This window comes from Adiantum capillus-veneris, chromosome 13 (assembly GCF_014529385.1).
Source record: "Adiantum capillus-veneris isolate H3 chromosome 13, ASM1452938v2, whole genome shotgun sequence".
NCBI classification, from domain to species: Eukaryota; Viridiplantae; Streptophyta; class Polypodiopsida; order Polypodiales; family Pteridaceae; genus Adiantum; species Adiantum capillus-veneris.
In genome coordinates, this window is record NC_140943.1 from 97,615,869 (window position 1) to 97,687,957 (window position 72,089).

General features: G+C 45.2%; 1 protein-coding gene across 1 annotated transcript; it reads right to left on the reverse strand.

Moving 5' to 3' along the window:
- Window positions 1–10,007: 10,007 nt before the first annotated feature.
- On the reverse strand, window positions 10,008–56,878 carry GMII (golgi alpha-mannosidase II). Its single transcript, XM_086527092.1, has 4 exons — window positions 56,074–56,878; window positions 55,268–55,417; window positions 13,243–13,275; window positions 10,008–13,138 (listed from the first exon to the last, which is right to left on the reverse strand). Exons 1-4 carry the CDS (start codon window positions 56,566–56,568, stop codon window positions 10,367–10,369), a joined length of 3,450 nt encoding a protein of 1,149 aa, XP_086383218.1. The 5' UTR covers window positions 56,569–56,878; the 3' UTR covers window positions 10,008–10,366.
- Window positions 56,879–72,089: the final 15,211 nt, after the last annotated feature.

Genomic DNA, 72,089 nt, shown 5'->3' on the forward strand with positions numbered 1-72,089 from the left:
AGGAGATGTTCAACTGGTTTTTTCGCACAACATTTTCTCGTAAGCTCACAATGGAGCGTGCGCGACAATCCAAGATTTCTATTGAAGTGCGCAAATGGAGTCTTCAAGAGCATAGCAACAAGTGGCAAATGTCGCAAGGTCCCACCAAGCATGCTGCATGGCGGCGATGCAGAGTGCGACAAGGATCAAAGTGGATACTGCGCGAGTCACTAAACGTGAACGCAGGGTCCAACTCTTAGCGACATGTTTATTTAAAAAATAATAATTCTTTTAAAAAAATTAGTGTAAACAGGGCCCTTTTTAAATGGGCCCTTATAAATATTGCATGCTCTCATAAATCACTCATTTCTTAAGAACAGGTGAGCTCTTACCAACGAAATGGCGCGCACCAAAAACAAACCGCGAAAGAGCATCCGCCTGCCAACAAAAACACCCTCCAAGGATGTGAGAAGCCGTCATGGCTTAAAGGCACAAGAAAACGGCCACGAACACCTGGCCGTTCCAGGAACTCTTCTGGTAGTGGGCATGGTGGTAGGACACGAGAGTCATCAAGGACTGTTGAATCTCCACCTCCTCAAGATATAACACCTAGAAAGAGAATGAAGCAACGTGCCTAGCGCTGGAGAGAAGCAGAGGGCCAGCAAACATCAGAGTCCGATAGGGAGCAGCCGTCGCGCCCCCAATCACAAGCAGGACCATCCAGGACTCGGGTGGTCAATACAGACACCGAATCAGAGAGTGAGCCACCATGGCTGTGAGAAAAAATACCGTGCACACACCGGGTGGCCGTTGGGGGGAAGACATTGCCTCAAGGCAAGGAAGCTCTCCCCACATGACAAGATCGGCAACCAAGGGAAGAGGAAGAATCAGAAGAGGCTGCAGAACCAGCCCCTAAGCATGTAAACAGACGCAAGTCTAAGTTTTTCAAGAAGCCTACACGCCGCCCGCCAGCAAATGTGCAAGTGCCCCCAAGACAACCGCAGCGGCGCCGAAAAATAGCAAGGGCATTTGCAGAAATCCGCCACTACCAGAAGACGACGGAGCTCTTGATTCGACGCGCCCCCTTTGCTCGCACTGTGAAGGAAGTTCTTCAAAGCTATGGAAATCAGTATAGAATGCAAGCAATAGCGCTAGAGGCTATTCAAGAAGCTGCAGAGGCCCACATCATTTCAGTGTTGGAAGATACCAACCTATGTGCCATTCATGCAAAGCGAGTGACAATACAGCCAAAAGATATGCAGCTTGCACGACGATTGCGACGAGACTTCGAGCATTAGCCGAAGTTACCCCTCTTTTTGTATTGCGCACCCTTATCTTTGTAATGATTTGACTTTCCAATGACAATATGATCAACAGTTGTGTCTACTCTGTCTATTATCTTTGTAATTTCAAGTTTTGTATGTAATTGCAGTCAATTTCAGTAAATTTGTGCATTTTAAGTACCCTTAGGGGTAGATAAGCCTACAAGGGGCAGAAAAAGGCCTGGCCACAAGGGCGCGCAAATGGCCCATCCAAAACTGATGGATGGGCCATTTGCGCGCCCTTGTGGCCAGGCCTTTTTCTGCCCCTTGTAGGCTTATCTACCCCCAAGGGTACTTAAAATAACCAAATTTACTAAAACCTATTGGTTTTGCATCAATATTTTATATGGATCCTTATGGACACCTTTTTTTGGTCATTTCAAGCTTTGAATTCCTTATAGGATATCAAAACAAATAACATATTGTGAAACCAAGTGTCCAATGTAATTTGACTTTTTGGTGCAAGGGTGTAGTAGGTAGAGCTAAAGCAAGTGATAGTTTGCTGGAAACTTCATTTCATAATTGATTTGAGCTTTTCTAGTGTCCTTGAGTGTGAACATATACTGGAATTGCCATAAAAAGGTTGCATTTAAATGAATGATGCAAAACCAATCCATTGCAATAAATTTGTGCTTTTTAAGTACCCTAGGGGGTAGATTGGCCTATAAGGGGCAAAAAAATGCCTGGCCACAAGGGCGCGCAAATGGCCCATCCAAAACTGATGGATGGGCCATTTGCGCGCCCTTGTGGCCATGCATTTTTTGCCCCTTATAGGCTAATCTAACCCCCTAGGGTACTTAAAAATCACAATTATACTCAAATTGACTGCAATTACATACCTTGAAATAACAAAGTAAAAAAACAATTCATATCACCAATTGAAACAATTTTCAAGATTGACAAATCAGATTGAAAAGAATTTGCAATATAGAGAGACAATTTCAAATATTTTTTATTCCTTCTAGCACGGTGATTTTACATCATGTATCTGAGGAGTTCAGAATTTTTTTGACCATTTCCTGGCGCCTATTTTGCGCGTAAGGCAACTCCCCAGTCAAGAGGGACTGCGCTATGGCATTTGGGTCAGTTGAGCCAATGGAAGCATGTATCCCTATCTGGGCAAGCACTTTACCACGAAAGCCAGTGCCAAACGCTGTGCATACAAGGGTCTACGCACTAGGAACACTTGATGCGCAGTTTGAGCAATGGTACTCAAACACAAAAACTTGCTCAAAGCTTTTAACGACCAAGTCATAAAATGGCCTTGGGGAGTAAATTCATTATGGATAATGGCCACATCGCCAGGGGGGAGTTGTCCGAGGTAATGCGCAAGGGAAGCTTGAGATCCAAAGCCCGTCCGATTGCCACCCGTCCTTGCAACAAAATCATCAACCTCCACAACATCCTGTCATAAACCGATGAAGGTTGAGAAAAAAGACAACGAAGGATAAAATAGTGACATGAAAATTAGGATATAGTTTACCTCCTGCTCCTTGTCGTCCTCCTCCCTGTTGCCCTTTGCATCCAAGTCAATGCTTCCATGCACCACAGATACAAGCTTTGGATCATCAGATGGGAGGTTGCATAATGGCATAGGCATCCTAGCAGCCTCAACCTTGGCTTGCGTGGCTTGGAAATCTACATCAGCCACGTGCAACTGCTCTGCTGCCAGGACCTCCGCACATACAACTACAATAGTGTCAGCAACAGAGTCCCCATCTGGCAAGAGCTTGCTTTCTAGGGAATCTGGCGTATTGTCTAAGGGACATTTGCTGCTGTTGCATAGCACGCTCAAGCATTCATCCATGCGTAGGCCAAATGCTTTTTCCAAATCATGCAGGAACACAAACTCCTCCCCATCCACTAACACTGAGGAGAAGCGGCTAATTTCTACCTCTGGGATAGCCACATCCGTCAGTGGTAGTGGCACTGGAGTGTCACTAGGGCCAGCCGCAACTATGGATTTCTCAACCACTTCCTCAAGACCCCTAGGGTACTCGAGCTGGTGTGCTTTTCCTTCCGCTGCAGGGTTCATGGGGATAACCTGCTGCTCCTTGGTGTCCTTGATGAAGGACCCAACTTGAAGGTGTGGTAAGCGGAGCTCCTCCAAATCAGGTTCCTCTCTCACCAAGAAGATAAATGTTGCGAGCCGAGAAAGGTACTCCACCCCCAACTTGCGCTTCTTGAGCGCTGACACCCCAGGGGCTTGCTCATCCAAGTAATGGCCTGCATTGGTTGCAATTTCTTGGAATCGTTGCAACCGCTTGGAGAATGGGCGATCACCTTTGTGTATATAGCGCAAAAGATCGCAAGGCACCCAGATCCTTGCATGTGGGGGGATAGATACAGAATATTTTATGATGTGCTCCTCCATGAACGCAGAAATCTCCTCAAATGCATCCATGTGAAGGGCAACTGTGGCGTCAAGGTCAGGGAGACGAGTAAAAAAGGTGTGGAGGTCCAACTTCCCTTTGTATTTGGTGTCCTCGAGGAAGAGGATGAAGCGTGACAAAGGGGTGGATGTGGGTACATATGCAGAGGCTGTGGCAGCATCCATGTTTAGCCTGGGGTGTGGATAGAGAGTGGAGGAGCTCAAGAGTTGCAAAAGTGAAAATAGTGAATGAGTTAGGTGGCCCCCCTTTTATAATGTACCCTTTTTTTAAGACATTAAAAAAAAAAGGCACTTTCACCAAAAAATGATTTCTCATCCCAATGCAAAAAATTATATTCAAAGGCATGATTTGCCAAAGCAAATCATGTTGATTACAGCGGGGATCAATATGAAAATTGCAAGAGTTACAAAGCTATAAGATCAATAGCATAGTTCCATCTATCCCCCAGTCCTCCTCGACCTTCAATTTGTCTTCCATTCTCTTCCCAATCTGCGGACATTCATTACAATAAGCATCTAATGATCGACAAACCATGATATATTGAAAATGTGGTGGAAGGATTCTCACCTTGTGACCTTGTAAACGAAATTGTGCTTGTTGAAGGGCCTCAAAACCCATAATAACCAAATATTTTCGAACATTACTGAGAGTCCAATGCTTGTTCACTTGGACTGCCTCCAAAGCATCGTTGGGCATCTTCACTGCAATGTCAAAGCTTGCAATAGCGCCGTCTACACTCTGTAAGGGAGTCCACACTCCAAGCTTGCACATCCAACGATCATAGTGAAATCGTATGTACAAGGAGGTGCGGGATTTCAAATAGCGCATTCCAATACCTGAAGCTCAAACCTTACAACGATACTGGTCCCCATTGTGCATGCCCTCCACAAAACCCCAGTCCTCTTCTAAAAGCCTTCCTAATTCCTCGTAATGCGCATCTTTACATATTGCGGTTCTTGAAGCCAAGGAGCTTTCCTTTCCAATGAAGATCCAAGTTTGCACGATTCCGCACACGATGAGGGCCAATAGCAGATGGTTGCATGTATACCCAAGCACCTTTGGTGAACTCTTGTGGCACCCACTAATCATCTACACCTCTAGTGTTGTGGCATGCAAGTGCTATGACCTCATCCTTTGGCCGTCTTTGCGAAGTAGAGTTGGCCATGGTTGAGCAAAGCAAACTAGGAGGAGGAGAAGAACCTTGCTTGTTGCTACAATGTAGGTGGGATAAAGTGATATGAGAAAATGGTCAACCCTTGTGGCAATGGGAGGAGAAGGTGGACAACCCTTGCTTGGTGTGGCACTGGGAGGAGAAGGTGGATAAGCCTTGCTTGGTGTGGCAATGGAAGGTGGTAGGGGAGGAGAGAGGAGCTTCCTTGCTGCAGCAATGGAGATGGTGTAAAGAGAGAGAGTGTTGGAGTAGAGGATGAGTGTGATGGTTGCAACCAAGGAGGGGTTGGAAAAGGGGTTCTAGAGAGAGAAAATCCCTTTTTGCCTAATAACTACTTTTGGGGGAGCTCTGGATAGCAAAAAAAGATTTTTTTAAAGTTTTTAAAAATTTTTGAATTTTAGGGGTTTTGGATGCACGTTTTGACTTTTTGAGATCAAAAAATGCTTTTTTGACCATAAAATAGTTTTAGGGGGGTTTTCAGAAAATTAAATTTGAGTTTTGAAATTTTTGAAAAATTTCAAATTTTTGGGATTTTTTCAAAACCGGATCAAAAAGGAGGGAAGTTGGAGGTTCCATATGGCCCACCCACCCCCCCCCCCCCCCCCCCCCCCCCCCCCCCCCCCCCCCCCCGCACCCCACCTTCTCACTAGGTAAGAGCCCATTTAAAAAGTGTAAAACTACTTTGTCCCCCTACATTTTTGAGGGCATAGAGTGTGTCCACCACCCTCTTCTCATTGGCTGGCCTTTAATTAACCTTAATCCCAAAGGGCCCCTAGAGGGTTCATATTTTTCCTAATGGATAGATAGCCCTAGAGTGATGGGCGTATATACAATGCGCAAGGGAAAAAACCTCCTAAAGAGGGAAAAAATGCACTAGCGGTCCTAGTGTGTTCACACACATCACTACCACATGTATATGGTAACAAGCCCTAGAGTGATAGGCGTATATACAATGTACGGAGGGAAAAACCTCCTAGTGCGGGAAAAAAATGCACCGGCGGTCCCAAATGTGTTCACACACATCACTACCAAATGTATATGGTAACATTATTTTGGAAAGATGCAGTGTTCATAGTTTCCAAAGGATGGTTTAATAAGGGCTACATGCAGATTGCAACTTGTGCATAGTGATATTTTTGGGCCTATGCAAACTCCATCCTTAGGCAATTATCTATTCTTCGTGACTTTTATTGATGATTACTTCAAGCATACATGGGTGTATCCGCTTAAAGCTAAGTCTGAAGTGTGCTTCAAGAAATTTTTGGCTATGGCTGAAAATGTCTCTAAATGTACTATGGGCACCCTCCATTCAGATCGGTAGTATATGTCTCATGAGTTTAATGCATTTTTGGCAAATTGTGGGATAAAACACCAATTTATAGTGCCGTGTACACATCAAAAAAATGGTGTTGTTGAAATGAAAAACAGGTCGTTTACGGAGATGGCATGATGTATGGTCAAGAGTTGATCTTTGCATCATTCGTTTTGGCTTGAGGCTATCATGTGTGCTACTTATGTACTTAACAAGTGTCCTACAAAATCTTTGCATTTTATGACTCCTTATGAAGCATGGCATGATAAGAAGCCCTATATTGATCACATGCGCATTTATGGTTGTTTAGCTTATGCTTTGAAGACAGAAACACAGCCCAAAAAATTGGATAATAAGGTTGTTAAATGCATTTTTGTTAGTTATAGTATTGTGGTTATGTGTTATATCATCTACAAACAAACATATCTTGGTTCATGTGATGTTGTGTTTGTGGAAGATTATGTCTAGCCTTTGTTGTCATTTACTAGAGAAAGTAATGTAAGCTCACAGGACATTTATGACAGTTTTTTGCCTTTATCGAGAAAGGACAAGAAGATAAAGTGTACAAATGTAAGAAGGCTTTGTATGGGTTGAAGCAGTCTCGTGCTTGGTATGAGAAAGTTGACACTCATTTGGTTAAACGAGGCTTTTGTAACATTCCAACGTAAAGCACTTTGTATGTCAAGCGTAACGGTGATGTATTTATCATCGTCATTCTATATATAGATGATTTGTTGATTACTGTTCCGAATGAGATACACATTGCTAAATTCAAGGCTGATTTGAATGCTACTTTCAAGATGAAAGACTTGTGACTATTAGTTTGATGGTGGTATTAACTTGTGTCAATCCAACTATATAGAGACATTACTATGTAAGTTCCGAATCTAGGATTGCAAACCTATTGAGGTTTGAAATAGATTCTTCATGATATTGGTGATCCTGTTGATGTTACTCTTTATCGGACTGTTGTTGGATGCCTTATTTATGTATGCAATACGAGGCCAGATATTCAGTTTGCAGTCTCACAAGTCAGCGGATTTATGCATAGCCCAGGGTCTAATCATTGGTAGGCTGCTAAGAGGATCTTTTGCTACTTGAGTGGAACTTTATATCTTGGATGTTTTATCCTTTGCCACCAGATCTATGTGCCTTTTTGGACTCAGATTGGGCTGGTTGTTATGACACGCAAGTGTCCGTAAGTGGCTTTTGTTTCATACTCGGCAGTTCATGAATAACATGGTTGAGCAAGAAGCAACCTGTTGTGGCCACTTCCAGTCGTGAGGCTGAGTATAGGGAAGTCTTCACAACTACGGTTGAGTGTGTATGGCTCAGACGCCTTATGGTTGATTCGGATGTTAGACAAGACACTGCCAACATCATCTACATTAACAATCAGAGCGCATTGGCAATTGCAAGGATCCCAGCTTTTCATGCTTGCACAAAGCACATTGAGGTGCATTATCAGTATGCCAGAGAAAGAATCTCAGCAAGAGAGATCGGTTTGGCTTATGTGCCGATACATGACAACCTTGCATACCTATTCACAAAGGCATTAACTCATGAAAAGTTCGAAGATTTTTGCAAAGCTTTGCGCTTACTTCCCTTTGTGGATTGATCGTGTTCTTAGGACATGGCACTTCTCTATACACTAGGTGTCAGCTCTCGTTTATCGCATCACTCCCAAGGGGGAGTTGTTACCATACATGTGGTAGTGATGTGTGTGAACACACTTAGAACCATCGGGCATTTTTTCCCTCACTAGGAGGTTTTTCCCCCCGTGCATTGTATATACGTCCATCATTCTATGGCTAACTTATCTTTCCATTGTGCACAAAGCAATATGTTGTCTATTGCGTGCCTTGAGCTTCTTCATCTTCTTCAAGCTATGTGTGTTTCTTGTCAACCCTAAATCCAACACTTCTCCTCAGCTTGAAGAGAGTTATGACTTCTTGAAGTATTGGAGCCGGATCTTTCTTCTCAAGTACAGTGACTACGTGATCATATGAAGGTGGAAGTGTACTCAAAAGGATGACCACTTTTTTATCTTCAAAGGCTTCACAATTTATTTAGGTAAGTTGAGTGATGACGCTCTTAAATTTGCTAATTAGCTAGCTATGTTTTCCCCTCTACATCCATGGTAAGTTTGTAAAGTTGTCATTTAAGGCTAATTTTGCTCCTTTTGCTCTCGTCTCGAAATTTTATTGGAGGCCAACCCATGCTTCACGTGCACTTTTGCACTCATCAATGAAATGGACATAATTAATGATGATGTCTAGTGCTTGCTCTCCATTTCTACAATTACTACGACCATTGCTCTAGTTTGTGTACCCTCTTGATTGGTTAAGGGTGTTATGACTACCACCAATAAGGCCCTCTTCATCAAATCTCCCCTAAGTTTGGTTTGCCAAATATGAAACCCTCACCATTAAATTGAGGAATACCCTTCTCCTTCATTGTGCCAGTAGAGCAATCTTAGCCTTTAAGAGACTCTCCAAGAAAGGGCCAATGTCTATCCTCTTTTACAAAGGCACAATTATAAGGTCATTTATGCATACAACGCAAATAAATGTTGTGCTTGGTTGCTTAACTGTATAAGCTTCAGAAGTGGCTTCATGTCGAATTATAACAAGTGTAACAAAAACACCCTTTCAAGCTTTTGTGACCCCATTAAATTCACACCTTCTGCTCAAAATGAGCTCTTGGGTGCCTCGTCAATGCCCCATGGATGCTCTCCTGCCGCATGAACAAGGGTCTTACGGAATGGAGTAAGAGGTTAAGCCTTCTTTGAAGGTTTTGGGTAAGCATGGCTGCGAGCTGGATGAACCCCTAAGGACCCGAAATGGGGTCAAATATGGTCGGCAGTTGGCTGGGAGCACAACAGTAGGACACCAAAAGTGAAGCTGTGGTGGACCAAATTGGGAGCGGCTGCATAAACACGGCCATTCCCGGACTTGGAAGTCTCTCTCAATTCGAGCTGTTGTGGATCAAATCGGGAGCGGCTTGATAAACTCGAGAACCAGAGCGGTCGTTCGCGGACTTGAAGTCTCATTGCAACTACAACCGGATGCCCCAAAAAGGACAATGGCCCTTCGCCATTATTATCAAAAAAGAGATTTCCCTACTTGTAGGGAGGATAGTGTGTGTTGACGATCTCAGTACTTGGGTGATTAGAGGCTCATCCAAGAGCTATGATAGAGAGCTATGTCCAGCATAAACAAAATGACACCAAAGCTTAAAAGAGGCTTTATTATGTTATTAACCCTGAATGCAAACGTAACTCACTACTTACACACACACTAATTAATCCCAACCAACACGAAGGGAAGTGACTTAAGGATGAGATCCAAGAACATGCCCAAGCATTGGTAACTTGAATCAATATGGGTGCTTATTATAGATGCTAAGATCAAAGAGAAATGATTAGCAAGTATTAATCACCATGCAAGCTCTGAGACCATATGTTTAGATTGGATAAATGAGAGTTGCATCCATACTAATGACATTATGATTACAACACTAATGGCTCAACAGAAATTGACTAGTGTATAACAAAATGAATTTGATAACTAGGTGGAAATGACTACAGAAAAGATGCACTAGGGAGGTAACATCTCCTTACCTCACGCATGACAACTTAGAACAACCTATTCTAAGAGCCAAACTCAAATTTGCATATTTAGGGGGCTTTATTCATGCCTAATGACTCTTGCACCAAGGCCTCTTTTGGCAATGCTACACATGCCACATAGGATGCCTATTATACTAGGGACATGCTCCATGGTGGCTCTAGGACAGCCCACGAACCTTACAGTTAGAAAAGACATAGAAATTGAGAATCGTATGCTTCTTGATAGAGCAAATTTCACAAGGCTTACAATTCAGATGTACCAATTTTCAAGGACACTTCTGATGCAGAGCCCAATTCACAAGAGCCCTGTGGATGTGACACCCATACCACAAGGCTACTACTCAACTGTATGAATTCAACTTAATGAGTGAGTGCAATTCTGTTTAGGCCATACAAAAGAGCTCAATTTACAAAACCCAGCTGGAGATGAAGAGAATTCTTCTGCTGATTAGTTCCATCTCTATGGAGCAAGTAGGATCACAACAGCTCTTGCCAAGAAGTTTGTCATTTTGTCAGATCAGAAAGCCTCAAAATCTTCACAGCCGTAAGCGAGAGAAGTTAGCCAGCCTGCAAAGACAGGCTCTCCTTATCTAGGGACAAATCCAACTTCATCGATTGTATCTCCATAGGCGCCATACTTATAAGCCCCTTGGACTCCCGGAATCCTCCTCCTTGCTTCCTGCCAGAGGGCTCTACCTGACCAATATCCTTGGAGGCATCATGCAATAAGTTCAGAGATGAGAGCACTGAAGTAGAAATTTGAAGTTCGCCAAAGACGTCGGACAAACTTATGGGTTTGTCAGAAAATCTACTGCACTGCATCTGTCCCCTCCTGCAATATGAATGATCCCAACCTCTTCGTTGTAAGGTGAGGGCATAACTTGCCTTCTTAGTGGCTCTAGAACTCAAATCGTCTAATGGCTTTGCCACTTTCATGCTCACTATATGTAAGTCACAGGGAAACTTCATCGCCAAGGGAGCGAATGTTTTCTGCAGGCGGGAACGATGGGCATCTGTCACATTCTCTGCCTTCGCAAAGAAAGTGTGCATGGGATAGCTGAGCTGCGACAGAACCAGATGAGAAAGTAGTGATGGCACCCGAGGCGTGGATGCAGCAATCCTTGGGAGAGACGAGATGTTGCCTTCTAAAAGCAGGTGGAAGGTGACATCCATGGGACGATTGTCAAGAACGCCCTGTCCAAGGCCTCGATCATCATCCCGAGTCAACCTTCTATCAAGCATCACCTCCAGAGCCCCACTTTTCAAGCTTGCTACACCAAGTGCTTGGCGCGAATGAATAGAAAATCGACGCCCCTTCGGTTCTTGCAAGAATGCAAGTGATGGCATTGGATAATAGTTTCCCTGAAGTGGAATTTTTTCGCGAGTCTCTCTAGAGACGGTTTGAAAACCATTCAAGTCGGTGAAAAAGGTATTTCCTGTATCAAGGTCTGTTTTAAATCGCACAATCAGCTCCTTATCATTGTACACATTGTCAAGTAGTTCCACATGATATACCATCTCTGCTATGTAACCTTGCACGGTGTCTACCCCGTTATAAACACGGGCCCTGCGGCTCGCAGGAGAGGGACTCCAAATGCTCTTCGGATGACTTAAGACTTCCTGCATTAATGACCCTTTAGTTACAATAATTAAGCCACCTGGACTGACCATAGAGCTAGCTTCTCCAAGTGGCTTAAAGAGATAGGCACCACTTCCACGACTGGAATAGAAGGCTATGTCCTCCTGTAAGGAAGCTTCCATACTAGTTCTCTGGTTTTTCCAGCCCTGCAGAAGTCCATCCTGGACCGAGAAGGCCAGTGTAATATGCTGACTTTGTATCTCGACCTTCTCTGCTGTGTGAGTGCACTTATAAGGAGAGGGACAAGAAAAAGAATCAGTTGCATGAAAAACCTCAATTTGTGCAACTTCTGCAGCCTTGCAGGAGTGTGAAGCTTCTGAAGTAGAGATGAAGAATGTTTGCAAACCCAGGGGTGGAACTTGAACTTGCCAGTGCAGGCGATGCTTGCCAGTCGCCATCTCCCTTGTATTGCCCCATTCAGGACTGACTTGGCTCACAATAGGCTCCCAATCAGCCCCTAATACACACACATCCGTCCGCTCTACAAGAACCATCACAACCTGCTTTACTTCTTCCTCAAGGGGATTGTATATAACCAGTCTTTGCACATGATCAGAAACAACATCAGCTAACCTTCTAACTGGAAGAACATCATGGGATCTTTGCTCTTTCTCAGGAATGAAAATATCAAGGTCTGCATCCCTGCACATGCCTTGTGAACCATCTCTACCCAATAGGACACCCACTCCCTTTGCCATAAACTCCTGCAGATCCAGAAGGGCAGAGTGCATCTTCCTCGCATAATCAACCACTACATGATTCTTCGCGGTGCCAGTGATTCCATCATGGTGCTGAAACAACGCAAGCGTCCTGCGAGCAGCTGTCAGCTTCTCAGAAATTGAGAGAGGAAAGTGACCCTGACCCATTGCTTGACAGTATGCCAGAGAGAGAGAGGACAATACATCTGCTGCTCGAAGCGTTTCCTCCAGAATCCGATCTACAGACTTGTAGAAAGGTCGTGACACATAATACCCACTCCAATAATCCTGCACCCTATCTGCATAAGTGAAAAAATCCCCTGACAAGGAGGGAACCTTCACTTTACCTTTTCGAGCATCTATTTCATCCTTGACAGCTGTAAAATAATCTTGAAGAGTGCCAAATTGTACTTCAGCTTTCAGCTTGGGATGCGTATTAATGTAATTGAAGATCTTTTGGTAATTTTCAAATTGCAGATCTGCCTCAGCAATGGTGATGTAGCGAAAATCATCTCCTAGAGGCACGAGAAGTGTATTTGTCTTATACAATGTAGCTTTTTTCCTATATTGGTCCAGTAACGTCTCAGACCTCTCCTGTACATTCTCAATTGTGATTTGTTGTGGGTCATACCTCCAAGGACAGCGCAATGCAGACCCGAAGCCTGGCAACCGCCAGAAGTCAAATTGGCAACAAATAGCTGGTTCTGGCCCACAAGTATGGGGAATATCATAAGAGTAAAATGGCATCATGTGGCAAAATATGTCCGTAGTATTGAAGTTATCCCAGCTCTGTCTCCAGATAAACTCCAAATTTTGCTTTTGAGCCAGTATTTTCTTTACTTCATAGTGTGTCCTTTGAATGAGCATATTGTCAAAGCCCATTCGACGGAGAAGATAAGCCATTGTAGGTGAATGCCCAAAAGGGTCAATAGCCCAGGCATTCCTTGGTACCACGCCCACTGTGTCCTTCAGCCACAAGTTTCCTTCAGTTATCTGCCGTATCACATTCAGGTCTATCAGTTAAAAACGTGAGTTGAGAATTAACAAGAGGCCAGTGCTTTCTAATTAAACTGAGAGCTTAAAGAGAGACTGCGTACTTGTTCAATGATTGCATAATAGTGAGAATTTGCCTGTTACAATTTGGAAGTTATATCAGTATCCCTGTAATGAGAGCTTAAACTTTCTTACTTCCATAAAATACACAAGCTCACTACTGTCAGAAGCATTCTAGAACAGTTAAACTTCCTAGAGGAAGCTCCCAAACAGTTCACTCATATTACAACCAGCAGCAGGAAGAACCTGACTAACCAAAATCACAGAGTCTAACATATGAGCTTACAGAAAACATATTTACAAAATGATACAGAAAGATGTCATTTTACACTTAGTGAAAATCAAACCTCAATTTCTGGATTACACACTGATTACTTCTGAAGATCAAACCTCAATAGGAATTCCCTATGACTTTGAAACAGGTGCAGACTTACTCTTTCGTAATGCAATTCGAAGACTTTGGACTATGAATGCAAAACAATTACAAAGAATTATGATATTGAGAACAATAATGAAGACCCGTTTGAATTTTATCGACAAGATTTAAAAAATCATGAGTGAGATTCATGTCTCTTCTGCCCGAATGGTTAGTAGGTGAGATGAATAGTTCAACAGTGAAACGAAAGGTTGGGGAAGCTTCCATCTTCTTCTTCTTCTTCTTCTTCTTCTTCTTCTTCTTCTGCTGCTGCTGCTCTTCTCTCTTTTGCCAAAAAGCAGGGCTGTATTACTGAGTAGTAAGTACCAAGCCCTAGGGATACTCGAGTCAGCCAGCCAACTGACATATGGCACAGGTGCGTAAATTGTGAACTATCTTTGCCCATATACTGCTGACAGTGTCCACTGAGGTGGAAAGCTCGCTATTGACAACATCGCATGCATCTGGTCATCATCCAGCTGGCACTCATCACGAGAGAAAAACTCCTAACCCATATAGCTATGTGCCTCCATCAAAGTCTGCTCTATCGGCTAACTTTACCCGAGGACGATCATGCATCATCTGAAATCTGTACCCTATCACCAATGACCCCTGTGAACCAATAAAAACAAGACCCCATCTCTAAGAATATGCAGGAAGAACACATCAACCCTCAGGGGCCCCGCCCTCAGAATAAAGCATGAGAACAAATCAACCCTCAGGAGCCCCACCCTCAAAGGACCTGCTGGAGATCTCCACAAGCCTACAGCATAGAAAAAACCTGCCAGCCACATGGTAGAGGGAAATCTGGCACCTCACACTGCTGGTCCAACTACTGAGGAGGGACATCTCTCTCCTGCCGATGCTCACTCCCACCTGATGACCTATTTGGCGGCTGCTCACTGTCCTCTACCATAGGTTTATCCACCCTCCTGTAAATTTTAAGAGGCTGCATCTATCTGTGTCTGCCTGGCTGCTTCTGTCTCTACCTCCACTCACTGCTCTAACTGGACTGTCGTTGTCAATAGGAGTTTTATTCTCATACGAACTAGTCAACTTCTGCCAAATAGCATGTGCAGTGTAAAGACGCTTAATATAAGTAAGCACATCATCTAACACAGCCATTTTGATAGAAGCAATAGCCTTTTTGTTCACCTTTGCCCAATCTGCATCTGACAAGTTTTCAGGTTTTGCTGCGAGCAATGCATCTTCGCAATCTTTAAGGAATAGACCTCCTATATATGTGAGAGAGGTCTCAAACTCTGCTCAATTGTACCACAAATTGCAATACATGACACAAAATGTCCAGAATTGCATCACATTTGCAAAAGCCCCAAAAGTTACTGCACAATTTGCTGAAATTTCAGTAAATTTCAGCAAGTTGTCACTTTAAACTTGGGGGTTTTGCACATTAGTGCAAGATTATTCAAGTCTACGCCTACAAGTGTAATTACAGGAGAAATATCAACAAATAGGGCAAAACCCCCCAATTCTCCGGGTGGATTGGTGTTGCCCAAAGTGTCCCAAATGTACCTGTAACACTTGTGCTTGCTGTAATTAACAGGAAAAAAAACTTGTTTTTGAAGAGAAACAACCCGAAATGACTTGTTTTCAACCTGTTTTCAACATATAAGCACTTGTGGGCTGAGGTATTATCTTCCTTGAGTCCGGGGAGGAGAGAGAAGACACCTGCGCTTGCTGTTTTTAGAGAGAGAAAACTGCGCAGGAGAGAGAAAATGAAGATTTCTCGCGAGGGAATGCGCGCGGGAGTAGGGAACCTGGCTCTGATACCAGTTTGAAGTGATAAGAGGGGCTAGCGATGGGTGTAGAAGAACCCACGAGCAGAGAGAGAGAGAGCACGAACGCTGTTGCAGAGAGAGAGAGAGAGAGAGAGAGAGAGAGAGAGAGAGAGAGAGAGAGCGTACGATTTCTTATTGTGTTTCTTGGGCACACAACTAAAAGCCCTATGTTTTATTATTATGTAAGGGTACAAACTTATGACCATTTAAATGGCCTTTGGGTGTGAACACACCCAAGTATAAAAGAATGAATAAATGAGTAAGAGAGGCTATAAGAGGGACTTTAGACCCAACACTTTCAAGGTGGTAGTAATGCCGCGATGACCCGTAAAAGGCGGAGAGTGGCATTCGGTTATGACCTTTCCCTCAACGGCTGTGTAACGCACAACATGATTTTCTTGATCAAGTAGCCATCCCCAATGGAATAGTCCGCTACTATCTCCCTTTTCTGTATTCAACTGAATACATCTGCAAAATCTGTATCAGTGGCTTACTGACCGACCATATCCTCAAAGTTCCTATGACGTATCGCGGAAATAGCCAAAACCAACGGCCTTCGGAACAAAGTATTTGCCACCAATTTCTTATGTCCCTGCACATGGACAATCCAGAAGTAAACCGTGACAAGAAGTTTTGCCCACCGCATCTGCTTTTTCCAATAGTTGCTTCCGTGACAAGAAATAGCGTAAAATCGGCTCCCATCATCTGTGAAAACCGTAAAATCGGCTCCGAGAAGGTAATATCGCCACTGAATAAGAGCATGGATAGCCGCCAAAAGCTCTTTCTCACAAATCTGTGCTGTCAATTCTGGCCTTGAGAACAATCGGCTCTCGTAGGCAATGACATTGGCCCTCTTGCATTAAGACCGCACCCAGACTACGACCACAAGTATCACAATATACTTCAACGACTTCTGCAAGTCTGGCAAACTCAAAACTGGTCCCGTAGTCAATTTTCTCTTTCAAAGTCTGAAAGGCAGTCACCTTTGTGTGTCCCCACCCCTTTCTGTGTCAAGATATGCAAAGGGGAAGCAACCTCTGCAAACTTCGAATGAACCGCTTGTAGTACGAACACAGTCCCAAGAAGCTTCCAACTTCATGGACATTCTTCAAATCGGGCCAATCACGGATAGTCTCTATCTTGGTCGCATCCATCTGCACTCCTGCTGCTGCTGACACAATGTGTCCCAAAAAGTGTATCTCTGGTAGGAAAATTTCACTTTTCTTTGCATTAATCACTAACTTGTGATTTCGTAATGCCTGAAAGACCTACAGCAGATGATCTCTATGTTTTGCCTCATTCTTGGAGAAAACAATGATATCATCAAAGAAAGTGCCAACACATAGCATGTACTCTCAAAAAAATCATGTCCATCATCCGATGCGATTCGGATCTGATGATATGCACTCTTCAAATCAATCCTGCTAAAACACGAGCATCCCTGTAAGCTGTCGAGTATATCATCGATCCTAGGAATCGGAAATCTGTTCTTGATGGTGATTTTGGTGAGAGCTCTATAATCGATGCACATTCTCCAAGATCCGTCTTTCTTCAAAACCAACAACATTGCAGAGCAATACGGTGAAGTACTAGGCTGGACAAGACCCTTTTTCAAGAGGTCTTTCACTTGGTTCATAATCTCTTCGTTCTGTGCTTGGATCACACGGTAAGGTGGCCGGTTCGGTCGTGTGCTTCTTGGTATCAGATCAACAATATGATCTTCAGGACAAGCGGGTGGTAACTCGGCTGACAGGCCCTCTGAAAAGCAATCGGCATGAGTGTGGAGAAAATCTTGGTGTTCTTTCGTTCATGTCAAAACATATTCGACCTTTATCCATCGTTCAGTTATCTCCCAAAAAAGTGAGTAAAGAAATTGAAGTTCATCAAGTACAATCTCTAAGCCCTTCATTTGTCAAAGTCGCTTTCTCGGCCCGGTAGTCAACCACGGCGTTGTTGTGGTACCAAGGGATTTCGAGTAGAACGTCAACCTTCCAAGGCGAATACGTAAAACTCCTCGTGCCCTAAACGCCCCTGTCATTGCAAACAAAGTTTGCCAATGCTCAGTGTAATGGCAACATCCCGTCCGGATACCACTCGAACTACCTCGGCCTGTGACCTCAGCCTATCGGACGTAATTCCAAATCGAGCCGCCAATTCCAAGTGAAAAGAAGTTAGCCTTGGCTCCTTCAAAAGAGCTTCCTGATCTTTTTGCCCCAAAGCGGCAAAGTTTGTACTTTCATTTATTTGATTCAGTTCAACCCCACGCAATGTGGTACCAGTTTTGCTTTTTTTTCTGCCTTTTCTACTACGTCTCTCAGCTGCTTTAGAACTTTCTGACATTTCTTCATCCTGTTCATTCGGTGCCTTGTTAGGGCACTTCGCGGAGATATGCCCAATTTCCCCGCATCCAAAGCATTTCCCCTCTCTAATGAAGCGAGCCCGCTCCTGAGGAGTAAGCTTGGGTCGTGCATCTTTCTTTTCTGAGTTGCTCTTTCTCTTTCTACTTTCATTTGTCGAAGTCTGTTCAGCTCTTTGTGTCATGATCTCATTGGTGGGGTAAGTCTGACTGCCAAAGTGGATGTCAAAACCCCGTTTCGCATGACTCATCAACTCTTGAATAGAAGCTGACTTCTGTTCCAAGTAATGATCTCGGATCTCTGTAGGTAGACCCAAGGTAAACCGCTCTATATGTTCCTGAATGGGATCTTCTCAAATACAGAGGCGGGTAGAAAAGAGCTCCAGAATCTCTCGCAATAAGCGTCCACTGTATCCTTCTTGGTCATCCGAAGATGGTTCCAAGCAGTTCGTATATCGCGTTCATACTCTCGAGTCAACCAAGAAGAAATAAAAAGCCTCTTGAATTTCAGTCATTTAACTGGCGCAGTCTTGCTTAATAGAAGCGTGGACCACTAAGTTCGAGCATTCCCCTTAAAGTAAGAGGCAGCTCTCCGAATCTTAGAATGCTCTGAGTAACGCCCTCCCGTGAAAGCGATGTCAAACTGCTATACAAAAGACAAAGCCTTCGAAGCATCTCTATATCCTGAAAATTAATTGACTGTCCACCTTCTTTAAACTCTCGGACTTTCTTACTTTTTGTCTTCCAGAAAGTCATACTGGTTGGCTTTGTGAAAATTCTTCTTCTTTGCATAAAAGTTGTGGTCATTAGAGTTTGAATTGTCTCTAGAAGAGTCCTCTGTAGAACTGTCACTCACATGGCGAGATTTAGACTTCTTTGCCTTTTTCTTGCCCTTGCCGAAGCGTTGCTTTTTGCTTCGCTTTTTGCCTTTTCGGTCCTCTTAGCTCAAGTCAAATGAGCTAGAAGAACTGTCAGAAGAAGAAGAAGAAGAAGAATTGGGTACTCCTTCACGCTTCTTCTGCTTTCTTACCTTTTCAAAAGTTGACTGACGACCCAAATAACCCGGGAAGTCAATGCCTTTCTTCCGCTTTTTGCCGTGCTTCTTACCTTTGTTCTACGCGTCAAAAAGCTGAGCAATTCGTACATCAACCACCTCTTCTAATTCCTTCTCTGTATATTTCTTGGGAGCAGGAGGTTTCTTGAGAGCGGGTTTTGGGGGGGTGGTGTGGTTTTCTGCCACTGTGCATGCACTTCCTCCAAAGAGGTCTTGCTCATATATTTTGCCATTTTCGGGTCCTTGGCAAAATTAAGCATCATCTTTGTTGCGTCGCCGATCAATCGTTGACGCTCCATCTCTCGACGCTCCGCCTGAGTAGGCCGAGGCGAGCCATACTCCTTGTCAGAATCTTCGTTGTGATCCCTTCCCGCATCTCCGAATGCAAAGGGAGTCGATTGATCTTTGCCTGAAGCCATAGGTGCCGCGGAAAAAAAATTGGGATCGGATTTCCCGTAGAAGAGAAATCGTCCGTGCTCTGATACCACTGTAACAGACTAAGAATCTACTGCGACAGCACCAGATAACCACTTCAAAACAGTTCACAGTTCACAATTGATTCAACACTGCTCGGCGGAGTTCTGTGCCTAGAGATATTGGCCCCAAAGACTGGCGCCCCTTTCAGTATTTCTTTTTGTATTAATCTGAGTTCAAAGTACAAGAGGTGCGGGCAGGCGCTCACACTCAGACTCTGTGTCCAGATGCTCTGAGTTGTGAGAAGCCAACCCACATATTTAAAGGTTACAAGGGATGCCAAAAGCAGAGCCCAAAAGCTGGAAATCAAAAGCTTCCTGAAAATAAAGCAGAAGACTGCTCTCTCTCTCTCTCTCTCTCTCTCTCTCTCTCTCTCTCTCTCTCTCTCTCTCTCTCTCTCTCTCTCTCTAGAAATAAAGCAAAGAGGGTTTCTCTCTCTTAGGCTTTAATAAAATAAAGCAAAAGCTGGGTGTCTCTCGCTTGCAATTTGCATAGAAAAGCAAGGCCTAAAAGCTGTCCAAATCTGCCGCAATATGCACCGCAAATCACTGAATTCTGTACAACTTTCCACGTTACAGTCATTCCGTGTTTTACGATGCAGCCAGCCAGTCAGAATTTCAAGGTTAGGGTTTCAACAAAATTAGTGTTTCTAATTTTAGGGTTAGGCTTTCTTGCAGAGGCCAGCCACGTCATCACTTTGTGACATAGGCTTTATCTTCTCTACCTCATAGTCGAAGACGACTATGATTTGAAGAGAGAGGTAATGTCATAAAATATAATATCTAACTTTACCAAATGATTTTCTCATATTAAACTGATCATTTAATATGGGAAGATAAAACAAGAACAAGAGTTAAGATATAGATATGTGCTTCTACACCTATCTCAACAAGGGACCAAAGGAGAAATGGTTGCATCTCAATAGGGATCCAAAAAGAGACGGTCTACCATAGAGCAAGGTGCAATAAGTGCTTCTAGATTTACCTCAGCAAGGGACCAAGAGGAGAGATGGTTACATCTCAATAGGGACCCAAAAGGAGGTATTCTATCAAAGAGCAACGTACATCTAATGGAGCTTAAAAGACCTTAGGGTTAGCTTCACTAAAGACCTCCAAAGGTTAGTGTTAAAAAGTCCTTTGACCTTAGGCAAGCTAGGGTTGACCTTGAGGTGGGAACCCTACCCAAGCATGAGGTGCTTGTAGTGCTTGCTAACTAAAGGGCTTAAAGTATTTGTGGGAACCTTTCCCAAACTTGAGGAGCTTCTCATGCTTAAATAAGATGCTTAAATGACTAAGGTTCTTAAAGTGTTCAATTCAAACATAAACTCTCAAAAGGCATAGACGGTTTCCATGCTTAAATGACTAGGTGCTTGAAGTGTTCAATTCAAACATGATATCTTAAGAAACATAAAAGACACATGTCATGATCCTTCCCATATGGCCCTTATGATGTGCTTGAGTCCTATTGGATAGGCTTTAAAGAGGTCCAATGAGAATTTAGATGCCTAAAAATAAATAATTAAGTTCTTTCTTTCAAAGAGAAAAAAGAAGACATGTCCAAATGATATAATTAAAAGAGAGAGAGAGAGAGAGAGAGAGAGAGGGTATACTCTCCCACACACACACACACACTCTCTCATTGTGTGGAGTGCAAAGTGTAAGAGCTCCATCTCCTTCTCCAAGCTTGTTGAAAAGTTGAGAGCCTACACCAACACTCTTGCCTATGGAATGCAAATCCAACCAAGAGCCATGCTTCAATGCTTAAGCTTGCCATCTTCTTCATCTTCATTACTATGCTATTATGCAAGCAAGAAGAGTGATGATAAATGAGGAACTATTTCTTTCTTCTATGCATGATTCTTCTTCCTCTTTCCTACCCTCAATCCCTGCTAGCTCTCTCCACCTTCAAAGGTGTTTGAGGCCTTGGGACAGAGGCCGAGGATGGTTAATGCTTTTACAAAGTTTATGTTATGTTGGTGACGCATGAAGCTTTCCATCTTCATAGCATCACCAAGGTCACAAGGAACACAAAGATTGTATTGTACCAAGTCTCTATTGATGAGAGAATCTATAATACAAACGCCTTTTGGAGGGAGAACCGGCCCCAAGTAAATCCGGTCCTCAACTATTGTCATGTTCTCTAATACTCTCTCTTGCAAAAGTATTGTTCATGTCAAGTTAATTAAGTACTATGTTACTATTGCTACCATCAATTAAGTTCGCCCTCTATTTTCTCAAAGTAATCTCCGAAAAATGCTCACTCTAATTCTCTTAATTCCGCTATTCTCAAAGTTCATAGGCCATTTCCATTACAGTTTCAGCCCGCTGATTTCAGATTTCAGCATCTGCGTTTTCAGCGCATCGTCAACGAGTCGTCGTCGTCGCCATCATCACCGACAGAGTGTCAGTATCCAACAGAAAGTCCCCATTCTGCAGATTTCAGCATTTCAGCCCTAGCATTTTCAGTTTTCAGCCCGTCGTCGTCGTCGTCACTGTCGTCGACATCGTCGGCAAGTCCATTGCATCTAGACCATTGTACCACATTTGTGCAATCTATAGCATAGACCTCTCTCACCATAGAGAGGGGGACCCTTGGATGAGGGTTTGAGAACCGTCTGGTGTCGTATTCTTCTCTCTCTTTCTCTCAGTCTCAGCACCTTCATTCATAGTAGCATTCACTTTGTTTGTGATAACTGCACTCTCTCTCTAAAATAACGGAAGGCTCTCCCTTTCGTAAGTAAAAGGAACCCTTGAGCACAGTTCGGAGTTCTTATCCACTTCCGCTGCACCTTACAATCGTCGCTGGCTCTAACCCTTTTGATCTCTAGCCACTTGCTACGCAGAGCAAAGCCCTGAGACTCTGAGCTGCTCCCTAGGACAATACCTCACGTGACCCATCATATGAAACCTCAAGCAGTCATCTTGTCACGAGGACGTAGCAATGGCTAATTACTGTCACGAGGACGTGGCAACTGCTAACCTTAGTTCTTGGTTTCTTTTCGATGATTTTTGTTTAATTTTTGAGACCCTCTTTTTGAAGTTGCAAATGGCCGGACATTGTATAGCCAGTGTGAAACAGTAGTTTCACCCGTACAGGAAGTTGGTCGGCACTGAAATTCCAGTAGTAAAAGAGTGTCTAGCCTCAACTCGAAGTCATCTAGGTCCCCTCGCCGCACTTAATAAGCTAGTGGATACTAGGAAATTAACTCCATAGAGGCACAGTGACGAGGTGGGGTCACCCAGAGAAAATGTAAGGTGCAGCGGAATGAATGTCGTATTTTCTCAAGATTAGTGATCTTCATTGCTCAAGGTTCCTTTTAGTTCTTAGAGAAAGAGAGAGCTTTCTGTCTTATGGAGAGTGCTATGATCACGAACAAAGTGAGTGGATATTGTGCGTGCAAGTGAATGAGACTGAGAGAAGGAGAGAGAAGAGATACGACACCCGAGAGGTTGTAAAACCCTCCTCCGAAGGCCCCACTCTCGTCGGCGAGAGTGGTCTACTTTGATTGCACAAAGGTGTACAATGCGTATGCAATGGACTGATGCAATGGGACTATGCCGATGACGACGACGACTCGATGGCTGAATCTGTGATCTTCTTTGGCTGAATTTGTGGACTTGTTTTCGGGGCTGAAACTGGCTGTTTTACTGCTGTCTTGATGGCTGAAAATGATCGGCTATGTCGGGGGTCATGCTGAAAATGAAAACGTTGAAGTCTTGCACCTGCTAGGCTGCGTTTTTAGGGCAGATTTGCACCTGTTGAAAACACTGAAGGTACTGAAGTTCTGCTGCGTTTTTGAGGCTGAAAACAAAACGCTGAATCTGCAAGTGGGCTGGCGTTTTTTTGAAGAAAACGCTGGGCTGGTCATGCAGCGTTTTTGCAAGCAAAAACGCTAGAATCTCTACTGCTAGCACAGGGAGGAAATTGCACTGCTGGGGGATCTAGGTGATGAAGGCGATATCTGCAAATGAGGAAGCGCCAATGGTGGAGATTGGCCCGGCGAGGGGGGGGGGGGGGGGGGGGGGGGGGGGGTACTGCTGAGAAGTTGCCTGTTGAGCGGGAAGCTTCTACTGCCTCTTTTGCCAGAAAGTGCTAACTTGGGTTTGCTTATATATTAACTTAGCAAAATTGCCCTACCTACTTTTGTTGGAAAGTCGCTTAAAAATAATAAGTGAAAATAACCAAAAATAGGAAAATAGGCTAAATGCACTGGAAAATTCCCCTAACTGATGCTAATGGATTCTGATGGGAATTTCGATGATCATGTTGTGTGCAACCGGAGGATATGCATCTATGCTAAGTGACTGGGCATGCATGGTCTACGAATAGACTCACAAAAGTGCCAGATCACTGCTAATCTAGACTTGACTGAACTGACTGAAGCCTGCTATGGTGTAGCTTGTCCACGGACACATAAGGTTGGATGTGTCACGTCACATCCCCTCCTTTTCAAAGTGAGGTACTGGTACCGAACTGTATGGCGTCGAGGGAGATCGCCAATAGCATCCGGAATCCTGGAAGGGACTCTTCGCCGGCCCACTCTGTTGTGTGGGTCGAGCGGTACTTGAACTTCATAAAGCTCTGAAACGCTTGCTTCTTTGGGCCACGCGGAAAGCGACACAAAGTCTTCTGTGGCTGCTTCGATGCTTCAACTTCGTCTAGAGTCCGGCGTCTTTCGTCTTCAAGAATCTCCATGGCTGAAAATTCGTAAACCATCTCCAACACAAAACCATGAACATACCCATTCTATGTAAAGTGAAGGAAAAAAATATTGTTTTTGCTAAAGACTGTGTATGCAATGTAGATGAACATAGAGACGGAGTGACAACCCGTTCATCAAACACATGCAAACAATGAGATCGAATCTTTCTCTTTTGATCTAAAGCAATCAACTGTGGCTATTCACAACGGAAATGCCCATGCTTGGTGCTCATACTATCATGTGCTTGTTCGGAAACTGTGTCATGCCAAGGAAGAGACATGGAATGTGACTTCCTGACATACAAACTTTTCAGCTTTTCATGAACAATCCGCATACATTCGTGCTCATCCATGAGAGAAACGTGCTCAATATACAATATGTCATGCCTAGTAAAAGGGATCACATAATGATGCTGACTAAAATACAGGAAACCGTCACGAATGAAACACTCGAACAATGCGTGCGTATCAATCATGCGAACACACAATACTTCTTGTGAGGGTGCTTTTGACCAAGGCTCAAGAGCCAAGATCGCTGCTTCGGGATCTATTGAATCTTCTTGTGGGGAATCTGTGGACCTCGACTCGAAAGCCAAGATCGATTTTTGGTGATTGATCGAATCTACAATGAGGTTAGCTTCGTTAGAAAAAGCATCCACTAACACATCATCCTCGTGAACAATCACATCATCTTCATGCAACTTATCATGCTTGTGAGAAATCACATCTTGGTCATGCAAATCATCATGCTTGTCATTGTCATCCAAATCATCATGCAAATCATTATCCTTCAAATCATCATCCTTCTCATAATCATGCAAATCCTGTGTGTCACGCTGTGGAGAAAAAGCGATTGAGAGAATCTCCTTATCCCGCATCCTTTCAACCTTGTCCTGCATATTAGCAATGAGAGATGGAGAAGGAACAATGTCCACTCCATGAAAGACAGTAGGAGAATCACTTTTGGCATTGAGAGTTAAAGTGTTAGCCTCCCAATCAACGAGAGGGTTTATTTCACAAAACCATTTCATGCCTAAAATCATATCACATCCTGAGAGAGGAGAAACAACAAATCTTCTAGTGAAGGCAGTCTGTTGAACAACACATCTAGGCACTCCTTCGTGATGAGAGCATCCATACCATGACGAAAGCCAGAGACCTCGATAGGAGATCTCGGACTTACTTCGAAGCGGGCTCTCTCAACAAGAGAGGGACTGATCACATCATGCATACTACCTGGGTCAAACGATATGACAAAACGGTGCCCTGACGTACGACCATAACATTTAATGAGAGAATCATCAATGGGAGGGTCTTGAGAAACTTTGGGCACACCCGTGTTATCATTCATTGCATTGACAGATGTAGTGGGTTCTTTAGATTCATTCGATTCAAGCTTAGGACATGTTCGTTTTATGTAACCCTTAATGTGACAATGAAAACAACGACCTTCCTTAGAATAAGTGCTTTGTTCTTCCGAAGTGATGTATCCTCCTACAATTCCTTGTGCTACCTTTTCATATGGAGTAAGCTTAGGTTTAGCAATTGTGTTAGCCTTACCCTTAGATTCATTGGAAGAATTCTTTAATGAGATACTGTTGGTAGATTGGTTAGAAGAGTTATCATTCTTACCATTCTTACCGTTCTTACCGTTATGAGGGTTCTGAGAAGTCTGCAAGGTACTTGTGGAAGTCTTGTTCTTCTTAGGCTTTCCCTTGTTGTGCTTCATCTCCTGTGCGAGAGCAATCGCTACCGCCTTGTTGAGATCGATTGGATGGAGTACCTCGACATCGTACTTGATATACTCGTCCAATCCAAAGAGAAAAGCCTCTTTGCGCTCATCATCCGACATGCAGAGTTGGGTACCTAGCTACAAAACACGATTAGAAAAAGACATAACCGGCATACCATTTTGTTTGAGAGAGCGCCAATCATCCTTCAATCATGCAAGGTACTGAGGTGGCATAAACCGCGCCTTGAGCTTGTCTTGGAAATCAGCCCAACTAAAAGAGAGGGGCGTGAAATCGTCGGCTACCTATAGGTGCGCGGCTAGCTGTGCCTCTTGCCATGCCTAGTACCAATTTATGGCATCACCGGCAAGGTACATAGCTATCGTCAAAACTTTGCTATTGCTTGTTTTCTTAGTTGTCGCAAATTAAGCATTAAATTGATGCAACCAACAATGAATAACAGTAGCATCCATCTTACCGTCATACTTATTGAAAGTCAACTTTTTTGTGATTGGATGATTGGAATCCGCGTCGTGGCTTACGCCACTTGACGAACTCCCACGATCTTTGGGTGGTTCGGTCTTCGAGGCTAGGACTTGGGCAATCAATTCTTGAGTGCGTAGTTCTCGTCGAGCTTCACGCTCGGCCTCCAAAGCCAATCTATGAGCGGCACGATCGGCCTCCAATGCTGCGTTTCTTGCTGCCACTTCCTCCTTCCTTAGTTCTTTTCTTTCTTTTCTTGCGTCGCACTCGCGTTCTAAAGCAAGGCGCTTGTCTTCCTGTCTATCCATCATGGCCATCATCTGCTTCATCATTGCCTCCATAGGGTCCGGTGCACTTGGTGGCGTAGATGGCGAAGGGGGAGGGTTGAAGAAATCATCTCCGGGTGGGGACGAGTCTTCGTCGCCTCTCTCATGCTCATCACCTGTATGCGAAGTATCCATTCCGCTTCGGGTGACAACCATGCACTATGATCTTGGGGTCTTAAGCTCGCGAGGAACTTGGGTTCTTGAGGGTCTTGAGGTTCTTGAGGTCCTTGATTCGTGAGAATCTTGGATTCTTGAGGTTCTTGAGTCTTGAGGGTCTTGGGTTCTTGGGGTTCTTGAGGTTTTCTTTCGCTTGCAAATCGCGTTGGAGAAGGATCTTCTCTTCACCGAGTTCTACTCTTTTCTGCGGACGCACCCCTCGGCGACCTTGCGCTCACACCAAGGTTGCTTTTTCCCACCTCATGCCGATTGGCCGGCCACTAAGTGCACGGTCCGCTCTCAATGAGTGAAAAGAGACACAAGGGGAGGCTGGACAAACCCTTCTTTCTTGGGATTCCTGTCACTCTTCAACAAAACACGATTAGGAATCGCCACGCCCAAGTAAACTTGGCTTCGTGCGACCTCAACAAGCAAAAAAAATTCTTGTGGTTCTTTCATTGAGTAATGCAGAACACTTCCAAAGCTCTAATACCAATGTAAGGTGCAGCGGAATGAATGTTGTATTTTCTCAAGATTAGTGATCTTTATTGCTCAAGGTTCCTTTTAGTTTTTAGGAAAAGAGAGAGCTTTCCGTCTTATGGAGAGTGCTATGATCACGAACAAAGTGAGTGGATATTGTGCGTGCAAGTGAATGAGACTGAGAGAAGGAGAGAGAAGAGATACGACACCCGAGAGGTTATAAAACCCTCCTCCGAAGGCCTCACTCTCGTCGGCGAGAGTGGTCTACTTTGACTGCACAAAGGTGTACAATGCGTATGCAATGGACTGATGCAATGGGACTATGCCGATGACGACGACAGCGATGACGACGACGACTCGATGGCTGAATCTGTGATCTTCATTGGCTGAATTTGTGGACTTGTTTTCGCGGCTGAAACTGGCTGTTTTACTGCTGTCTTGATGGCTGAAAATGATCGGCTATGTCGGGGGTCATGCTGAAAATGAAAACACTGAAGTCTTGCACCTGCTAGGCTGCGTTTTTAGGGCAGATTTGCACCTGTTGAAAACGCTGAAGGTACTGAAGTTCTGCTGCGTTTTTTGAGGCTGAAAACAAAACGCTGAATCTGCAAGTGGGCTGGCGTTTTTGTGAAGAAAACGCTGGGCTGGTCATGCAGCGTTTTTGCTTGCAAAAACGCTAGGATCTCTACTGCTAGCACGGGGAGGAAATTGCACTGCTCGGGGATCTAGGTGATGAAGGCGATATCTGCAAATGAGGAAGCGCCAATGGTGGAGATTGGCCCAGCGAGGATGAACTCCAAAAACGCTGGGTGTGCTGGGGGGGGTACTGCTGAGAAGTTGCCTGTTGAGCGGGAAGCTCCTACTGCCTCTTTTGCCAAAAAGTGCTAACTTGGGTTTGCTTATATATTAACTTAGCAAAATTGCCCTACCTACTTTTGTTGGAAAGTCGCTTAAAAATAATAAGTGAAAATAACCAAAAATAGGAAACTAGGCTAAATGCACTGGAAAATTCCCCTAACTGATGCTAATGGATTTTGATGGGAATTCCGATGATCATACTGTGTGCAACCGGAGGATATGCATCTATGCTAAGTGACTGGGCATGCACGGTCTACAAATAGACTCACAAAAGTGCTAGATCACTACTAATCTAGACTCGACTGAACTGACTGAATCCTGATGTGGTGTAGCTTGTCCACGGACACATAGGGTTGGATGTGTCACGTGACAGAAAATCACCCGAGAGCTGGGCTACATTGCATTTTTGGATGTGGTCCCACTGGTGGAAGATGGTCTGATGACCAATGAGAGTCCAATGAAAGCATCTCCTAAAATTTAGGCTATTTTGGGCCATGAAATCTGTTCACGTCATTCCGGAATTACAAGAGGAACATTTCATTACTACCGCTAAGTCAATTGAGCAACCGGTTGAGATATTTTTAGACCAGAAGGTCCAAAGCAAGGAAATAATGCATGAATGCCACTTGGCCCATTTTTGGGCATTTTCCAACTTAAGAGAGAGAGAAGCATTAAAACAAAACGTGGGCTGCATTTTTCAGCCGTATGGTGGATTGTTGCAGGTACCAAAGCTACTGTGTGCTTGCCTACTCTCTATGTACAGTGAAGTGCAAGAATTGAAGCTTGTACATCATTCATTTCTCTCTCTCCCCTCCGTACAGTTATGTGATGCCCCACAAGAGGGCTCTTCATTTTACCTATGTACAGTTGTGTGGGTTCATGCGCGATTGCCGAGGCAAGAGCCTCTTGCACAAGTACTGGATTAGCTACTTGCTAATTCCCCGCAGGTGTCAGCGTGTGTAGCGGAAGGTGAGAGAGAGAGAGAGAGAGACAATGGCACGAGAGAGAGAGAGAGAGAGAGAGAGAGAGAGAGAGAGAGAGAGAGAGAGAGAGAGAGAGATGATAAGAGACGAATGGTGGAAAGGCTGGCAGCCTAATAACTCCAGATGGCTACAAGGTGTCAGAGAATACAATGAGGGTGCCCCTCCTCCTATATATAGGAGAATAGGGGTTGGTCAAGCAATAATCCTCAATATAGCCCAATGACCTAAAAATATGACCCTCCAATATAAAAGGGGAAATATGTGACCAAAACAGGTCTAAAGTGGGAAATGTGTTGAACAACCCTAAGTGTGTCTGAGATCCCTGTCTAGCACGTATACGGGTGCCCAACCCACAACCAAGGGCCAGTGCACGTGAGTTGTGAGGAGCCTGTAGATAGTGTGAGAAGCATCTGGAGATGAATGAAAATCTAACACCCCCCCTTAACAACAGATGCGGAGAAGCTATCGAGGAGAATGCAACACGCTTGGTAAATCTGGAGAAGTTGTAAATCCCGGGAGAAAAGAATGAGGAGCGCCAACCAAACAACACGACAATCTGTACAGCAACAATGTGATGATGACCAAGGGTGAGGAAACTCCGATCGAGTCGCACAAGGAAGCTGATGGAGTAGCAAGCTACGGAATAAGTTGCTAAAGAGGATATATATGAGGAAGTAACCTAAGATAAACGTCCAATAGCCCATCGATGATGATCACCACTAGGATGGAGGAACCAAGTGTAGCAGCAAGAGACAAGACATGGGGACCCCCCCTGAAGAGGAACACTCTGACCACGAGGAGAGGAAAACTGCGGAGGTGGGAAACCGGTAGCATATCCAAGTCAAAGAAGCTCGAGCAGAAGAGGGAGGAAGAGCAAGACGAAGAGGCTCAATAGGAAAGGCATCGTCAACCATAGTAGACAAGATGACAGGATAAGCAATCCATCCATGTAGAGACCGCAGTATCTGCAGTCTTCCAACAGAGGAGTGTCTCAAGGGTATATATATAGTTGCAATATGATCTGTCGTTCCATGGCAGACACACAATATCGGTAAAGAGTCAGAGGAGATCCTGGGGAAAGTCAAACGGTGGGATCCACCACCAGGGTCTGGACAAAATATCCAAGAGAGAGTCTACAAGTGCAAGTCGTAAAGATACGCGACATAGGAGAACTCCCCCCCCCCCCCCGGGAAAGTAATGGAATGTGATGAGGTTAAGGACGGTTGAGAGGATGCATCGGGAATAATGACCGGTGTTGTATAAGTCATAGCCTCAAAGTAGACAAGCAAAGCAAGGAACATCCATGAGGTCTTCACCGTATAAGTAGTGCATAGGTACATCCAAACTGCAAGTGGAGGAGCCACGGGACCAAGCATAAGCAAGGAAGAAGCTCTACCATGGAGAGGCAAGGCAAAAGAGCCACCATGGAGCAGTGTGCCGGAAGAGACCCTGCAGGCATCCAAATGCTCAAGGATACTCACATCTAGCAGTACATGTCCAAAAGAAGTGTCTGACGTGCCAAGAGGCACGGGTCGATCATACAGAGAACCAATGAAGGAGGTGGATAGGGCAATCCCAAATAGAGAAACAGCAGTCGAGGGAGAGGGAGGATGGTTTACTGAGGGAGAAGTAGCAGTGGAAAACACAAGCCACGTCCACATAAGTACCTACCAATCCAATCCCCTACATCTTCCCGAGGGCAAGAGAACCTCGAGGAGGGAAGATCTGCAATGTCGAGGGAGATCCGTCCGTTGTGCCAGAACCTATATCTGAGTCCACGTCTCAATGTTGAAGAAGGAGCAAAGCTGAAATGCGATCTGAAAACACGCCGTGTAAGCGCCACACCAGTGCGGGTAGGGGGTAAAGACCTGTGAATCAGGAAGGGTAATTGAAGGAAACCTGACGAGGCAAAGGGGAAGGTGTTGTCCATGCCGAAAAACGCAGTAAAGGGGGCTGGAATGCTGCTGTAAACAGAGCATTGAGCCATCCTCAGAGTGTCACGGGACACCAGGTGCTGAAGGTTGGGGCACGAGGACGGGTGGGGCAAAAACTCCCGACTGAAAATCAGGGAAAACAGTCCCGAATTTGAATGTGGAAGGTCTATGAGTCGGTGCGGGCAACAATGGAAGAAAATCTCTCGTGGCCGAGGAGGGAAAACTCCAGCCAGAAGAGGACTCCAATGGGCAGCACAAAACCTGAAAACGCTGGTGTATGAAGTACCCTCTGCTTGCAAGAAATGTTGGGCCAGCAAAAAATGCTAAGGCATAAGCAAAAACGCCAGCAAATGGGTGTAGGAGAGGAGGCGTTGGGGGGAGGAGAAAGAGAGCAATGGAGAGAGAGCAGCAGAATATCCCTAATCCACAAAAAACGCAAGTCCAGCAGGCAAAAACGTTGCTTCCAGGAAAACGCTGGTGGAGAGGGAAGTATTCTTTGCGATGGAACTCTCCGAAAGGTCCTCCTTGATGATGGCGATGGCAGATCTGACATCCTGGTGCTCTGATACCATGTCAGAGTGTGCAGCCCAAGGGGTGAGAGAGAGAGAGAGAGAGAGAGAGAGAGAGAGAAGAGACATGACAGGGGACGGATGGTGGAAAGGCTGGCAGCTGTAAGGGTGCAGCGGAATGAATGTTTGAACTTTGCTCAAGATGAGTGCTCCGAACTGTGCTCAAGGTTTCTTTTACTTACGGAAGGGAGAGCCTTCCGTTCCTTTAGTGAGAGAGTGCAATGGACACAAACAAAGTGAATGGACACTGTGAATAGAAGTGCATGAGACTGAGAGATAGAGAAGAGAATACGACACCACAGACGTTGTAAAACCCTCCTCCAAAGGCCCCACTGTGCATGAGCCTGTGAATGGAAGTGCATGAGCCTGAGAGATAGAGAAGAGAATACGACACCACAGACGTTGTAAAACCCTCCTCCAAAGGCCCCACTCTCTATGGCGAGAGCGGTCTACTTATGATTGCACAAATCTCTACAATGCTTGGACTTGCCGACGATGTCGACGACGATGAGGACGACGATGAGGACGACGACGAGACGGGCTGAAATCTGAAAACGCTAAGGGCTAAAATCTACAAATCTTTATCTGCTGAATTCTGACTCTATATCGATGACGACGATGCGACGACGACGCGCTGAAAACGCAGATGCTGAAATCTGCGTTTTCCGGGCTGAAACTGTAAAATGCGCGGGATTTGACCGTGCGGCGAGGAACTGCTGCGGGAAGGTGAGAGCTGCGAGCTTCACTTGATCTGCGGTGTCTAAGGGCTGACAACTGAAAACGCTGATGCTTCTTGAGGTTCCGCCGCAGTGAATCTGCAAAACGCTGGGGCTGATCTACAAATCAAAAACGCTAGTGCTGAAAATGGTTCTGCTATCGTCAGATGTTCTGCAAATGCAAAACGCTAGGCTGATCTGTTGTGTCGTGATGTTGCCGGGGCTCATCTGCTGTGCACAAATTGCCAAGGCTGATCCGATGCAAAAACGCTTGGTCTTCTGTGCAGAAAACGCCAAAGTAGTCGCGGGGGTTGGTCTTGCTAAGAAGTTGCCTGTTGAGCAAGGTGCTCCTACTGCCTCTTCTGCCAGAAAGTGCTAGCGCTAGGTTTCTATTTATACAAACTTAGCAAAATTGCCCTACCTTTTCAACAAAAGTCACTTAAAAATAATAAGTGAAAAATGTCAAAAATAGGGAAAATAGGCCTATGCACTGTAAAAATGCTACTGATGGGATCTGATTGGAATCTGATGGTCATGCTGTGTAACTATGTCAGACTTTGTGAATAATTAATGTATTTACGAGAAAAAGAATTATCTAATTAGTTGTGTGCATATCAAAATAAATCTAGCAGTTTTGGGGCCTCAGGTGCACCCAAGTTTGGGCCAGAGCACCTCAGGGAGACCCTAGCAGAAAATACCCTAAAGCCCTAGTGATTGGGAAATCGGCTCTTCAATGAAGGGGTAGATAGTAGCCTCAGATTTCAAGCTCAAAAAATTACGCGCGCTAGTGCAAGCACAGGAATGAGATGGAGTCCTTAGAACAACAGTAACCCTAAGGCCTGAAGTATTTTTACGGCCTTAAGATAAGTCAATTAAATTATTTTCTATTGTCCATGTTGGACCAAATGGCCGGACAAGTGCGAACAGGTAATGCCAAAGCAGTGCTGGTACGGCAATGCGCTGGGGAGCAGCTAACATTTTCATTTGTTGCATCTATGTGTGCAGTTGTGCACTTAATTACACGTTTCATTAATTAGCATAGGACTTTTAAAGTCAAAAGTTGAATGGTTTTTAAATTATTAAGCAAGTGTGTCACTTGGCACACTTACCCATGCAATCTCTCTCTCTCTCTCCCTCTCTTCATGCTAGCGCCCCCTCCTCTGGCTGGCTATATGAGAGCAACCCCTCCCCCTCTTGCCAGGTTTGGCAATGCACTACCCCCCCCCAAGTTGATCATCCTCTACGCAGTGAAGCTCTCCATTGAAGCTTGAGAGCAGCACCTTGTGGTGTATGTGGAGCCTCTGAGCACCCATCAGCTAGAACAAGGCCTCTCATGGTTGTAGGCAGCTGTGGGAGAATTTTCATCGCGTAAAGTAGTAGAAAAATCTCTTTCTCCCTCGTCTAGCTGCTGCAAATTCTATGTTTTCAGCCCTTAATCACCTGTATTAGGGTGAATTTCAGCAACGTCTTAATAGAATCTTATTCCCCACTGGAGCGTTTCCATCACGAAAAGGACCTCCATTTTGGCATTGGAACGCGCTCAGGTAATAATTTCTGGTTAGGTGCAGAAAATTACAGCAAGCGTGTGTGTGTGTGTGTGTGTTTTGCATGTTTCTTTCGTGAGTTGATTGCAGGAATGATTATGTCCAAAGAGACATAGTTAGTGGAAGATAGACTCTCATTTCAGAGAGCGTCCGATGAGTTTTGTGGAAGGTAGACTCTCGCCTACGAGAGCTTCGCAAAACCTCATAGAAGAGGAAAGATCCTCTCAGTAGTCAGAGAGCAATTCTTCTACTCTCTCAGTCAGAAGCAGAAAAAGGACAAGAAAGAATAGAGGACGGGCTTTTGCCCCATTCCTGTGCTTGTAAAGATTCTCCCTTAGTAATAAAGATATTCTCTTTATGGGGGGGGGGGGGGGGGGGGACGAGCCCATCTTCTGGTCCCCAATCAAGCTCTCTCTTTCTCTCCAAAGTCTCTTGAGTATATAAACTGTATTTAACAGTCAGCTTTCGCTTCCGTATTTTTGTGATAGTGGTATCAAAGCCAAGTCATCTCTCTCTTCCTTAAGGGATTGAAGACTCTTGGCAGACTGCAGAAATGGGAGGACGCGAGATAGAGTTCTCTCCCCTTCAACAGCAGGTGGTAGAGTTGCAAAAAGCTCTCTCCCATCCAAAAGTCCAAAAGATTCTCCTTACTCTTGAGAAAGGGAAGGAGAAGTGCCGATGGGGTCGGGAGAAATCCCGAAGAACCCAAAGGCGCCAGAACCAAGGAAAGATCCTTTAATTGGAACCTCCCGCATGCACGAGAGGCAGAGGAAACCTACAGAACATCATGTGCGGTTTAATCCAAAGGTTCAAGTGCAGGATCCTCCTGATTCTCCTCAGTTTTCTTTCATGAAGGATATGGATGACATAGTCGCTCCAGAAGATATGTTTCTTTGACAATCCGTCGTAGCAAGAAGTGCATTCAAGGGAAAGGACTCGTGTACACAAGGAGTCTAAGCATAGAAAGAAAGAGCACCATAAGAAGAAGCACCACAGGCAGAAAACATTCAAGTCGGGAGACAAAGATGTAAAATTCGACACCTACAATGGACGGCGTGATAATGACAAAGCTTTGGCCTTCATCCGCCAATTTGAAGTTGCATTTGCAGAAGGGAACTTTAAAGAAAGATCCAAGCTTTGCCATGTCAGTATGTACCTGAAAGGCACCGCCAGCAGTTGGTGGTTAACCCTGATCTTAAAAAATCGCAAACCCCAAGATTGGACTGTTTTCAAGGACGTTCTACGCACAGTTCCTTCCTCCAGACTATGAGGAAGAGGTAAAGAAAGAATGGGATCGACTCTCACGGTCAGAGAACAAAACTGTTCCACGCTATGTGGATAGGTTTTGGGACATTCTCTTGAAAGTCACTCCATTCAAGAAGATTGACGATTCGGAGAAGATGCGCAAGTTTGAAGCAGGATTGCATGAAGCCTTGCAAAAGGCTATGAAGCTTTACCCTCGGGGTAACTTGCAGATACTCATGGAATCAGCTCGCATAGCTGATGGAATACATGACAAGGGTACTCCCAGGAAGATGGAGCAAAGCACCTATCATGCCAAGCAAAAGGCTCTCCTATGAGCAGTCTACCTCTACTTCTTCTTCTCAAAAGAAGAAAAGAACCGCCTCCGAAGCAGAAGCAAAGCCAAATCAGCCCAAGAAAGGGAAATATCTCTCTCCTGCTGAATTGAGAACCTACATCAACAAAGGAAGATGCTTCAAGTGTGGACAAATTGGACACATATGAAGGGTGATTGTCCTACCAAAACTAAGCAACCACCCTCTTCCAATGTAGTCCCAGATGTACAGGGAAATACAACCAAGGATGGAAAAGAAAGAGCTCTTCTCAAAGCATGGGGTAGCATCAACAACCAACGGGCTCTTATTCTGTTTGATCCTGGCAGTATAGACAACTTCATCTCTACAAAGCTAGCCGATGACCTGAATTTACAGCCCAACCGTTTTGGAGTTTCTATTCAAGCACAATCTGCTTTCAAAGGGGAGAACTCTAACTCTACTCCAATCATAGGGAAGTTGAATTTAAAGGTCGACAATTACAAAGATCAAGAGTCTTTCTTACTAGCTTCACTTGAAGGATGCGATGTTATCTTGGGAATGCCTTGGCACTACAAGATGCATCCCATTCCTGACTTGTTTAGAAAACCTTATCCTTTGATCCTAAAGGAAAGGAGTATCTTGTACTTGCAGATGCAAGTGATTGGCGTATCCCTATCGCCAATCACATTGCAATCAAGAAAGTAATGAAAAAGTGTGTTTCAGCGTACTTGATTTTTGCAAGAGAGAGAGATAAGTCTGCTTCACGCCTTTCTTCCTCTTTAGAGCAAAAAAGACTTAAGTTATTAGAAAGTTTTAAAAATTTTTTGCAGATGAACTTCCAAATGAACTCCCACCTCCTCGACCTGAGGATCATACAATTGATTTGATCCCGGGAAGTTCTCCTCCAAATCAGCCCCCTTATCGAGTTAGTCTAATGCAACAAGAGGAAATTCTCAAGTAGGTTAACGAACTTTTGGAGAAGGGCTTAATAAAGCCTAATACTTCTCCATATTGTTCACCTGTCTTGCTAGTACAGAAAAAGGATGACACATGTGCATATACTATAGATCTCTAAATAAGATCACAATCAAGAATCGATTTCAAATCCCTCGGATTCATGACATTCTTAACAAGTTACAAGGAGCAAGTGTCTTTAGTCATATAGACTTGAAGAACGGTTATCATCAAATCCGCATAACTCCTCGAGATATGCATAAGACTTCATTTAGAACAACCTTCGGGTTGTATGAATTCCTAGTGATGCCTTTTGGACTCACTAATGCACCAGCCACATTCAGCAGAATGATGGATAGAATCTTCCACTCATATAGAAGCTTTACAGGCGTTTTCTTCGATGACGTCTTAATCTTCTCAGAAACCGAAGATGAACACTATAAGCATCTCGCATTAGTGTTTGAAGAATTACGCAAACACAAGTTATTTGTGAATGCTAAGTAGAGTGAGTTCTTTCTAAAAGAAATCCACTATTTCAGCCATATAGTATCTCACAACCAGGTGAGAATGGACCCTGATAAGATTCAAGCAGTTGTAGAATGGCCTACGCCAACTACAGTACATGATGTTCGAAGTTTCCTCGGCCTCTGTTCCTATTATCGGTGTTTCATTCGAGCCTTTGCCGCGATAGCAGGTCCCCTCCATGATTTGACCAAGAAGCGGATTCCATTCCATTGGGGGTCTGGACAAAAACAAGCTTTTGAAAAGCTTAAGTATCTACTCAGTCATGGACCTGTTCTTACCGTCCCTGATCTTCGCAAACCTTTCGAGGTATATTGCGATGCATCTGGAGATTGTGTAGGAGCAGTTTTGAACCAAGAGGGTCACGCCATAGCCTACGAAAGTCGGCGCCTCAAAGATGCAGAGTTGCATGCTTCCATATATGAGAGAGAGCTAATGGCAGTAATTCATGCTCTTTCCATTTGGAAACATTATCTGTTAGGAGCTGATTTTATTATCAAGACAGATCATCAGAGTCTTCGCTACTTTCTCACACAGAGAAAATTATCAGAAAAGCAGATAAGATGGGCCAACTTTTTTTCAATGTTCCATTTTCAAATTTTACACACTTCTAGAACAAAGAATGCAGTTGCAGATGCTCTCTCCAGGCGTCCAAAGATCAATGCACTGACAACAATTTATCACGAGGAACTCGAATCTCTCAGTGAGATGTATCCTCAAGATCCCGACTTCGCTACAATTTGGGCAGACCTTCAAGCAGGTCACTCAAGGCCACCTTATTCCATTAGGGATAATACGCTCTATCGTCAACAAGAAATATGCATAGCTCAACCCTTACGACAGAAGGTGATGGATGAAGCACATAATTCTCCTTATGCCGGGCATCGGGGAATTGCTGCTACCACTAGTGCCCTCGAAAGATATTTCTATTAGCCAACACTCCGTGCGGACATTGAAAAACATGTACGTGAGTGTTTAGTCTGCCAAAAAGTAAAATATGACAGACATAAAGTTTATGGCAAGCTTCAGCCACTCCCTGTGCCTAACACGCCATAAGAAAGAATTGCCATGGATTTTATTACGGATCTTCCTAGATCCAAGAATGGAAATGATGCAATCTGGACTATAGTAGACAGATTCAGTAAGCAAGCACATTTCCTTCCAGTAAAGAAGACGATCAAAGCTGATCACATGGCTAGAATATTTCTAGCTCAGATTTTTTAACACCATGGATTGCCAAAGACTATTGTCAACGATAGAGATCCTCGCATGACTAGTCTATTTTGGCAGGCATTGTTCGAAAACTTGGGAACTAAGCTTGATTTTTCATCAACTTATCATCCTCAAACAGATGGTCAAAGCGAAATCGCTAATGCCACTGTTTTAGACCTCCTCAAGTGTTGTACGACGATCCGAATGGGAACAGTACTTACCGATAGTTGAGTTTGCGTATAATAATACAATCCATTCCTCAACTGGTAAAGCTCCCTTCAAAATTATTATTTTTTTCCAAGAAAAAGATCCTTCCATTAGTTAATGAAAACTGCCCGTAGGGCTACAACTATCTCTGCAAGAGAGGGCTACAACAAACATGATGGGGAGACTCTCCCAATGAAAGAACAACATATATACAATGAGGCTAAATCGAGAGATGGGAGGAGGGAAGAGCCACACAGGTGGTCGGTAGTGCCATCTGAGCACACCTTGGACACTGGTGAAGAAAGGCCCAGGGCTCCAGAGTCGAAGGAAAGCCTCGCGGCGCCCCCGCATGCGGTCGGAGCTGCCTTGTAGTCCCTCTAGCTGTCCTCTGAGAGTATGGATCAGCTCTAGCCAAAAGTCACGAACAGTCTCTGCTGGTGGCACAGAGCGAGCCTCAAAAATGCGGAAACAGTGGGCCCGCCAGATGAACCAAAGTGTCAGGCCACTGATGAGCTCCCAACACTCCTCTCTCTCACTGCACCACTCTTGTGGAGTAAGCTCTGTAGCAGGCTGGAGTGTAGGTCGCCCCGCCCTGTATCACTATCATCCTGCTGGTGGAAGATAGCTCAAACTGAAGTGCCGAACCCGTGAGAGTGAACCAAGCTGATGCCCCCCAAGTGTACTGTCTAGCCGTGGAGAGAGTAGGCATCAGCCGAAGAACTCGTAGCCACACCTACTGGGCCGAGGGACAGTCCCAAAGACAATGACGCTGACTCTCCACCAATTGGTCACAAGCTGCACATGCGGCCGAGAGACCACTATGCACAAGCCAGCTCCCTACTGCTGTAGCTCTGTGTGCAACCAGCCACTGAAACAAAGTGACACGCCTCGGCTGTCAGGAGTTACACAACCTCTGCCAAAAGGCTGCCAAGAAATCGGAGAGGCCCTCCTCCTGCCAATGACGTGCTACAGCTGGGCGGGCCTCTCTCTGTGCTGCAAGTATATGACATCCAAGCCGAACAGTGTACTGAAAGAAGGGGACTCCTGGGTGGTCTACAGAAGAGAAGGGGTCCCTCCATAGCCACTCACCAGGATCCCACTGTACTCGTGCCAGTGGACAACACTCCCAAGCCCATAGCCTCCAGTGTCCAGTCTCAAGAGCTGCTGGGTCAGGGTCTATGACACAAGTCCTCCCACATATGCCCACAACTCGGATCCTCTGGAAACAGCACTCTGCTACCTGCGGGGCCTCTACTGCAACTCGTTGTAATCGTCCCCCACCCTGAAGCTCGAAGAACAGGGCTGGGACAGTCTCTGAGCAGGCCCTGACTGAAATGAGAACCTCTAGTCGTGTGAAGGCTCCCATCCACCGGGGTGCTACTGGCTCGAGAGGCGCGAGCCACTCTGCTGGAACTGACTCTGAGATGTCTTGACACATGCTCTGCACCCCTCTCATGCCCTGTAGCTGGAAACCCTGCACCTCCTCTGACAAACCTGTGAACTCTAGCCAGTCACCTAGAGAGAGCGCTGGACCTGTTGCCATGGGACCCCAGGAAACATGAGGCCGACTACCAACCAAGTGGCCTCTTTGAGTGCTAACCATGGGGTTCCAGACGAGGGGCTGCCGTAGGCGCTCCTCCGTGCACGTCAGCTGTCTCTGCTCCAGGCCACGCCATAAGAGCTCCCAAGATCGAAGCAAACTCACAGCGAAGCGGTCCTCCGGTCTCCTGCTCAAACCAACTCGGCGCATCTCTGTAAAGATCCATCTGGTCAAAGGTTGCCAAGGGCCTCCTGACTGAGGCACCCTGGCACGAAGCCTCTGTAGCAAGAACTCCTTCCAAGGCTCCTCACTTGGAAGAAGTCCTCTGACTATGAACTTCCCAAGAAGGGCTCTGCTCTGCTGTGCTGGATCAGTGATCCCAAGCCCACAAGGAAGCGTGATGACCGACCAAGCCACCTTGGCTCGGGCTATCTGAGTGTCACGTCCTGACCAAAGGAAGTTCCTGATCAGCCTCTCTACCTAGCTGATACAAGAACTCGAGAAAATCCAGCAGGAAGTGATGTACCACATAGTCGCCAACAACACCTGGTTGGCAACTACTACTCTACCAGCCAGCGAAAGTCGTGCTGAGCTCCAATGTAACAGCTTTCTCCTGATGGACAGGAGAAGAGGAGCAATCTGCTGCTCGGGAGACAAGTCCAAACCAACCTGACAACCCAAGTACCGAACTGCAGTCCCTGGGGGAATCCACCTAAAACCCTCTCTTGGCATCCATCTGGCACAGAAGCACTACCAACCGAGAAAGCCACTGTCTTTCTCCAGTTGATCAGTGCGCCCGATGCACAACAGAAGGTCTCCAAAGCCTGCTCACATCTGTGAAGATTGGCCTCCTGGCCATCTAAGTACAAAGCTGAGTCATCGGCAAACTCAGCGTCCAGTAGCTCATCTCCCCGAATAGGGAGTGCTAAGCCTCATAAACCAACCTGCTGAAACACCATAAATCTGCTCATTGCCTCCGCATAGAATAGAAAGAGAAGGGGGCAAGAGGACAACCCTGTCTGACCGAGCGTGTGAGCATGAAGCGCTCACCTCTCCCTCCTGCCAAACGCACCCGACTGTGAGCCTGTCTGTACAAAGCTGACACCCCTCTGATCCAAGCATCTGAGAAGCCCATCCTGCGTAGAGTGCCCTCTAGAAAGTCCCAGTCAACTCTGTCGTATGCCTTCTCAAAATCAAGAAGAAGAATCACAAGGTCCTCACCACGGAGCCGTGCCAGGGCAGAAGCCTCCCAAAAAGTAAAGATGTTGTCAAGGATACTGCGCTCCTTGACAAAACCTGTCTGAGTCCCATGTATAAGGCTCTCTAGAAGTGGCTAAATCCTCAAACTCAGAGCCTTGGCAAGAATTTTGTAGAGTTGAGGATGGTGATGGGGCGCCACTGTCGAATCTCATCCAAGGAGCCACCCTCCTTGGGAATGAGGTAGATCAAGCCCTCACTCATGCTGTCAGGCATCACTCCTATGTGCAAAATGTACTGAAAAGCACTACAAAGATCTGGGCCAAGCAAGTCCGAGTACTCCAAGAAAAAGCTGGGAGTCAACCCATCCTCACCTGGACAGCTACCACGAGGGAGGGCCCTAAGAGCCGTGTGCGGCTCCTCAAGCTGAAGTGGCATCTCAAGCCTCTGGCGCATCTCCTCTGTCACAAGACATGGCATCTGTGCCCAAACCTGCTCCCTGCATGCATCCTGCCGATCCGACTGAGGCTCAGCTGACAGTAACTCACGGTAAAAGTCAGTAGCAACTGCACGCATATCCTCGGGCTCACAAGTAACTGACCCATGCCAAGGTCCCACTGTCTCAAAAAAAGCACCAGTCACTCTGTCACCCACCTGAGTCCACTGAGATGCCTGTCGGTGAAAGGCAAACTCATGACGCCTCTCCTCTGTGCTAGCAAGCTCCTGTCGAGCCTGCTGTAACTGCTCCTCCAACCATGGACTGTCTGGATGCTGCTCCTGCATCCTCTGTAGTGAAGCAATGCCTCGTCTGAGACGCTGCTCCGCCTCTCTCGCTGCAGCCCGGCGAGCCAGAGACTCCTGAAGAAAAAAGTGGCTAAGCTGAGCTAGGCCTGAGGCCACTCTGTCTGCAGGTGAAACCTGGTTGTCCATGCCCTCTGTCCAGAGAGCCTCTACCCTCTCTCTGAGTGCTGAGTCCAACAAGACCCTCTCTAGGATGCGAAGCATCGTGCACGCAAAATCTGACCACATCGCCGAATGCGGCTCTCACACAGATCGTGCTCCTGAAGCATAAGGAGATCAATCTCTCCTCCCACAAGGCAACGCTAAAGCTCCTGACGCAATCGGCCCCGATGTCGCTGAAACTAGGGCCCACCTAGTCCCTGCACGTTCCATGAGACGATCCTCATGGAGAGCAAGAGAGAACAGATGCCGCCGCAGCAGCAAGACGGGCTATCTTCGAGGCTGGCTTGGATGGGGAGTAATCTGCATCCGAGCGTCCTCTAGATAGGCGTGACTGCAGTGAGTGCCTAGCCCAAGCCCAAGCAAAGCGAGCCGTGCGTAAAGCAACCTCCTCTGTCCAAGAGTCCTCATGGATGTATACATAGCAAGGAAAACACTGCGTATCAGCAAAGAAGTACACCACAATGTGCCTACATCCTGCTGAGTCTGGGGGTGTCACCGCAAACTTGGCCAATGGCCACAAAGTCTGCAGCATATCTGTAACTCCAAGTTCTCCCATGTGGTGAGAGAACTCTAGGACCTGTGTATGCATCCATCCCACCACTGAGTCGAGGGACCACTCTGTCTCCGCCCTACCACAGAGGGGGAAGGAGAAACCAACTGCCGAGTCCAAGGCCTCTGTCCCTCTAGCGGGGAGGAACAAAACATGGACCCTGAAGCAGGCTGCCTCATGGTCTGCTGCGGAATCGCCAAGAAAACGAGTAAACCCGTAGTCGAAGAAGTCCCAACGGCGTCGGATGTCAATGCTCGTCAAACCACGAGGGATAGCTGCAAGGGAAGACGTCTGAATCTGCAAAGGGGGCCGCAAGAAGGGCTAACCCTCTCTTGCTAGGCGACTCGTGGCAAAGGCGCTGCCAAGAGATCTCCTAGCCGCCGAAGAGGGACCTGTCCCCTGAGTCGATTGTGAAACTGGAGCAGGAGGGGGGGGAAGAGGGAGCTGGGGGAAGCGGAGGAGAAGAGGGGCGGGATGGGGCGACAGAGGTAGAGGGGCGAGGTGGAGAGGCGACGGGAGCAGAAAGCGGGGGGGAGGATGAGGAAGAGGGGGGGAACTCTAGGGGGGGAGCGGCTGTCGATGGTGAAGCGGAGGTGGAGGCTGGCGAAGGGATCTCCTCTTGCTCAAGAGGACCAAAGCGGTTCCTCGTGGGAACCCACTGCTGCTGAGTAGGCACCTGAGGGCAACTCTGAGTACCAGGCTGACGCTGTGGCCCCTGGCGTCATCGGCCACGGGCTTGCTGCCACCCCTCCTCCGCTGGAGCCCCAGGCTCGGAGGGTGGCTCTGTATGTGTGCACTGTGCCGCTGACTGTGGCTGCGGGCCAGCCCTGTCAGGCTGGGGTTGAGGCTGTGGTGCAGGACGCGGCCTCCTCCATGGACAGGCCTTCGCTAGATGGCCCATTTGTCGGCAAATGAAGCACTGGTTCGGGAGGCCCGAGTACTCCACACTATGTCTAAACCAACCCCCACTCACCCGAGGCAGAAGGATAACCTTCGAGAGCGTGTGGGTATCTCTGACCAAAACTCGAACTGAGGGGATGCCTGCCGCCTTGGCAGCTACTGATGCTGCCGTACGAGGTGTCTCCAGGACAGTCCCTATGACGGAGCCGATCCTAGAAAGAAGTGGTAAGTACTCCCTCCGTAAACCCGGAAAGCAGACTGAGATGGGGATGTCTGTCTCCTCTACTAGTACATCCGAAGCCGGGTCAAAACCATGTCGCCACTGTCAAAAGTGGGCACGTGATGCTCGGATGGCCAATGGACTCATAGCTATGACCTTGGATGCCATCTCGGAGGTCTCAAACTCGATCTGATAGTAACCCTGTCCGAGAATTTGCACATCCAAGATCTTGCCCACCTCTACGAGAAGGCGGGCATGGAGAGGTCTCGCAACTCTCCTCTGCTAGGTCGGGTGCCGAGAATCTTGCAGATGACCGAAGTCACCTGCAAGCGCTCTACCTCTGTGGCTAGGCTCGCTTGCTTTGCCGATGAAAGAGCAAGTCGAATGGTGGGCTCAGCGGGGTCGGGCGAGTCCCTCTGTGGCGGAGCTCGAGCCTCCATTTGTGTCTACTGCTGTGTCGGAGAAGTGGATAAAAAGATAACGCTGCAAACGACCTTGACGAGCACTGTCCAAGGAGGAGTACTGCCAATGCCGGCTGAAGGATACCTTTGGGAAGAGAGGCGAAAAAACAAGGAGGCCGGGGGGGGGGGGGGGGGGGCGGGGGGGCAGGAAAGGAGGCAGGGCGGGCTGCGCAGGGGGCGGGCAGGGCAGGCTGCGCAAGGGAGGCAGGGGCGGAGGTGCAACGCAAGGGCAGAGAGGAGGAGAGGCGATGGCGAGGAAGGGGGAGGAGCGAGCGGCAGCAATAGCGAGCAACGGGTCCTAGATCCCAAAATTGGGGGGGTTTTTTTTTTCCCTTTCGAAATTATTTATGGCAAGCCACTCTTACTTCCTATTATGGTTACCAAAGAAAACATCTTCGCCGCAGATAAATTTGTGCGCAATATTGATATTGCCTATCAACAAGTAAAGCAAGCAATTCTTCGTACTCAAGAGCAACAAAAGAGAAAGGCAGACAAGCACAGAAGGAATCTCAATCTTGAAAAAGGACAATATGTCCTGCTTCGATTTGAGAAAGCTAGATTGAAAAAGCAAGTCGGAAAAGGGAAAGTTTTACAAGGGAAAGTTGTAAAACTTTCCCATAGATTTTACGGCCCTTTCAAAATTACAGATAAAGTCAATGACGTGACTTTCAGATTAGATTTGCCTTCTCACTGGCGCATCCATAATGCTTTTCATGTAAGTCTCCTCCGACCATATGTTGGACCTCCTCCAATGGCGCCAGTACAGGAAGATTCTCCAGAAATCGAAGAGACTGAGGAAATCCTTCAACCTGAGCAGATAATACACCACTCTGAGAGACAACTAAAGTCGAGGAGCTTACATCGAAAGTATTTAGTCAAGTTCAAGAATTACACCCCTTTAGATGCAAAATGGATGACTGAGTCTGATCTCAAGGACTACCCAGACATCTTGCACAGTTATGTTGTCGCTCTACAGTTGAGGTCAACTGTTTAGAACCAAGAGGGATGTAGATATGTCAGACTTTGTAAATAATTAATGTATTTACGAGAAAAAGAATTATCTAATTAGTTGTGTGCACATTAGAATAGATCTAGCAGTTTTGGGGCCTCACGTACGCCCAAGTTTGGGCCAGAGCACCTCAGGGAAACCCTAGCAGAAAATACCTTGAAGCCCTAGTGAGTGGGAAATCGGGTCTTCAATGAAGGGGTAGATAGTAGCCTCAGATTTTAGGCTCAGAAAATTACGCGCGCTAGTGCAAGCACAGGAATAAGATGGGGTCCTTAGAACAACAGTAACCCTAAGGCTTGAAGTATTTTTATGGCCTTAGGATAAGTCAATTAAATTATTTTCTATTGTCTATGCTGGACCAAATGGCCGGACAAGTGCGAACAGGTAATGCCAGAGCAGTGCTGGTACGGCAATGCGCTAGGAGCAGCTAACATTTTCATTTGTTGCATCTATGACTGCAGTTGTGCACTTAATTGCACGTTTCATTAATTAGCATAGGACTTTTAAAGTCAAAAGTTGAATGGTTTTTAAATTATTAAATTATTAAGTAAGTGTGCCACTTGGCACACTTACCAAAGTGGCACACTTACCCATGCAATCTCTCTCTCTCTCACTCCCTCTTCATGCTAGCGCCCCCTCCTCTGGCTAGCTATATGAGAGCAGCCCCTCCCCCTCTTGCCAGGTTGGCAGTGCACTACCCCCCCCCCCCCCCCCCCCCCCCAAGTTGATCATCCTCTAGGCAGTGAAGCTCTCCATTGAAGCTTGAGAGCAGCACCCATCACCTAGAACAAGGCCTCTCATGGTTGTAGGCAGCTGTGGGAGAAGTTTCATCGCGTAAAGTAGTAGAAAATCTCTTTCTCCCTTGTCTAGCTGCTACAAATTCTATGTTTTCAGCCCCTAATCACTTGTATTAGGGTGAATTTCAGCAAAGTCTTAATAGAATCATATTCCCCACTACCTACTCTACACATACACAAAGTTTGGAGCGTTTCCATCGCGAAAAGGACCTCCATTTTGGCATTGGAACGCGCCTAGGTAATAAATTTCTGGTTATATGCAAAAAATTACAGCAAGCGTGTGTGTGTGTGTGTGTTTTGCATGTTTCTTTCGTGGGTTGATTGCAGGAATGATTATGTCCAAAGAGACACAATTAGCGGAAGATAGACTCTCATTTGTGAGAGCTTCCGATGAGTTTTTGGAAGGTAGACTCTCGCCTATGAGAGCTTCCCAAAATCTCACAGAAGAGGAAAGATCCTCTCGGTAGTCAGAGAGCAATTCTTCTACTCTCGCAGTGAGAAGTAGACAAAGGACAAGAAAGAATAGAGGACGGGCTTTTGCCCCGTTCCTGTGCTTGTAAAGATTCTCCCTTAGTAATAAAGATATTCTCTTTATGGGGGGGGACCAGCCCATCTTTTGGTCCCCAATGTTGTGTCTAGCTTTCTCTTTTTTTTTTTTGGGAAAAAGTCAGGGCTATATATTACTGAGTACAATATAATCCCCAGCAGATGCCAAAATAGCCTATCACGTGGGGTGTACAAGCTGAATGTAAGGAGGAGAACCACTATAGTGACAACTCGACTAGAACAATCTCATGGTGGTCGATGTGATGAGTGGAGGAGAAACCACCGAGGAGGGGCATAATGCCGCGTAATCTAGCCACCTGTAAGAGTGAAGAAGAGTGGGGATCGGGCCCAATGCCGAAGGAAGGCAAATCGGCGAGCCTCGGCTGCTCGAGATGTACCTGAGGAAGAATCCCACTGCCAAATCAAGGTGTGAATGATGTCCAGCCAAATGGCAGTGAGGGTATCCTGAAGGAGCTGTGGAGCAGTGTGACATAAAAACGCGTTTCATGCAGATGAAACCCCGAAACCCCGACACCTATGAAACGTTTTGCCGAAACGCATGAAACGGACAGGCATTTTTTATGAAACCTTTAAAATTGGGGCTTTTTTTCCAGAAACTTTGTTCAATAGAAGTACTTTGCTAAATGAATCAATGCTGCATCAGTTATGATTCATGAAACTAGTGGCTGTGTTTTAACTTTCATCAATACTGAACATCTCTTTGATCGTGCTCGCTTGAAGTCCCTTCTAAGCAGTGAGCACTAAGCAGTGAGCACGTCTCTCTCTCTCTCTCTCTCTCTCTCTCTCTCTCTCTCTCTCTCTCTCTTGTGGACATTAAAGTCTAGAGTCATGTGTGCTACATTATATACATATTTATCATATTTTATTAATATATAATTTAATGTCGTTTATGAAACCTGTTTCATGTTTTTGACGCTATGAAACGAAACGTTTCAAAACCTCGAAACCCCGAAACGACCAAAACTACGAAACGTTTCATGTCACACTGCTGTGGAGCCACACTTAGAATGTGAAGACAACGAGCTCTCCAAACATTCCATAGTGTAATACTAGTGATGACTGAAAAAACTTCATCACATGTCTAGCTTTCTCTCTCTCTCTCCAAAGTCTCTTGAGTATATAAATTGCATTTAACAGTCAGCTTTCGCTTCCGTATTTTTGTGACATGCTGTGTGCGACCAAAGGATATGCATCTAATCTAAGTGTCTGGACATGCACGGTCTGCGAACAAACTCACAAAAGTGACGGAACACTTTTAAATCAAGACTGACTAGACTGAATGAACCCTTGTCGTACTGTAGCTTGTCCACGGACACATAGGGTTGGATGTGTCACGTGACAGCAGCCTAATAACTCCAGATGGCTACATGGTGTGAGACAATACAATGAGGGTGCCCCCCCTCCTATATATAGGAGAATAGAGATTGGTCAGGCAATAATCCTCAATATAGCCCAATGAAAATATGACCCTCCAATATAAATGGGGGAATGTGTGATCAAAATAGTTCTAAAGTAGGAAATGTGATGAACAACCCTAAGTGTGCCTGAGATCCCTGTCCAGCAGGTGTACGGGTGGCCAACCCACAACCAAGGGCTAGTGCACGTGAGTGGTGAGGAGCCTGTAGACAGTGTGCGAAGCATCTGGAGATGAATGAAAGTCTTAACAGCAAGTCCAGGTGAATTCGGAGAGGTTTCACGTGAGAAATCTCGTTCAATTCAAAGGGCAAGTAGCCCTACAGGTGCGGGAGCTCGAGGACTTGCTACGGATGCGATCGGCTCGCGAAACGGAGCCCAAATCAGGGAAATACAGCCTGCTGTGTATTTTTGCAAGTTTAGGGTTTCGGGAATCGGCCCTACAAGGTCCCTAATACCCCCAAGAGGTCCGGGGACGCGAGGGAACCGCTGTTCAGGTGATTTGGCGCATTTTCAAGGCAGAAAACAGAGAATTCAGCATGCTGCACATTCCCGTTAGGTTTTGCAAAGCATCCGTATGCGTCTAGAAAGTCATCTATTGCGTGGGGATATTGTCTGTGAAGCGTTCTAGTACAGTTATGCTGCCGAAATCGGGCCAGAATAGGTCATTTTCAGCCCTGATTATGCGGGGCAGCTGTTTTATTCCCTCTTTGAATACAATAAAGAAATACCGAAAGGGGTGCCAGTCTTTGGGGCCAACAGGTGTCGGCGTCTGCTTCGTAGCGCTCTAGCTTCCAAGCCATGTGTGTTTGAAGTATCAATTCCCATTACAGGTTTTCTTTTGTAAAGTTTCTCAGTGTCCTAAAGTCTAAAGTAAAGTTTCGAGTGAAAGCCTACATCTACCGCCCTGCGGGCCGGTTTCATGGTTCCGTTGCCGGGACATAATCACTTTTTCCTCAAGAAGTGAGCCTGGATTGGTTTTGTGAAGACACAGAGTACAAGAACGTGGGGAGTCAATGTCTATTGAACTAGTTTGTGGCTTGTGTCTGATTTTGCGGGCTTAATCGAGGGCGATTACAATTCTTTCAAGAGGGGGGTATGTCACAATGATGACGTGGCATGACCACCCGGACAAGCAGATAAAAATGATTTTTATGACTGGTTCCAACTTATGGGTTCCTTTCCGACGAGGCCCAAGGGACACAAGGCAATTAAAACAAAGCAAGAAATTCAAATTGCGTAAAAGGTGCTCATGTGGCAAGCTGTACGGACATCCGCAAAACGCGTTGGCTGCTCACGTGGCATTGTGTACAGATTTTTGCGATTTGTGCTTGCAGCTTTTGGAGCACTAGCTATTGGACCAAAAGCTTTTGAGACTTGAAGTTTTTCATGTACTGCTTTCAGAAGGCCCAGAGCCTATAAATTGTAAGTAGGGTCTCTCTGTCCCTTAGATTTGCCTCGGAGCACTGAGCAGAGAGGACCTGCGGAATTTGTACTTTGCTCCATTGTTAATGTCACGTGACACATCCAACCCTATGTGTCCATGGACAAGCTACAGCATGATCAGGGTTCAGTTCAGTCAAATCAGTCTAGAATAGAAAGTGATCTCGCACTTTTGTGAGTTTGTTCACAGACTATGCATGTCCAGACACTTAGATTAGATGCAATATCCTCTGGATGCACACAACATGACCATCAAATTCCAGTTAGATCCCATCAGTAGCATTTTTACAGTGCATAGATCTATTTTCCCTATTTTTGACATTTTTCACTTACTATTTTTAAGTGACTTTTGTTGGAAAGTAGGTAGGGAAATTTTGCTAAGTTTGTATAAATAAAAACCTAGCACTAGCACTTTCTGGCATAAGAGGCAGTAGGAGCTTCGGTTCAACAGGCACCTTCTCAACAAAAACCCCCAGCAAGGCCTAGCGTTTTTGCTACACAGCAGCGAGGCTAGCGTTTTGCATCAAGAACCCAGATCAGCCAGCGTTTTTGCACTTGCAGATACCCGGCAATAGTAGAACCACAGATCAACCTAGCGTTTTACATTTGCAAGACATCCGGCAACAGCAGAACCAGCCAAAGCCCTAGCGTTTTTGCAAGAAGACTTCAAACAGCCCTAGCGTTTTTGGTTTGCAGATCAGCCCCGGCGTTTTGCAGATTCACCGCGACGGAACACCAAGAAGCATCAGCGTTTTCAGTTTTCAGGCTTTAGACATCGCAGAAGACGTCCCGAACCTCGCACATCTCACCTTCCCGCAGCAAATCCTCGCCGCACAGTCAAATTCCGCAAGGTTTATAGATTCAGCCCGGAAAACGCAGATTTCAACATCTGTGTTTTCAGTGCGTCGTCGTCGCCATCGACATCGTCCCCGACATAGAGTCAGAATTCAACAGATACAAGATTTGCAGATTTCAGCCCTTAGCGTTTTCAGTTTTCAGCCCGTCTCATCATCGTCGTCGACATCGTCAGCAAGTCCAAGCATTGTAGAGATTTGTGCAATCATAAGTAGACCACTCTCGCCATAGAGAGTGGTGCCTTCGAAGGAGGGTTTTACAACGTCTCTGGTGTCGTATTCTCTTCTCTATCTCTCAGTCTCATGCATTTCCATTCACAGTGTCCATTCACTTTGTTTGTGTCCATTGCACTCTCTCACTAAAGGAACGGAAGGCTCTCCCTTCCGTAACCCTTGAGCACAATTTGGAGCACTCATCTTGAGCAAAGTTAATTCACTTCCGCTGCACCTTACATTGGTATCAGAGCTTTGGCAGTGTTCTGTATCACTCAAGGAAAGAACCACAAGAATCACAAGATCTTTTTTTCCTTGTTGCGGTCGCACGTAACCCAAGACCACTTGGGCGTGTCGATTCCTAATCGTGTTTTTGAAGAGTGACAAGAAACCAAAGAAAGAAGGGCTTGTCCAGCCTCCCTTGTGCCTCTTTTCACTCATTGAGAGCGGACCGTGCACTTAGCAGCAGGCCAATCGACGTGAGGTGGGAAAAAGCAACCTTGGTGTGAGCGCAAGGCCGTTTCTCAGGCGTGCCTTCTCAAAACGTAAGAGCACCCAATCATCCTCCTTCAATTTCAAGTCACGACGATGGCGCTGCCTTTTTCTGTCGTTCTTGAGACTTCTGCAAAGTTTCGCGAACCTTGGCAAAAGCCGTATCCAAGTCTCACGTATATTCATCCGCTTCAAAAATCTTATCTTTCGTGCTTAGGAAGGGTGGAACCTTCGCAACACCTTCAACAATCTCAAATGGCGCCTTTCCCGTCGAAGAGTGCATCGTGTTATTGTAGGCAAATTCCACCAAAGGTAGGTACTTTTCCCATTGAGTCTTCTGATATGAGATATAAGACTTCAATAAATCTAGAACCACTGAATTTGCAATCTCAAATTGCCCATCAGTCTGTGGAACGATGACGAGAACTGCAACCGCGTGCCAATGTTCGCCCAAATTGCCTTCCAAAACAAACTCGTAAATCTGGGGTCTCTGTCGGAGACAATCGTCTCAGGCATGCCATGTAATCTGAAGATCTAGGCCACAAATAGTCTCGCTAAGTGATCCGGCTTGACTGTTTTCTTCACTGGAATGAAATGAGCCTGTTTGCTAAATCTGTCAATAGCAGTCCAGATACCATCGTGACCACTCTGTGTTCTCGGGAGATCAAAAATGAAATCCATTGCAATACTTTCCCAAGGGTGGGTGGGTATGGGTAAAGGCTGTAACAATCCCTGTGCTTTATGCCTGTCAAACTTGACCTTCTGGCATACTAAGAAATTGCGCACAAACTCTTCCACATCCTTTTTGAGTCTTGGCCAAAAGAAGTATCTCTCTACCCCTTTCATGGTGGTAGCAATACCGCGGTGACCCGTAAAAGGTGGACAGTGGCATTCAGTCATAACCTTTTCCCACAACGGCTGTGTAACACACAACATGGTTTTTCTCATCAAGTAGCCTTCCTGAATGGAGTATCCTGTTACTGTCTCTCCATCCCGTATCCGTGTGAAAATATCTGCAAAATCTGTATCTGTGGCATACTGGTCGACCATATCCTCGAAGCTCCTATGATGTATCGCGGAAATAGCCAAAACCAACGGCTTCCAAGACAAAGCATCTGCCACCACATTCTTTTGTCCTTGAACATGGGCAATCTGTGACAAGATGTTCGCCCACCGCATCTGCTTTTCCAATAGCTCCTTCTGTGACAAGAAGTAGCGCAAACTCTGATGGTCTGTAAAGACAGTGAAATCCGCTCCGAGTAGGTAATGCCGCCACTGAGTAAGAGCATGGATAACCGCCAAAAGCTCTTTCTCATAAATCTGTGTTGTCATCTCTGGCCTTGAGAACAATCGGCTCTCGTAAGCAATGACATGGCCTTCTTGCATTAAGACCGCACCCAGACTACGACCACAAGCATCACAATATACTTCAAATGACTTCTGCAAGTCCCACAAAGTCAAAATTGGTCATGTAGTCAATTTCTCTTTCAATGTCTGAAAGGCACTCGCCTCTGTGGATCCCCACGAGAAAGGGACTCCTTTCTGTGTCAAGATATGCAAAGGGGAAGCAACCTCTGCAAACTTTCGAATGAACCTCCTGTAGTACGAACACAGTCCCAAGAAGCTTCTAACTTCATGGACATTCTTCAAATCGGGCCAATCACGTATAGTCTCTATCTTGGCCGGATCCATTTGCACTCCTGCTGCTTAGACAATGTGTCCCAAAAAGTGTATGTCTGGTAGGAAAAATTCACTTTTCTTTGGATTAATCACTAACTTGTGATCTCGTAATGCCTGAAAGACCTGAAGCAGATGATCTCTGTGTTTTGCCTCATTCTTGGAGAAAACAATGATGTCATCAAAGAAAGTGCCAACAAATAGCCTGTACTCTCGAAAAATCCTGTCCATCATCCAGTTAAATGTCGCAGGAGCATTGGTTAAGCCAATAGGCATCACCAAAAACTCAAATAACCCAAAAGTCGTCCGAAAAGCTATCTTGTAGACGTCTCCCGACGTGATCGTGATCTGATGATATCCACTCTTCAGGTCAATCCTACTAAAAGCACGAGGCTCCCTGTAACCTGTCGAGTATATCATCGATCCTAGGGATCGGAAATCTCTTCTTGATGGTGATTTTGTTGAGAGCTCTATAATCAATGCACATTCTCCAAGATCCGTCTTTCTTCAAAACCAACACTGGAGAGCAATACAGTGAAGTACTAGGCAGGACAAGACCCTTTTCCAAGAGGTCTTTCACTTGGTTCAGAATCTCTTCATTCTATGCTCGGCTCACACGGTAAGGTGGCCGGTTCGGTGGTGTGCTTCCAGATATCAGATCAATGGTATGATCTTCAAGACGAGCAGGTGGTAACTTGCCTGGTAGGCCTTCTGAGAAGCAACCGGCGTGAGAGTGGAGAAAATATTGGCGTTCTTTATCAAGTTTAGACATATTTGCCCTATCCTTATCGCTCAATTCTTTCATAAAGATCGAGTAAACAAAGAGACTGGATTTCATTAATTTTGAAATGGTCGAAGCCGATACAATAGGGACAGACTCGCCCTTCAGTTTAATATCAAGTACAATGGTTCTGCCCTTCTCTGTAGTCAATGTCGCTTTCCTCGCCCGATAATTAACCACGGCGTTGTTCTTGTGGTACCAGGAAATCCCTAAGAGAACATCACAACCCTCCAAAGGCATTATGAAAAAGTCCTCATGCCCCAAATACCCCTGACAATGCAATCGAAGTTTGCCAATGACAGGTGTAATGGCTACGTCCTTGCCGGCGGCCGCTAGAACTGCCTCCGCAAGTGGTCCCATCCGATCGAGAGTGATCTCGAGCCGCGCCGCCAATTCCGGTGAAATGAAGTTGGCCTTGGCTCCTTCATCAAAGAAGATCAAGGCCTCTTGATCTTTCACTTTGCCCCAAGCTCGGCAAAGTTCTGTACGCTCGTCCATGGTGTTGGGATCGGTACCCACACAATCTGGAACCAGTCCTGTTTTCATCTTGCCTTTTCGTCCACGTTCCTCGGCTACTCTCAAACTCTCACGCCTGTCATCGTCCTTATCATTCTGTTCTTTCTGTGCCTTTTTAGGGCACTTCGCGGAGATATGTCCATGTTCCCTGCATCCAAAGCACTTCCCCTCCTTGATGAAGCGAGCTCGCTCTTGAGAAGTAAGCTTGGGTCGTGCATCCTTCTTCTCTGGGTTGCTCTTTCTCTTTCTACTTTCATTCCCAGAAGTCTGTTCGGCTCGTTGTGTCATGGCCTCATCTGTGGGGTAGGTCAGACTGCCAGACTAAATGGTAAAGCCCCGCTTCGCATGACTCATCAACTCCTGAATAGAAGCTGACTTCTGTTCCAAGCAGTGATCTCGGATCTTTGTGGGTAGACCCAAGGTAAACCGCTCAATCTGTTCTCTGAACAAGATCTTCTTGAATGAAGAGGCGAGTAGACAAGAGCTCCAGAATCTCTCACAATAAGCATTTATTGTATCTTTCTTGATCATCTGAAGATGGTTCCAAGCAGCTCGTATATCACGTTCATACTCTTGCGTCAACCAAGAAGAAATAAAAAGCTTCTTAAATTTCAGCCATTTAACTCGCGCAGTCTTGTTTAAAAGAAGCGTAAACCACCAAGTGCGAGCATTCCCCTTAAAGTAAGAGGCGGTTCTCCGAATCTTGGAGTGCTCTGAGTAGCGTCCTCCCGCGAAAGCGATGTCAAACTGTTGATTGCACCGTATACTATGAGATACGTGGGCGTTTCCATTGCCTATTTAAAGAAGGCTTTGGACCTCTAGATAGAGTCATGCAATACCAAGATCAAAGATGCTTAGGCTTGTACCTACTGGAAATACATCGACACAGGGATAATCTAATGAGAAGACAAAGAGCACTACAGCCTCAGAGGCAGATCACAGATTTCTTCGGATCGAGAGAAGCAGGAGTGGAAGGAGAAGCAAGAGACCAGCAGCCAGCACAAAGGAGTACCCACATCCATACCAAAGGCACCCTCATTGACAAGGCGATTGAGCTTAGGAAATCGAGACGACCACGACCGAGATGCAGAAGCACACTTCACCGGAGGAGACTACAACAAAGGATTAGAAGCATTCTAGCCAGACACCCAGAATGCTCCTAAGAAGTTTATTTAATACTTTGTATTTAGTTTTTTCACATTTATTTTCACACTTTTCATACTTAGTACTTTAGTACTAAGGTACCCAGACTTTGTAACAGATTCACCACTTTTGTATCGGTTAGGTCTCATAGGTCATTCTGGCCTTTTTGAAGACGTTAATATAACATTTCATTTCATCTCTCTCTCTCTCTCTCTCTCTCTCTCTCTCTCTCTCTCTCTCTCTCTCTCTCTCTCTCTCTCTCTCTCTCTCTCTCTCTCTCTCTCTCTCTCTCTCAAGGTATTACCTCATCATTCATAACCCAACCACCCCCGACAATCTCCAGCTGTCCGTTCTTCACAAGTGTGAGAAAATCTCGTTTCTCTGCCTCCGATGCATCTCTCCACCACCTTTCAAGGTAGGACATTTCCTCCCAAATAAATTTGCGCTCTTTGTCCTGGAAGAAAAAAAGGTAAAAGAAAATACAATCATCACCATATGTTCACCCACACAAAAAATCACAAAAGGAAGTAGCACCTTTTCTTGACAGAAAATCCAAATCTGATCATCAGATGCTAGCATGGAAAAAACTGCACCCAAATCTTTCAATGTAAGCACACGGGTGTTCTAACTAGCCCATAAAAACAGTTGCCATTCGAAAAATCTTCCACCTTATAACAGCACACCAACAGCCTAAAGCCACCTACTTAGCTAGGTTTGCCTCACTGTCCATATTATTAAAGTGGTTTGCAATGTAAAGAGAAGGAAAAAAATTTGAGTACACCAACATTGTTTGCATGTGCAAATCTGTGTTTAATAAGTTGTCCCTTTTGTTTCCATAAATGCTATCTGATCGAAGTTCAGTTGTCCTGACAGCTGACACAAAATGTGCTGGATTTTGACCAAGGTATTTAGATTAATAGCTCACACAGAGTATCCCCTGTCAGGATCCCTTGTAAATCTCAGATCAAAATTCAGGCTAAGAAAACCCACAAGATACGACTCATGTCTGGACAACAAATAACAAGGATGCCTGCTCAGATCATACGTGTTTCTGTTTGGAATTAAACTTTTAGTCTTTAGTGATCCCAAATGAAAATATTAAAAACTTACTTTCTTCAGAGCCTGAACAATGGTCGACAAAATTCGGCGTGATCGCTCCTGATAGTACTCCTCAACAGTGCGGAGCCAGCCAGGGTCATTATGGGAATGTGGGACAACAAACACACGAAGCTTGTGCTTGTCCCATTCGTTTCCTGTGTATTGCACATTCCAACCTTGCTTCCAAGCCCCTCCATCTAAGTCCTTGAACTCGATCGCATCATAAAGCTCATTCATCTTGATGTCCACTTGCGATTCTGACAAATTAAAACCAATTGTAGGGGTGATAAGTCTTAATGTTGGTTGCAAAGCCCCAGGAAGTCCCACTTTGAAGATGGCAATGACAAAAATGGCAAGGGCAAAGAGCACCAAAAGCCGTATTTGCTTTAGAATGACTTCTTGGAACAAGCGCCCACGCCGGCGGATCTTGCCCTTGGATTTTGCTGACGGAGACGCCAGCTTTTGCATCAGATTTCCACGCCTTGATGTTGCACTTGGGGCAGCCATGGTAAGAAGCAACTGCCGCCAATAGAGGTATGTAAGAGATGTCTTCAATGACTCTTTATGGGAGAATGTCTACACCTATGAGCACAAGCGTAGTGTGTGTTTGTTTTCCCGCGCGTGTGTGCGTGCGTGAAAATTTGAAATCGACACTGCTCCGGCGGCAGATCTCAACAAGCAATCGCTTATTGTGAGCAATGACTGCGGAGCTTGCCATTGATGAAGTTTGAGCAGCTCATCATTGAGCGTCGGAATTGAATCTGTGAGAGTCGAAAGCTGCACAGGATGCAGTAGCCTAGGCTAAGAATTGAACCTTGGTTTTATCAAATGAGTACTGAAGTCTTAGGCTAGGAATAGGCCTAGAGTCGGAAGCTTGACAAACTAGAGAAAGTTTTCAAGTCGCAAGGTCAAATGAGTATTAGAGTCGAAAGTGAGCGGACTCACAACCATCTCTCGCTCTAAGTCTGTGTAAGCGCCTCTAGAACTCGAGTTCGCATGTAAAAGGCGACAAGTGCGCAACCTGGGCCTCTCTCTCTCTCTCTCTCTCTCTCTCTCTCTCTCTCTCTCGCGCGCTCGAGCCATTTTCAGCAGAACTGCAGTAGCAACAAGAGCAAGTTTGTAGAACCGCAGGGAAGTAGGCAAGGAGCTGTTTCTGTTCGCAAAGCCTTGCATAAGCGAGGCCAAGAGAAGTGGGGAAGGAAATGTAGAACAGGAGCGTGGGAGGCAGGGAATGGAAGCAGGGGAAAAGTGGGGGAGAAGAGCAGAGGCAGGCTCAGATGGGGGAGGAATATTCCAAGTAATACATTTTTTTTAAAGTGGAGCAAGTAGTATAGTATGGAAGCTAGTAGGCGTGCCCAATTTTGGGAAGGAGGTGAATTAAGCGGAATCTGGGAAGATGCTCCCAAAGCTTCAAGGGGGGAAAGGAAAAGGTGAGGGCAGAGGTCGGCTTCAGAGATGGCACGTGGAGGGAACAGAGGGGCTACAGTCGTCGCGAGCGAGAGAGAGAGAGAATAGTGAGTGCTCCCTCATGACACTATCGCACTCTCTGAGGGAATCACGAAGGATACAGAGTGAATTGGAGCGGGTGCGATAGTGCCGACAGGGGTCCAATGAGCGTCGGGTCTTTCATGGAGCAGATGCAAGCTTACTGCTAATAGAAGGCTTTGTTGTGCGTGCAATTGTTGGGGGAGAAACGACCCTAAAAGATGCCCCCAAATGCAGTTCTCCCTCTGGTTCATCCTCTTCAAAGAGGGCCTGAATGGATGCAGTGTCTGCATTACGTTTTGTCCACGCTCTCCATACATGCATCGCGCTCAGAAAAAACACCTGCATGCCCGTTCGAAGTTGTGGTCCATGGCCCGATCTCAGTGCAGGTCGCAATAGAGGCAAGTGCAGGCGATTGTGTTCAAGCAGGGGGGGTCTGCCCTGAGTCGCGATGGAGCTTCTGAGCACGCGGGCGAAGAGAGAGGAGAGACGGAAGAGAGAGAGAGAGAGAGAGAGAGAGAGAGAGAGAGAGAGAGAGAGAGAGAGAGAGAGGCTCTTTTAGGGGATCTCGTGAGATTCCCGTTAATGCGCACGCGGACCCAGTAAGTAGACCCAAGCCATTAGGAATACCTTACATTAAAAACCCATTATAACCAATTCTAACTATCAAATGACAATAGTAGATTGAAAAACAACAACATAACTTTAGAAAACTTAAGCCAACACAAAATTTGAAGAGCATTTGTTTTTCATTGATATAAAAGCATTAAATAAATTGAATTGACATAGCCAAATGTGAAAACATTTGTATATAGTGTCAAATGTTGTATTACAAAAATGAGCGACTGCCTCAAAGTAAGATGATAAATGGATAATTAGTTGAATGTTGCTCTACAAAATGATGGAATCATGTCAGGCCCAATAGATACATATATGTATAAACATATCAAAACGAAATACATATGGTAACACATGAGTGTGCTACTTGGGTGAAGAGGCCTTTCGATGCTGCAACATCATGTGAGACAAACTTTGCAAAACAAATAGAGACAATCTAAAAAGTTTAGATAACAAAACTGAATACAAACACATGGTGCAACATAAACGGAATTAATGTTCAAAGTTTATATATCTCACCTCATTGGGTTGAGATCTCAAAATCTCCATAAGTGTACTAAAATTGTGGCTTGCACCATAACTTTGCTTGAATGATACAGGCTCCCATTGTTCATTGTTTAAAAGCATTTGAATGCAATAGTGAAATCAAATCAAGAAATTACAAATTGATAAAACGCTAACCATAAAAGCAATGTAACTTTACTTACAAAATCACCCTTCTAGCTTGCCCATCTACCTAAGTGATGCAAACTCCTTGAGTCCACTTGTGCCCTTACTACCTCTTTCTTCTGGCTCTACTTGTTGAGGTTTTTGTGGTATTCTTTTTTGCATTTTCTCGAGTCTTCCTTGTCGAGCCAAGACTGATTGCCTTTATTATATTTTAGTGCCTTGTATACATTTGAGCCCTTGTGCTTTCAGTATTCACGCATCCTTGTGTTCGTCCATTGGTGGAGAAACAATTCTTTACATCCTCCAGGTAAAAGGCACCGTAAAGCATGCCAATGACCTTCTCTTCATGGTCAGATAGTATTTATTTCCATTTCTTTGTGATGTAATGATGGAACACCTATAAACAAAACATGTGCATGGCAGTACTCACCTTTCTACCATTCTCATTGTCATGTAGCTCACTAGTGGCAAGGTCTATGGTGTAAGGGAGCTCCACCTGCGCATTGTGGTGGTATTGAGGGCTCACGATAGGGATCTTGGCATGGTTCTCAAAAGGGGTCTTGACGCGGGTGAAGCCAGGGGTGGGGGCCACTCTAAAGAAAGGGGTGTCGGGCAATATGCCCTACAATGTGAGGCAAGGTGTGTCTTGCAATGAAGCGAAGGAGTGGCTAATTGTTGGGTAAAAGCTAGCAGATGGCAACTCTGTAGCAGCAGGTGTGGGAGCACCAAAAGAGGGGGGAGGTATGTGCACTCGATGGTTGTGAGATGATGTGGAAGCATCAATGATGTCACAACCACAACATCCACATCCTTCACATTGGAGCGTCAGGCCCATGATGACTCACATGAGTGCCTGGTAGAGACAGATGACTTAGATCATTATCATCGCTTTGAAGATGTAGATGGTGAAGGGGATGGTCGGTGTGATGTGCCACCACTATGGTGGTAAGGTGAAGGGGATGGTCAATGTGACATGCTAACTCCGTGGGATGGTGATGGGGATGGTCTCTGAATGGGCTAGCACCTTGAGGTAGATCAAAGTGAATGTCCTCTTCTATGTAGGTGATAGAGATGCTAAAAAGTCATCAATGCCTCACTGACCATAGCCCCTCATGTGCAAACCTATTTGAAAAATGAAAAATATGCAAAAAGAGGAAGAACAAATGACTAGCCTGCATAGTAATTAGGTAAACTTAAAGTTAGAAACCACTTTACTGGAAACTTTAAAAACCTATCACAACTTTAAAGTGGAGCACCATTTAAACTTCTTACTAAAACTTAAGCTTGTGAAAAGGAAATTATATGTTTTCATTGCAATAAAACATGTCTAGCTATTTACAATGGGGGCAAGAACTCTCAAATATAATATATTGGCACTTTAAGTAGCCTCTCTCATTTTGGCATAACTCAGCCAAAATCCATATATCTATGAAGAGGTATATCCCTAAAGAGACAGCCTCTAGCTTGTTCACTACTATCTTTGCATCTTCTTCTGCATTTCCCTCCATGTTTTCTTCTACAGTTTTTCGTGCATTTATGTCTGTGTTTTCTACAGCTAAGAGATTATAGCCTTGATAGACTCGTGCAATTTGTGAGGCTACCTCAATGACATACCACCACCTTGGTTGTTGCAACGTCTTGGGATATTGGCCCAACACAATCAAGCTTAAGAATAAATATCCTTTCTTAGTTGCTAGCTGTGGTGGAATATTGTAGTTGACAATGACAATTGGCCATACATTGCAATATGTTGAGTGCTATCCAAATGGATTTATTCCATCTAAAGCCAAGCCAAGATGCAAGTTCCTTGGATCCTACGTAAAATCCACCTATGTGTCATTGATGTGCTTCCAAGACACTATTCATTATAATCCTTAGAACACTATCTGAAGATTCCCTCTCCTTATGCCATGATGTCAGAGCGGCCATTGACTTGCATTGGAAGAAATGCTTGATGCGACATAAAAGAGAAAAATTCTTGAACAATTTTTATTGTACTTTTGGCCTTGTAATGGAATTGGCCTATTTAACTTGAGAGTAGTGGAAATTAATGAGAGTACTTTTGAGAAATGACTTTGTGAGCATAGCAGGTGAACATAATTGAAGATAGCAACATAATCATAGCGATTAGTTAACTTGGCATGATCAATGCTTTTGCAAGAGAAAAAAGTTTAGAGAACATGACAATAGCTGAGGACCGGATTTATGTGGAGCCGGCGGTCCCCCCTCCAATAAGCATTTGTATTATGATTTCTCCCATTAAGAGAGACTTGTTACAATACAATCTTTGTGTTCCTTGTGACCTAGGTGATGCAATGAAGATGGAAATCTTCATGCATCACAAGCATAACATAAACTTGAAGAAAGCTTTAACTATCCCAAGCCTCAGTCCCAAGCCCTCAAACACCTTCGAAGGTGGAGAGAGCTAGCAGGGAATGAGGGTAGGGAAGAGGAAGAAGAAACATTTCATAGGAGAAAGAATTAGTTCCTCACTTATCATAACTCTTCTTGCTAGCATACATAATAGCATAATAATGAAGATGGAGAAGATAGCAAGATCAAGCATTGAAGCATGGCTCTTGGTTGGATTTGCACTCCATAGCCAAGAGTGTTGGTGTAAGCTCTCAACTTCTCAAGGAGCTCGGAGAAGGAGATGGAGCTCTTGCACTTTGCAATGCACACATTGAGAGTGTTTGTGAGTGTGTGTGGGTGAGTATACCCCCTAAGCAACCCCCTAGATTTCTTGGGTCGACCCCCTCTTGTAGCTCATGCTTGAAGCTCATTGGACCCCTCCACGCCTAGCCAATCACAAGCAGGAGGCATTACAAGCAACAAGGGTAGTCTTGGGACAAGTGTCTCCCTTTCCCCTTTGAGAGAGAGGACTTGATAAATGCAAAATCATTAATTAAATCTCCTAAATTATCATTGGACCCCTTGGGTGGCCAACCAGTAGGCTTCAGGCACACCATGAGGGCAACATGAGGAGGAACTTGACAAGTATCCCTTTTGCTTTCTTTGTACCATGCATGCCTTTGTGTGAGTGTGTGGGTGTTCTCTCTCATCCCCCCTCTTGTAGGGCTCCCCCCTTCCTTGTAGGGATTGAATCTTTACCCTTTGACACCTCAAGCCCCTCATGCATAGGCCTAGTTCCCACCACAAGCTTGGCCCTTAAGCACTTTAAGCTTGGGCTGGGTTCTCACCTCAAGTGCAACCCTAGCATCTCAAGCATGACAAGCACCTCAAGCATCTCAATCATCAAGCACCTCAATCATCAAGCACCTTAAGGATGGGCCCGGTTCCCACTTCAAGCTCAGCCTTAGCTTACCTAAAGTCAAAGGACTTTTACACTAACTATTGGAGGTCTTCAATGAAGCTAACCCTAAGTCTTATGCTCGGTTGGTTAGCCTTGCTCTTTGATAGACCATCTCTCATTTGGACCCCTTTACCATTGGCCCCGAGTTGAGATAGATCTATAAGCACGTTTAACCCTTGTTCCCGTTTATTCTCCCACATTAAGTGATCAGTTTAATATGAGAAAATCATTTGGGTTGGATAGATATTAGTTTTTGTGACATTACCTCTCTCTTGAAATCATAGTTGTCCTCGACTATGAGGTAGAAGAGATAAAGCCTTAGTCATTAGTCAATAAGGATCCCTTTTTACCCTACAACATCTTTCCAAGATGTCATAGGGTAATCATAGTTGTCCTCGACTATGAGGTAGAAGAGATAAAGCCTTAGTCATTAGTCAATAAGGATCCTTTTTACCCTACGGCATCTTTCCAAGATGGATGATTAATCCATTTGGTGCTTGGGAGACATAGCTGTGGCAAGCATGTCTGCTCTTTAGTCCATTCATTCTCCCAAAGTAGAGTGATAAATTCTACTTGGTGTTTGAGAGACGTCGTCATCACAAACATGATTCTAAGCATGCATACTATTTAAATTTGTGCACAATAAAAAGAGAACTAGTCTTATAAGACAAAAACATTGGTCATTTAAAAGTATTTGTACATTTGCTTACTCTAATGTAGAATTGTAAGCATTGACAAGGTTCATACTATCCTTAAGCTGTAGAATTGTAAGCATTGACAAGGTTCATACTATCCTGAAGCTGTATTCCTTGCATCCATCTAGCATCTTCAAAAGGATAATTTTTGAACTTAATAAGATATTGTCTGATAATCTTACCATATCATAGTACCTTGTCTTCATGCCGAAGGATAGCTTCAGGTTGTAGCACCTCTTCTTGGTCTTCAACTTCGGGAGGGTCTTCAATAATTGGTTCTCTTGGTGGCTCTCCTTTGTAGGGCTTAAGTAGGCTTACATGAAAGGCATTGTGTATGAGCCAATGGTTGGGCAACTTGAGTTGATAAGCCGTCTCATTAATGAGCTTCAGGATTTGAAAAGGACCATAGTATCTTTTTGCTAGTTTAGCATAATACTTTTGATGGCACGTAGGATTTTTGCCCGTCGTTTGCCTTAATCGAGCCTTAGGAAACTTAAGTAAGACCCAATCATTTTCTTTGAACGTTAAGGCCCTTGTGTGCTTATCATCAACAGCTTTTTGCCATTGTTGAGAGATGGATATAGCCTCCTTAATCTTTTGAAAAGATTCTTGTAGGTCACGGCTATACTCATCGGTGGCGAAGATCTTCCCATGTACTTTGAGTAGCAAGGGACTTTTAGGTCTTCCCTCAATGATCTCAAAAGGTGCTTTTCCCGTAGAAGTATGTAAAGTATTATTGTAGGCATACTCTACAAGAGGTAAGTACTTTTCCCATTTTGAGCGTTTATCTACTTTGGTAACATAAGTCTTGAGTAGATCGAGTATCGTAAGATTGGCTATCTCACTTTGGCCATCCGTTTGGTGGTGACAGGCCGAAGAGAAATTCAATCTTGTTCCTAAACTGGTCATTCTAGGATCTCTATCTGACACGATGGATGTTGGTAATCCATGATGTTTGAAAATCTGAGATATGAAGAGAGTTGCCATTTGGTGTGCCTTAATAGTCTTTTTGACTGGAATAAAGTGTGCTTGCCTGCTAAACCTGTCGACTATTGTCCATATTCCTGTATTTCCATGGATAGACTTGGGTAATCCAAAGATGAAATCCATGGATATACTCTCCCATGGTGAATTTGGGATAGGCAATGGCTGGAGTAATCCAGGTTGCTTCCGTCTATCATATTTGTTCTTTTGACATGCTACACATTTTGAAACATACTCTTGTATGTCCACTTTCATGGTAGGCCAATAGAAATACGTCTCTACTCCTCGGAGAGTAGGTTGAATGCCTCTATGTCCCGCATAGGGAGGAGCATGGATTCATACATAACTTTCTCACGAAGGGAATGGGTAACACATAGCCTATTATCGTGGAGAAGATAACCATGCTGCAAGGTGAATGGTTCCTCTTTCTTCCCCAAAGCAAGGACTGACATTATGTCTCTAAAGTCAGGGTCAGTAGCATACTCATCTATCATAGAAGATATATCATTCTGAGTAGCTATAGACACCGCATTAAATTTTGGTTGTCATGAAAGTGCATCGGCCAATTGATTGTGCTTACCAGCAATGTGAGCAATATGAAAATTAAATTGCAAAAGAAAATTTGCCCACCTCATTTGTTTGTCGGAGAGCTTGGTTTGCGTCATGAAATACTTGAGACTTTGGTGATCGGTTCGTAGAATGAATGGAGTCCCCAATAAGTAGTGCAGCTAAAAGCTCTTTCTCATAAATGCCCAAGACTCATTCATCATTATTGAGCCTTCGGCTCTCATATGCTATGGCATACCCTTCTTGAAGCAAAACTGCTCCAAGGCAATCATCACTAGCATCACATTGGACCTCAAATGACTTTGAGAGATCCGGAAGCACGAGGACTGGTTGGGAAGTAAGCTTCTCTTTGAGCTTATCAAAAGAATTTTGCTCCTTAGCAGTCCATACATACTTAACGTTCTTCTTAGTTAAGTCGTGTAGTGGTCCTGCTACTTGAGAGAATTTTTCTATGAAGCGTCTATAGTATGCGCACATACCAATGAAGCTTATTAGCTCATGTAGATTCCTTGGGTTAGGCCATGCTTTTCTTACATCTAACTTTGATGGATCCATATGGATACCATCTTGAGAGATAATATAGCCTAGGTATTGAATCTCTAGAAGGAAAAATTCGCTTTTCTTTTGGTTGAGAAAAAGCTTATTCTCCCTCGATGCTTGAAAAATCACTTGGAGATGTTGCTTATGTTCCTCCATCTACTCTTGGAGTAGATGATGATATCATTAAAGAACACTCCAATGAATTTACGGTACGGTCTAAAAATTTTCTCCATTAGACGATTGAATGTAGCTGGTGCATTAGTCAAGCCAAAAGGCATGACTAGATATTCATAAAGACAAAACGTTGTGCGAAACGCAGTCTTTAGGATATCTTCATCCACTATCCTTATTTGATGATAGCCACTCCTAAGCTCAATCCTACTGAAGTAGATAGGGCCTTGTAGCTTATTAAACAGATCTTCTATTTTTTATAGTGATATGGTTTAGTGCTCGATAGTCCACACACATACGGTATGTACCATCTTTCTTTTGCACTAAAAGGATTGGAGAACAAAAGGGAGAGGAACTAGGCCTCACTGAAGGGGATCGGAGAGCACCACATACGGAGAGTGAGGGAGAGAAGGAGACACACGACACACAGATGTGGGTGGGGAGACTCAAAGAGTGAGCAACCCCCTATACACTTATGCTATGTATAAGGTATACAAGTCAGTGGGCGCCCAGACTCTGGGCGGCCGGGCAAGGCACAGGCGCCTATACCCCAATTGAAGGGGATCGGAGAGAAGCACAGACGGAGAGTGAGAGAGAGAAGGAGACACACGACACACAGATGTGGGTGGGGAGACTCAAAGAGTGAGCAACCCCCTATACACTTATGCTATGTATAAGGTATACAAGTCAGTGGGCGCCCAGACTTTGGGCGGTCGGGCAAGGCACAGGCGCCTATACCCCAACAACCTCCCACTTAAAGGCGACTGTGCCTTTAAGCAAGAGAACCGAGTCTAAAGACTACAAAAGGTGAGAGAAAACCACTCTCAACCTATGCCCACTGGCTGGCTATGATCGTGTGCATCCGGTTGTCCTGCTCCCGTGTAAGTCCATACACCACCACACGTACTGCAAGTATGTACGCAATACCTGCATATCTCCCTCGTGCACTATGCCATCATCAGTCAACAAACGACTGACAACCCCAACTGCAAATGCTCCAACTGCAGCTGCGATATCCGGTCTCAAGATCAGCGTCTCATACATGAGACCACCGAATGTCGATGCAATGCTAGCGGGCCCTGCTAGCTCTACGGAGCATGCTGATAACATATATATCCCTGGCAATAGACATCTCTGACTGACAAGGCGTGTCAGCCACATGCATCTCCTGACTGTCTGCAAAAGACGCATCAACCTGTCGTGCAACCTCAGAGCAAACCAACTGCTCTAGGTGTTTGTTGGAAGACATATCCTGCACAACTATATCCCCATGCTCACTGTCGACCATAGAAAGGAATGATTGCATAATCGTTGATGTCTCAGCCTCCTCTGCAATCATTCAGTGCAAACATGACCACTCAATTTGCTGTGACTCACTAGAGCTCTCATGCTCTAACTCCTTATGCATAGACTCTTGCACAACTTCCTCCTGTTATGACTCACTAGAGCAAGACCGCTCTACCTGTCTATCCTGCATAGAAGTATCTCGCACAACTGACTCTCTGCTTTGCTCAGTCACTAGCAAAGCATGCATGTCTAACTCTGTCACCTCTCTGTGTGAATGCTCAAGTCGTGCCCCAACTGTGTGCACAACGAGCTCACTACTCTGCACTCCATGCAAAGCACCCTGCAACCCATGAGCAAAAGAGACTGTCCGGGTCTCTCGCTCCCCGCATGGCTGTAACAAGATTGAGACTCGACCATCTCGCACCAGTACTACGTGCAATGGGTACCATATGCCAACTCTAGCACCTCTCGCAATCACTAGCGAACCCAAATGCAATGCAAAAGATCGCTCAAGCAGCGATACCCGACATCCACTATCCCTGAGCTGACCAACGGACATCAAACTCATTGTCAAATCTGGCACATGATGCACATCTCTGAGCACGTACGATGCACCACTCGGTAATGACAGTCTCACGTCTCCTGAACCAACAATCTCATGCAGTGACCCATCTGCCAATCGCACACTACCATGCACTCTGCTAGAATAGCTACTGAACCAGTCACAATACGGAGTGACATGAAAAGCAGCGTCTCTGTCTAGCACCCACTGCAAAACAAGTGCACTATCCTCAGACGTCAAAAAATCAGGAATAATACAGGAAGCAAATGTGACCTCACTATCACTAGGGTACTCAGACACTGTATCTGATCCTGCAAACTGTCAAGTCAACAGAGCCTATAACATATACTGTATCCTTGAGACTAGCCCGTCTCCTGTGCTGTCTCATACGACGAAAGCATCGCCGTCTAATGTACCCTGTGTGACCACAATGCCAACATCTCAAGTGTCGACACGAACGAGAACTTCGTCTCTCATGAGTCATTGTCCTAGACTCGAAAGTCTCACACATATTGACTACTATAAGTGAATGTCAAAAATAACCAAGAGCTATAACTCTACTCTAGGTACGGTAGCAATGAAATGCACTCAAATAATCCAAAAGAAGCAACCTGCAATGAGAAAATGCTCTCCGAAAAAGAGCTCACCAACACCTACAATGCTCATGCGAATCCACACATAAAATCTCTCGCAGTAGTGTAACCACACTGTGCTCCACAAATGGCAATGATGCAAATCCCAAATGCCAAGTGTACGAGGCTCTTGTAGAGTAAACCAAGCTCCTATATGGCTGTAAAATATGGCTGCAAATCAACCCCAAAATTCAGCTCTTAAATAGCTGCATCAACAAGTCACAAACGTGTCCCATATCAGCCTACAACTGAGCCATACATGGACACCTGCAAAGAGGAAACAATGGCTGAAAATTCAGCGCCCAAATAAGCCCTCAAACCTGCCTGTAACTTGTAAACCTGTAGCTGAAACCTGCTAAAAACCCTCAAGCCATTAGTGCTTGAATCCGGCTACCTAGCTCGTAGCCACACAAGCATACATCACAATATTCACTCCTGTGAGTGTGCCAAGATAACTGTACGCCTGTCAAACCTTGAGCTAATCACCAAGCCCACACTATGCGGTATCGATGCATACACACGCACAAATCTCCCACCTACGGAGAACACCGCACGCAAATGCTGAGTGCAACCCGCAATCGCTATCTAGATCGCATAAATGATGCACATAAAATTCTTGGGAAAATTTCGCTAGAGTTTCGACGCACAATGGCTATCAACACAAAATAACCATTGTCCTACAAGCTCAATACAATGAGCAATCAATGCGCATCAAACTACACTCAACATACATGCATAAGTTCTGCAAGCCTGTGTCCAACAAATGCTCACAAAGAGTACCACAGGTGACCATACATGTCATCCACAACCAACCTTTGCACTTGCTCACAAGATCTACTGCTCACCACATAAGCATACATAGAGCATTACCCGCTCAAAGACCATGTATGCAAGCCACAACACTGCAGAAGAACTACTCAACTGCAACTGGCAACACCTGTGGGAGTACTAGACTCATCCTGTACCTGGGAGTCACAACTGATCTTGTAACACCTCATATGTGCCTGTTACTTGCAATGTGCACGGGTAAGCTGTCTGCAGCAAAGAAAACAACAGAGCCCAAAACTGTCCTGGAAAACAGTCTCTGTGTTTTTAATTTCAGACCCACCTGCACTCTGAATCAGAAAATGATTTCCTCTACAAAGTCGTAGATCTTGAAGCCAGCTCCGTTTTGAACCAAATTTTTTTGGAATCAGAGCTTTGTAGCTCAAGTTATGAGCAAAACAGTAGACTGCTATCAAACTGCCAAAAACTGAACGACTTTCTTCTGTGCTTCTTTGAGCTCATAGAAAGGCTCAAACTCACTTCCCACCTCGATGCGTGAGCTGAAGGTATCAATCTCATGTTTCCATGTCTATGGAAGCTCCAAGCTCCAATCTGTCGCCGATGTAGCCGTTGCAAAGCTTGCCGAGAAGAGGGAAGATGTTGTACACAGTGGGCTGATCTGTAGAGGAACTGTGGACTGATCTGTGAGCACTAGGAAGCTCCTGAGAGCTCTCCTGCAAGCCTTTGTATGGCTGTCCACAAGCCTCCTCTATTTCTTTGCTCAGATCTGTGACCTCTCCGCCATAGCCGACGAGTTCATCGCGAAGCCGTCTATCTACGCTCTCACACCTGTCGCTCTGATACTAATTGAAGGGGATCGGAGAGCACCACAGACGGAGAGTGAGAGAGAGAAGGAGACACACGACACACAGATGTGGGTGGGGAGACTCAAAGAGTGAGCAGCCCCCTATACACTTATGCTATGTATAAGGTATACAAGTCAGTGGGCGCCCAGACTCTGGGCAGCCGGGCAAGGCACAGGCGCCTATACCCCAACACTCACCATCCCTTTGTCTACCAATTCCTATACTTGCATCATGATCTCCTCTTGTTGAGCTTGTGAGACTCGATAAGGAGGCTTGTTAGGCGGTGAGCTTTTTGGAAGGAGCTCAATGCGATGGTCATCATCCCCTCGTTTTGGAGGTAAGTCCATAGGGATATCACCAATGAACACATCTTGAAATCCTTTTAGAAAATTAGACAAGTCTAACTCTTCTTGATTCCTACCATTTACATTTGATGAAACATTAGGATCTTTTACTCTTTGACAAAAAACATGTACGCAGAAATTGAGCTCTTCATTGACTTATCAAAAGCAGGAGGATTTACAAGTGGAATAGTTTGACCACGCTCACTAGCATCTATATACATGTTCTTTCCCCTGTAGGTGAAGTAGATTCTCCTTTTAGGGAACTTCACATTGACAACCATGCGATCAAACCATGGCGCCCCTAGGATAGCATCCTCATGTTCGAGAGGAGAGATAAAGAAGTCTTCTTTGCCGACATAGCTTTGGACATGAAGCCTGAACTTCCCAATCAAGGGAGTAATGGAGGCTTGCTGTCCCTTGAAAGCTGCGTCAGCCGTTACTATATCTCCCATCTCGAAAGCTTGAATGCCCAACTTGGTGGCCAACTCCGTTGATATGAAGTTGTGAGTAGAGCCAGGGTCAAACAAGATGAAGGAAGCATGTTCTCTTACCTTTCCCCAAGCATAGGAAAGTGATGATCCTTTGCAATGAGCATCCTCTTTTGGAGCTTCGATGGTGGAAGCCCTGGGAGTCTCATTGCGAGTAATCTTCTTGGGACAAGAACGATAGCCATGTCCTTGCTCCCCACACTTGAAACACTTATGGTCCTTGCGAAAAGCTTCAAGCTCTTCAGGAGAGAGTTTGTTCTTACCTTTATAAACTCCCTTCTCCTTGGACCGATTGTTGTTGTTAATGTTGGAAGTGCCTTGGGAAGAATTTTGAACATTGGTTTTCCCCTTTGCATCATTTTTTCCTTTGTTGTCCATCGGATTGGCATTACATCTAGCCCCTTGATAGAAATTGATGCGTGAAGCAACCATGGTGTGATGGATTACTTCGCTAATAGTACCAGGCCATTGAGAGTTGATGTATTCGGCCATCTGTTCAGGTAATCCCGCACAGAATTGCTGCCTTTGCTCGACAAAGTCTATCTTTTGAAAGACAGTAGCCTTGACATGTAAATCCCAAAACTCGTCTATATACTTGTGGATAGACTCATGAGAGAGAAGCTTCAAGCTGCACCATTCGGTAAGCACTTTGTCGTTTGCATCACTTGCAAGGAATTGCTTCATGATGGAAACTCGTAGAGTTTCCATGTCTTTAGGGCTTCGCCGTTGCCACGAAGGCTAGCCCACCATTGACGAGCTGGTTTTTGAAAGTGCATATCTACATGGCGTAGCTTGGAGGACTCCGTAAAGTCCTCGTCTCGAAAGCTGCATCAAATTGCTAGATGAAGGCCAACACTTTGTCGGTAGCACCAAATGTGCCGTCATAGGTGAGAAAAAAGATACTCTTTCCCCCCTCCTTGAACTTCTTTAACTTTTGTGACCTTCGCCATGCAGGGAATGATTTGTGATGTCCTCCCCTCTTATATTCTCTAGGAGAATAGCCATAGCTTTCGACGGAAGAGGAGGAAGGTGAAGAAGAAGGAGAAGAGGGTGACCTCTTCCTAGCCCTTTTCTTCCTTTGTTTCCTCTCTTCCCTTTTGGAGTGATGAGGAGAAGGACTATATGTTGATCTTTTCCTCTTGGGAGGAGTGGGCGATCGTCTAGACCGCCATCTTCGTGGAGCCACATCTTCAGAGGAGCTTAAACTTTCCTTGCTTTCTTGCTCTTTGGATTCCTCCTCTCGAATGGGAGAGAGTCTTCTTTTGGGGTTCTCTTCAAGAGGCCTCCTAAGCTCTCTCTCCTCTTAGAGAGGAAGGGATTTCCATAAGCACGAAGTTGTCGAGTAACTTTGGCTTGCAAAGCAGGGTTGCCCATAGCTTGCTGCAACCTAGTGAGACGAGATAATTCACAAACATGGGAGCATCATCATTAGCACCTTCATGTGCAACATCAAAGCTATCAATGTTCATTCTACTCTCTTGATTATTGTCAGCCATGTTAACAAAATTTATGTATGTACTTAGTGTATGCTTTGGCAAGTCAAAACCTTAGTTGCCACTCCTCTTAGCCTTTGAAAATCAGCTCTTAAGTATCTACACCCACGGCTCAAAATGGTTAATTATAGTGAGTAGAGGAGTAGGTCTAACATAGCAGAGTTGCTGAGGGCTAGCTGCTTTTGGACTTCTTATGGCTCAATAATGGGACTTCTTATGGATCAATAATGGTAAAGCCGTAGCCAACTCTAAAAAGACTCCATTATTAAGTCCAAAGCTCCCGAGGTGTGCACCATATCCCACATAGTGGGCTCAACAAAACCGATAATAGATACCAGTTCCACTTACCCTAGTATATAATTAACAACATCAACCATTTATAGGCTACTTAAGGACCTCTCTTCTTAAGCAAGAATAGAGGAACCAAATTCTCTGATACCAATGTAATAGAATTGGCCTATTTAACTTGAGAGTAGCATAAATTAATGAGAGTACTTTTGAGAAATGACTTTGTGAGCATAGCGGGTGAACATAATTGAAGATAGCAGC

Excerpts from the sequence above, each read along its gene's own strand:
- GMII (XM_086527092.1), bottom strand. The coding sequence starts at position 56,568 with ATGGCTGCCCCAAGTGCAACATCAAGGCGTGGAAATCTGATGCAAAAG. Across the intron at positions 55,418-56,073 it reads TTGTTCAGGCTCTGAAGAAA|GACAAAGAGCGCAAATTTAT; the intron begins GTAAGTTTTTAA and ends TTTTTCTTCCAG. Across the intron at positions 13,139-13,242 it reads ATTATGCAATCATTGAACAA|ATAACTGAAGGAAACTTGTG; the intron begins GTACGCAGTCTC and ends GTGATACGGCAG.